Source organism: Rutidosis leptorrhynchoides, chromosome 10, assembly GCF_046630445.1.
Source record: "Rutidosis leptorrhynchoides isolate AG116_Rl617_1_P2 chromosome 10, CSIRO_AGI_Rlap_v1, whole genome shotgun sequence".
In the NCBI taxonomy this organism is placed as follows: Eukaryota; Viridiplantae; Streptophyta; class Magnoliopsida; order Asterales; family Asteraceae; genus Rutidosis; species Rutidosis leptorrhynchoides.
Genome location: NC_092342.1, coordinates 134,186,875 through 134,258,963, shown reverse-complemented (window position 1 = coordinate 134,258,963; position 72,089 = coordinate 134,186,875).

The window sequence follows — 72,089 nt, the reverse complement described above, 5'->3', positions numbered from 1 at the left end:
TAAATCTATGATTACATTTGAAGAAAATATATATGCAAGTATATTTTCATAAAGATTGTAATTAAAAATTCTTTTGTACAAACTGTTAATGGTGAAAAATATTTTAACGGGTGGGTAATACCCGAGGAATATTTAGATTTCACATTAATAAGTTACACTGTACATTCTTCGAATCTGATTCAACGGTCATCTATTATCCCACATACGACTAATATACGTATCCGTTCACCACAAAATAATCATTTCTATTCAAATTTCATATTTGGATTTTGATCTATCAGAATCCAACAAGTGGCATAAAGAAGAAAATATTGGACAAAATAAAAATTTGATAGAAACAGATGAATTAACTAATTGAAATTTGGGTTAGGATTACACGCTAACTGTTCCGGCTAACTGTTCCCAGCTAACTGATTAACATTTAATTTATCGCAATTTACATTCTCGCAATTTTAATTTCTGCACTGTACATACTGCCGGGACACATGTACAACAACACGTCGGATTAATTCTGAGACAACACGTTGTATAATGGGTCATGATATATATTTATTTAATTTACGCATTTTAAATAACGGGACACGTATGCAAGGTTTCGACTTATCATATTGACCCATCTATATATATATATTTCGGAACGACCATAGACACTCTATAGTTGACTATACAGGGTTGAGGTGGATTCCAAAATATATATATGGTTTGAGTTGTGATCGACACTGAGACCGGTACACGGGTCACGATACGTATTAATTAATTCGAATATTATATATTTAATTTATATATGAAATTATTGGACCATTGGACAATCGAACTATTGAACTGCTAACTTTGGACAATTAAAATGAATTAAAATATTGATTATAACATATGAAACTAAACTAATCTTCAAGTTTGCCACTTGATTTTATCTTTAACCTCATTTGAACCTCGACAATTACAATCCGCGTTCAAATCTTTTCATAATTCTTGAAAACACCTCGATCGAGAAGTTGAACTCGCCGCACCTCGTCTACGGAAGGAAGATTTATGCATACAGTTATATATCTGAAAAACTCCCGAACCCAAATTCATAGTTTAACACGTACCCGTGTTGAGTCCTTTATCATTTATTAGCAAACGCAACTTTACAATTCCTTTTCAAGATAACCAATTATTGTCACAGCTCCAGCAAGTTAACTTTGACTTTTCATTAACACTAGTCTTAGTATAACCTCGGTATATATACATTATCTTTTCACCATCGTCACCGGAGAACCTTTTATATTCCACCATATTACCAACAGCGTTTAATCATCTAAAAACACAATTCTCCCGAAACCACCTTGGTTTGATAACCGATGACCCAGATCCGTTAACTTTGAGAATGCTGACGAAGCAGCATGTTGTAGATGGTCTTAATGGCCAAAGGATGATGATAAAAGAAGGAAGTGTTAGGAACGCTCGATAGAAAATTTGGTACTGAAAACCGGATTGAGCAAACCATGAAGGACACTCTGAACAAATTACAAGGACTAAACTTGTACATAAAGAATACAGATGATTCTGTTTCGGGTGAAATTTTTAGCGAATACCTTACTCCTTAACCACTCGAAATCATCGTGAATGAATTTCTTCATCACAATTTGATTCTGAAATCCTAAGATATCATCGTATCTTTCCTTATAAATATCCTCAATATTTCTGAAGATATTTTCACAACTATTCCTATCTGTGATCATTTATCTCTCCGTAACATCTGCGTTAAAACATAAAAGAAACTGTGTTAGTTTCTAAGTTCTAAAACCTTCGAGTTTAAAATAGGAATGTTCTGAAGCAGTGTTGGAAACTGATGCATGAATTAGTATAATATAATGAAACTTGATCAACTTCATTATATTACAGTAAGTCATGCTGAGTTTCTAATGGAGCATAATGATTTTCAGTACCGTCATCATGTGCCATGTTACACGGCTCTTACATTCTATCCAATCTCTAAACATATCAAGAAAATATTCTCTTGATGATTCGGTCTTTTCCAGGATATTCTGGTAATTTGACAAATCAAAATCGTGTCATTGCCAATTCCTTCTAAGAGCATTAGCTATATTCATTCCAAATTTCATACGACGAATTCCGGACCATTGCTCGCTTGACTCGAAGTCGGGAAGAGAAAACGAAAGCATGAAGTTTTGGAAAACAATGAAGAATATAAAGCTCGATAATAACCCCGAAATTTCAAACCGTGTATATCAATGCATATAGCAATATAAAAACACGGGAGAACTAGAAACACAATGAACACAAGAGTATAGTAGAAGTAAACAGATTTTCTGGCGGTAGATGAAAAAGAAGAATTACAGATACGAAAGTTAGGAGTATACCAAGAATCAGGAATTTATGGAATATATTAAGGAATGAGTAGAGGGAGAAAGAATAGAAGGTGTGGAGAATAAGAAAAACGAAAGGGGTAGATTTATAGTGAAATATCTGACAGAGAAATCGAAACAGATTGCTGTATTAAATCAAATAAGATCTTGATCGCTGAAAAATCAAATCTTATTACGTAAGATTTTCATTAAATCCCGTGAATTCCGGAAATCACTCATAATTACGTCATCAGTTGAAACGAACATATTTACTTACTCATTTCGCTCTTTTGTGATAGCTTCACTCGTACGCTTCACATGCTCGAATCGTTTTATCTATATCTTTCAATAATGATAAAACTCCATTATTACCTCATATTCGTCATGAAAACATTCTTATTGTTATCCATGACAACCACTATCAAATTTCGGGGACGAAATTTATTTAACGGGTGGGTACTGTAACAACCCGGAAATTTCCGACCAAATTTAAACCTTAAACTCTATATGTTTCCGACACGATAAGCAAAATCTGTATTATTGAGTCTAGAAAAGTTTGAAATCTATATTCAGATAATCAGTTACCCTTTGACCAAGCCTGACGATTCACGAACATTTATGTGTATATAGATATAATATCTTTATTAATAGATAATATATAATATAAATATTGATACATATAAATTGATATATTATTATTGAAATTAGTATTATTGTTATTAATAGTATTGTTGATATACAACTTATAATAATTATCATCATTATCATATACAATAATATTATTATTAATATTAATACTATTATATTTGTGTTACTCTTATTATAATATTAAGAGTATTATTATATGGTTGATTATAGGTTATAAATGTAAATATATATATATGGGGATATACAAATATTATATATATATATATATATATATATATATATATATATATATATATATATATATATATATATATATATATATATATATATATATATATATATATATGCATACTTGAATACTGTTAAATACAAGATTTAATCAAACGCATATACATATGCATAAATACAAAGTTTGTTTAAAATCGCTTTCCACTCTATTAAATCTGTCTGCTTGATTGATTCCTCAAACAAATTACCAAGAGTATCAGACAAAATTCGTTGAACATTCTAATCCACTCTTGATTTCTTTATTTATTTATTTTTCTTTTTCTTTTCATTCGTCCTTCTTGATTTATTGAGGGAACCAACTGTCAAGTCTCTTGCTTTATAATAATCCAATTACTCGTTATTATACATAAACCCGGGTACTTTGCAGCTGCACTTTAGTTTTGCCATTATTACTCGTTAACAACATCAACCACCTTGAAATACATATTATCAAACCCACTTGATCATCACCTTTATTGTTTACCATCGTCCATATACGATCGCCACTATGTAACGTCATGAAACCCATAACCATATATCCACGACACCATTAACCATCTCATAGTTTTGTGACGACATCATGACAAACCACTCTGTGATCACCTTCATTCCGTCACCATCAGGAAGAATCCACACACACCACTAGAAACACTAACAATAACCACCATTCTCAATTTATCATCACTATCTCTTTAACTCTCTCGCACCTTTCTAACCATACTCGACCCAATAATCATCCTACACCCAACACCAAAGTAAATCACCACCATCATCATCTTTAGACTTGAGTATTTCGTTTTCTGTTTCCATATAAACTACTAACCATCAAACAAGACCACCGTAACCATAAATCACTCGTAACCATAAATTACTCGACCCAATAACCATAAATCACCACCATGTACGTACCTTCTTTTTCTGTTATTTCTGTTTCGATTGAACATCACCAAGACCCCCGTAAAACTGCTGCTGCATCTGCAATAGTTGTCTGTTTCCCCTTCGAATATAATTACCTTTATCACCTCAACAAACCACCAAGAAAACAGTTATCCTCGCCACCCTTTTTACTCTCTCTCTCCAGCTCTCTCTCTACTAACAAGAACCATCTTCTTTCTGTTTCTACTATTATTTAAACAAAGTAAGGCCAAAGGTGTCGATAACTTTAAATAAAGTGGTGTTTAGCTGTAAAGAATTGAGGCATAAATTACATATTTAAATATACAAACCATCATCTATTCGCTGGTAACTATCGACTGTATAAATGATTACATAAAGATGAAGATAGTGGAAGAACTGATAATGATTATTCACCTACTGATGCTTTTTCTTTTGCTTGTTTGGTTCTGTGGTGGGCCGAGATACATACACCCATCAAAGGGATTGTATTACATGATTAAATAAATCTAGCTATAATGCAAGTGGGAATAAAGTTTACATGTTGTGGCTGACTTCTAGTGTGACACGTTTAATTTTGTTTTTGTGTTTTGACGTCGAACATATGGGAAAAGCAGACAAGCCAAATTTGTTCTTGCTCTGTTGGACTCATTAAACTATAATTGGGTTTCTTAAATTGCTAATTGGGTATTGCATGTTGGGCTTAATTAAGGTTATGGGCCGAAAGGAAATGGGGTCAGGATTAAAAGGATACGGGTTATAATAGTTTCAGTTGGGATTAAAACGCATAAAAGGCTGATGGGTCGATGGTCTGAGGTGTTGTGGTGCGAGCTAGGGGTCTAGGGTTCAATCCCCACCTTGGACAGTTTTCTTTTTAAAGGATTCTTAAGGTAGTTTCTATTTTTAATTTTGATATTATTATTATTCTTATTATTGTTAGTATTATTATTTTTACTAAATATTATTATTGTTATCATAACTCTAATTACAAACATAAATATATTCAATAAGTGTTATTATCAAAATAAATATTATTATTAAGTTGTATTATTATTAATAGTATAATTAGTAATAAAATTATTATTGTTAGTAGATATTAGAAATTATTATCATAAGTATTATCATTATTACTACTATTAATAACATACTTATTAAAATTATTAGTACTACAAACATAATAACATTATTTACATAAATATTTATATATATCAAATTTTGATATAACTAATTATATAGATAGATATATATATATATATATATATATATATATATATATATATATATATATATATATATATATATATATGTATGTATGTATGTATTAGTATAATTATATGTATAAATATCATTATACAGAATAATTATATATATAAACTTTGAGATAACAAATATATTACTAAATTAAAATTTATGATAAATAAACTAAGTAAATTATTAATAGCTGTTAAGTATATGTGTTAATATACATACTTGTTATAGGTTCGTGAATCCAAGGCCAACCCTACACATGTTCAATGATGTTATATGTATTTTTACTACAAAATACAGTGTGGTGAGTATATAGTCCCTTTTAAACTTTAAATATTTTTGGGCTGAGAATACATGCGCTATTTTTTTTTATAAATAATTTACGTTATGGACACAAGTGACTAAAATTACGTTCTACATGGGTTTGAATCAAAAATCCCCTAGCTTGGTAACTTTAACTATTGGTTTATGAACTGGTAGGCGCGAATCCTAAAGATAGATCTATCGGGTTTTACACCCCCACCCAGATGTTGTTCTAGTCACTACTAAACTAGAAGAACGGGTGTTTAGTACTTCGAGGTTAACGGAACGCACTTGATTCGGTGCACATATTATTATAACTCAGGGGTACACACTCTTGTTAAGGCTAGTTACCGGGTGCCCACTGCTTGGAACGCTTTTCATACACTTGCGAGTGTATTATGTTTATAAATATGAAATCTTGTGGTCCATAGTTATAACGCTGCTAGCATCAAACCTATATATCTCACCAACATTATGTTGACATTTTAAAGCATGTTATTCTCAGGTACGAAATAAGTCTTCCGCTGTGCATAAGCTCATATTAAGGACATTACTTGATCCAAATTGTTGAGATTTATGTTTTTGAAAAGAGTTTTACACAACGTTTGACCGTCTAGTTTGACCGATGATATCACGAACTATACAATATATGATAATTATACGTTTGTGTATATATATGTATATATACATATTTAACATGATCTAAGGATGTTTTAATATCTCATTTTGTATCAATAACAATAAGTTATAAGTATATTTTGAAACTAATAACTTAAGTTTTCAAAACGATAACCATACGTAACGTTAATTGACATAAATACTTATGACCTATAGCGTTTATACATATATCGTATAAGTAATGTATTTAATCACTTTTTAAGGACTTAAATACATAAAAAAATATAAGTATATTCACAAAAGATAGCTATATTTGAATTCTCATTCCATTTTTCACAAGATTTCTATACGTATATCTAGAGTACATGTACTCGTATCATACCTAGCTTCTATACGTATTTACTATTGGTATATACACATCAAATCACCACCAACCAGCCCTTGTTCAATGCCTTATGTATAAGGTAACTACTTTTGTTATTTAGTATGACAATTTCACATGATTAAAAGATTTTTTCACAAAATTACAAACTTATACACCTTTTACACCACCATTTATACTCCATCCATTTTCAATTTTTGATTCATTTTTACCTCAAACCTCTAGCTAAAAACACACACACTTTTAAGAGTCTTAAACTCCATAACCATTCAGCTAATATCCATGAAGATCTAGCCATAAAAACATCACTTAATCACCATAAGAAAACTCTTACAAAAACACTTCAAGAATCCTTCCAAGAACACAAACTTACTTCCAATCTTTCATCCAATTCCATCACCCTTTTGGTTCTAGGTTCTTACTCCTCTTTTACAGCAATCTTGTCCAAGTAACTTGAGGTAGTAACTTTGTTCATAACCTTATTCGATTCATATATATATATATAGCTATCTTATTTTGTGGTATAAAATTTTAACAACAAGAACATAGTTTGAATGTTTTCAAACTTGTTTGCAAACTAAATAGATCCTTCTAACTTAACTTTTAAAATACTTTAAGACCTGTAATATAACTTAAATATATGCTAATTTAACAAGGTATAATTTGGTTTTTCAAAGAACACCTTAAAAACTGTTTTTACGACGTCGGAGTGCAACCGGGGGCTGTTTTGGGTTGGATAATTAAAAACCATCTTAAACTTTGAATTGGAGGTTTATTTTCTGGAAAAAAAATGATTTTTACTATGAATATGATAACACATAAAAATTTCATGAGTTAACTCAAAGTATAAGTATTTTTAGAAAAATAATCATTTAAGGTTGTTTACATGATGGAAAATGATTAACTTCATAAGTTTCACTAAAGTTTGACCTATGACCTGTGATTTCGAATACAAACTAAGGTATTTACAGTTCATAGTCTTAAAGAGGGACTCGATCCAAGGAAGTGGCAAGTTGAATCAATGAAAACGGAGTTGTAACGAAGAAACTATGACCAAAATGAGATCGGATATCTAAGACTAGTTTAGCTACGAAAATAATTGGAGAAAATTAAATAAATCACATCTTTTTAAAATAACATGATATTTTATATAAATGTACTCATAATTTAATTTTATATGGTTCAGGATCACCCGTAAACAATACGAGAAGATTAATCATAAGATCCCATGATTGTACGCAACACGTCATTTGACAACACCGGTACTTTATGTACGCAACACGTCATTTGACAACACCGGTACCGTGGGTCAAGATTAATCTCGACCAATACATATACGATGGGGGTTTTTATTTATTTCATTGGGGGTTTTTATTTATTTCATTGGGGGTTTTTATTTATTTCATTGGGGGTTTATTAAACACCTAAATATGAACCATTAAAATTGAATTACTAACATCGGACTGCTAACTACGGACTAAGAAATTATTAAAACTATTAAAAGTATAATAAGTATATATATGTGACGATTGTTTAAAATGGAAATATATTGATAAACTATATATGGATAGGTTCGTGATATCAATCGGAGACCAAGTCAAAATTACATATCTTCAAGACGAAAGTGAGTATATAGTCCCACTTTTAAACTCTAAGTATTTCGGGATGAGAATACATGTATTTTATGTTTTACGATATGGACACAAGTAACTGAAAAATATATTCTACGTTGAGTTGTACCACTGGCATACTTCCCTGTAGCTTGGTAACTACTATTTACAGCGGAATTGTAAACGCGAATCCTGTTGATAGATCTATCGGGCCTGACAACCCCAACCGGACTGGACGACCAGTATTCAACGGTTGCACAGTACTTCGTTTTGTGACTACACTTGGTACGGTGTAGTAAGATTTCATAATAAAGGGAATATGCGACGTGATTAAATGTTAAGTATGGTTACCAAGTGCTCAACCACTTAGAATATTTTTATTAAAATGTTTACATATGAAATCTTGTGGTCTATATTTATACCGCTGCCGGCATTAAACCTATATCTCACCAACTTTATGTTGACGTTTTAAACATGTCTATTCTCAGGTGATAACTAAAAGCTTCCGCTGCATTATGTTGAATTTGAGCAGGATCTTGCGTACGCATATATGTGTCAAAAATAAAACTGCATACCCAAGGATTTGTGTTGTAAAATATGCTAGAAATCGTGTTGTTATCATCATTTGTAAAGTTTGTAAGTCGAAGATTATCGCTAAACGATAATCATATTTTTATTGTCTAAAGCTTGTATCAAAAATAAAGGTTATGGTTTGTAATTTATAATATATGCAGTTGATCTTTTAAAAATGTCGCATATAGAGGTCAATACCTCGCAATGAAATCGTACGTTATCTAACACGTTCTTATGGTTAAGGACGGGTTATGACATGTGGTATCAGAGTGGTGGTCTTAGCGAACCAGGTTTGCATTAGTGTGTCTAACTGATAAGTCGTTAGGATACATTAGTAAGTCTGGACTTTGACCGGGTCTGATTTAAAAACCATTGCTTATTATTGTTGGTTAAAATTTATATGTAAATATTATGTAGTACTAATGGGTTAGTTGTTGTGTGATAGATGTTGGGCTCAAAACTTGTTATCACATTCAGCGACTCCGAACCAGAATCTTCAGATGGTGTTCCAGTCATTAACCTATCCGATGACGAAAATAATATCTTTGGGGAAGGCTCACAAATTCCGGATGAACCGACTATAGAGAACCCGGAAAGTGAACCCGAGGAGGAAAGTGAACCCGAGGAAGAAATACAGGAAATTACAAAAGACAAGTTCGAACTAGGAAAGAAACGAAAGGCTAATAAATTAGAAAATTCAAATCCTGAGTTTAGTAAGGATGATGTGGCACCAACTCCACTAGACACTACCACCCCTATTCCCGCTATTCCTATTCGTTCTATCCTGGCATCTAGTTCTTCAGCCCTACAGCCAAAATATAGGCAGACAGCTAGGATAAGCGTTAGGCCATTCCTTGAACCTAAACGTCCTAGAAAATAGACCAAACGATGCGCTGCCGTATTAAACCATGGGATCATATAATGTTTTGTATAATATTATTAGTGTGGTTTGCTTAATGTTCGATGTAAGATAAGCATATGTAAAATAGTGAAGTATGAAATGCAATAATTTTCCATGGTTAAGTATTATTTAGATTGTAGTAATTGATTCTGTACTAAGCTATTAAGTATGGACATTAACGGGTAGGTACTACCCTAGATATAATTATAAAACGCTAATAAGAAGAAAAGGCTTTTATAATAATACCTGGTTCATATTATTAATAAGCTATAAGGTACTGTAAATATACACTACATCTATAATATTCCATGTGAATAATTATTTTTTTTCATTCTTATAGAAGAATATGGCGCGATTGAACCGAATGACAGAACAAGAAATCCAGGAACTCATCAATCAGCGAGTGAACGACAGAATGTTATGGGTCGAGGCTGCAAGAGGTGCTGCAGTTAACCCAAATCCTCGTGTGGGGTGCACTTACAAAACTTTTCAAGCTTGCAAGCCCTCATCATTCAGTGGAACAGAAGGACCGATCGGTTTAACCCGGTGGATAGAAAAGATGGAGACCGTGTTTAAAATAAGTGGTTGTGTTGAAAAGGACATGACCAAGTATGCATCGTGCACTTTACAAGATAGTGCACTCACGTGGTGGAAAAATTATGTGAAGGCTGTAGGAGGAGATGTAGCTTATGATACCCCATGGGAAGAATTCAAAATAATGTTAATCAACGAGTATTGTCCAAGGAACGAGGTTAGGAAGTTGGAAGATGAATTACGAAGCCTGAAGGTTGTTGGTACTGAAATCACCAACTACAATCAGCGATTCATGGAATTAGTTTTGCTATGTCCTGAATTGGTTCCAACCGAAGAACGGAAGATTGAAATGTACAAAGATGGTTTGCCCAAAAAGGTCAAGGAAAATGTTACAGCATCGAAGCCTAAGACAATTCATGAAGCTATAACCATGGCAAACGAGCTAATGGATCAGGTCATCATGGATAAGAAAGTATCCAATACTGATGTGAAGGTATCAGGTAACAAAAGAAAGTGGAATGGAAATTATGATCGAGGTAACCAACAACAATCTTTTAAGAAACAAGAAATCACGCAAGGTGCGGGTAGTGGTTTAAGCTTTGGTTATAAAGGACAAAATCCTTTATGCAACCGATGCCACAAACATCACTCTAGTTACTGTAATGTGGTATGCAACAAATGTAATCGAAAGGGTCATCTTGCTGAAGATTGTAGGGCTCTCGTTACAAATACAAATGGTACCAAGACTCCTGCCACCAATGCAAATAGAACTGCTTTGGCTACCATTACTTGTTATGGGTGTGGAAAACAAGGTCATTATAAGAGCCAGTGCCCGAATCCAGAGAAGAATATCGGACCTGCACGTGGGAGAACATTTATTATTAATGCTAGAGAGGCATGTGAAGACCCGGAGCTTGTTACGGGTACGTTTACCATTAATAACTTATCCGCATCTATTATATTTGATACTGGTGCTGATAGAAGTTACGTGTGTAGAGACTTTCACGCTAAATTGAATTGTTCATCATTACCTCTAGATGCTAAGTACATGATTGAGTTAGCTAATGGTAAACTAATTAAAGCCGATAAAATTTGCCGTGATTGTAAAATAAATTTAGCCGGAGAAACATTTAAGATTGATTTGATACCCGTAGAATTAGGAAGTTTTGATGTAATAGTCGGCATGGACTGGATGTCCAAAATAGGAGCTGAAGTTGTGTGCGCCAAGAAGGCAATTCGCATTCCTCGTAAGGATAAAGCGCCAGTAATGATTTATGGAGAGAAGGGTAACTCAAAGCTAAAACTCATTAGTTATTTGAAAGCTCAAAAGTGCTTGAAGAAAGGGTGTTATGCTATCTTAGCACATGTTAATAAAGTCGAAACGAAGGAAAAAGTGAAGAGCATCAATGACGTGCCTGTGGCAAGAGATTTTCCTGAAGTATTTCCGGAAGAGTTGCCGGGATTACCTCCATTTAGATCTGTAGAATTTCAAATAGATCTTGTACCAGGAGCTGCACCGGTTGCCCGTGCTCCATATAGACTTGCACCGTCCGAATTAAAAGAACTTCAAAGTCAGTTAAAAGAATTACTGGACCGTGGATTCATACGACCAAGCACTTCACCGTGGGGAGCTCCAATTTTATTTGTTAAGAAGAAAGATGGATCTTTTAGGATGTGTATAGATTATCGTGAATTAAATAAGTTAACTATCAAGAATCGGTATCCACTACCGAGAATTGATGACTTATTTGATCAACTGCAAGGATCATGTGTTTATTCGAAAATCGACCTAAGATCGGGTTATCATCAATTACGTGTCAAAGAAGAGGACATTCCGAAAACTGCTTTTCGGACACGTTATGGTCATTATGAATTTTTGGTCATGCCGTTTGGATTGACGAATGCGCCAGCTGTATTCATGGACCTCATGAATCGAGTTTGTAGTCCATATTTAGATAAGTTTGTTATCGTTTTCATTGATGATATTCTTATCTATTCCAAGAGTGAGCAAGAGCATGAGCAGCATTTAAGGTTGATATTAGAGTTGTTGAGAAAAGAACAGCTATATGCTAAATTTTCTAAATGTGCTTTCTGGTTGAAAGAAGTGCAATTTCTTGGCCACGTTGTTAGTAGCAAAGGAATTCAGGTTGATCCAGAAAAAATTGAAGCCATTGAAAAATGGGAGACTCCTAAGACACCAATGCAGATACGCCAATTTTTGGGTTTAGCCGGTTATTATAGAAGGTTTATTCAAGATTTTTCCCGAATAGCTAAGCCGTTGACAGCATTAACGCAAAAAGGGAAGAAATATGAATGGACATCTGAGCAGGAGAGTGCATTTCAATTACTAAAGAAGAAGTTGACTACGGCGCCTATTTTATCGTTACCAGAAGGGAACGATGATTTTGAAATATATTGTGATGCTTCGCGACAAGGTTTTGGTTGTGTTCTTATGCAACGGAAGAAAGTTATTGCATACGCATCCCGACAATTAAAGATTCACGAGCGGAATTATACGACGCATGATCTAGAACTGGGAGCAGTCGTGTTTGCATTGAAGATATGGAGACACTACTTGTATGGGGTTAAATGCACTGTGTTTACTGATCATAAAAGCCTTCAACATATTTTCGATCAAAAACAGCTGAACATGAGGCAACGTAGGTGGGTTGAGTTAATAAATGACTATGATTGTGAAATTCGTTATCATCCCGGGAAAGCGAACGTGGTGGCCGACGCTCTAAGCAGAAAGGAACGAGAACCAATTCGAGTACGAGCGATGAACATAAAAATTCGCATGAATCTCAACTCACAAATCAAAGAAGTTCAACGAGAAGCACTTACTAAAGAAAATATAGGAAATGAAATAATGAAGAAGTATGAGAAGCAACTCGTTATACGGGAAGATGGAATTCGATATTTTGCAAATCGTATTTGGGTACCGAAGTTGGGTGGATTAAGGAAATTGATATTGAACGAGGCACATAAGACAAGATACTCGATACATCCTGGAGTCGGAAAGATGTATCAAGATCTTAAGACGCATTATTGGTGGCCTAACTTAAAGACAGACGTTGCAACATATGTTGGGGAGTGTTTAACTTGTTCCAAGGTCAAAGCAGAACACCAGAAGCCGTCAGGGTTACTTCAACAACCAGAAATCCCAGAATGGAAATGGGATGGTATTACCATGGATTTCATCACGAAGTTACCAAAGACTGCCTGGGGATACGACACCATTTGGGTGATTGTTGATCGTCTCACCAAGTCTGCACATTTCTTGCCTATAAAGGAAACGGATAGGATGGAGAAACTATTACGATTGTATATAAAGGAAATTGTTTCAAGGCATGGAATACCTATTTCCATTATATCTAATCGTGATAGTAGATTTACCTCAAAATTCTGGCAATCACTACAGGAGGCACTAGGAACTCGTTTGGATATGAGTACCGCATATCATCCGCAAACGGACGGGCAGAGTGAAAGAACAATTCAGACTCTTGAAGACATGCTCAGGGCATGTGTGATCGATTTTGGAAACGGATGGGATAAGTATCTACCATTAGCAGAATTCTCGTATAATAATAGTTATCATGCGAGCATTAAAGCTGCACAATTCGAAGCATTGTATGGAAGGAAGTGTAGATCTCCTATCTGTTGGAATGAAGTAGGAGATCGACAATTAACTGGTCCCGAGATCATACATGAAACTACTGAAAAGATAGTACAAATCAAGGAGAGATTGAAAACAGCCCGTAGTCGCCAAAAGAGCTACGCCGATGTCCGAAGGAAACCATTAGAGTTTCAGATCGGTGACATGGTTATGTTAAAGGTGTCACCATGGAAAGGTGTAATACGTTTTGGAAAAAGGGGTAAACTGAACCCAAGATATGTAGGCCCGTTCAAGATCATCGAACGCATTGGACCGGTAGCTTATCGACTCGAGTTACCGCAACAACTCGCCGGAGTACATAATACCTTTCACGTCTCGAACCTTAAGAAGTGTCTTGCAAAGGAAGACCTCACCATTCCTCTTGAAGAAATCCATGTCGATGAGAAACTACAATTCATCGAAGAACCAATCGAAATCATGGATCGTGAAGTTAAACAGCTCAAGCAGAGCAACATACCGATCGTTAAGGTTCGTTGGAATGCTCGAAGAGGTCCTGAGTTTACTTGGGAACGAGAGAATCAGATGAAACAAAAGTATCCACACTTGTTTCTCGATGACGCAAAATAGGTACAATTTTAAATTTCGGGACGAAATTTATTTAACGGGTAGGTACTGTAATGACCCGCACTTTTTCGATCGTTCTATACTTATAAGATTAATATTTACATAAATTAAATCTTACCAACATGATAAGCAATCCAAATTGTTGAGATTTATGTTTTTGAAAAGAGTTTTACACAACGTTTGACCGTCTAGTTTGACCGATGATATCACGAACTATACAATATATGATAATTATACGTTTGTGTATATATATGTATATATACATATTTAACATGATCTAAGGATGTTATAATATCTCATTTTGTATCAATAACAATAAGTTATAAGTATATTTTGAAACTACTAACTTAAGTTTTCAAAACGATAACCATACGTAACGTTAATTGACATAAATACTTATGACCTATAGCGTTTATACATATATCGTATAAGTAATGTATTTAATCACTTTTTAAGGACTTAAATACATAAAAAATATAAGTATATTCACAAAAGATAGCTATATTTGAATTCTCATTCCATTTTTCACAAGATTTCTATACGTATATCTAGAGTACATGTACTCGTATCATACCTAACCTCTATACGTATTTACTATTGGTATATACATATCAAATCACCACCAACCAGCCCTTGTTCAATGCCTTATGTATAAGGTAACTACTTTTGTTATCTAGTATGACAATTTCACATGATTAAAAGATTTTTTCACAAAATTACAAACTTATACACCTTTTACACCACCATTTATACTCCATTCCATTTTCATTTTACTACACATTTCCTTTAACTAAAACACACTCTTAAGAAACTACATAACCATTCAGCTAGTATCCATGAAGATCTAGCCATAAAAACATCACTTAAACACCATAAGAAAAACCTTACAAAAACACTTCAAGAATCCTTTCAAGAACACAAGTTTACTTCCAATCTTTCATCCAACTCCACCACTCTTTTGGTTCTAGGTCTTTACTCCTCTTTTACAGCAATCTTGTCCAAGTAACTTGAGGTAGTAACTTTGTTCATAACCTTATTCGATTCATATATATATATATAGCTATCTTATTATATGGTATAAAATTTTAACAACAAGAACATAGTTTGAATGTTTTCAAACTTGTTTGCAAGCTAAATAGATCCTTATAACTTAACTTTTAAAATACTTCAAGACCTGTAATATATCATAAATATATGCTAATTTAACAAGGTATAACTTGGTTTTTCAAAGAACACCTTAAAAACTGAATTTACGACGTCGGAGTGCAACCGGGGGCTGTTTTGGGTTGGATAATTAAAAACCATCTTAAACTTTGAATTGGAGGTTTATTTTCTGGAAAAATGATTTTTACTATGAATATGATTACACATAAAAATTTCATGATTTAACTCAAAGTATAAGTATTTTTAGAAAAATAATCATTTAAGGTTGTTTACATGATGGAAAATGATTAACTTCATAAGTTTCACTAAAGTTTGACCTATGACCTGTGATTTCGAATACAAACTAAGGTATTTACAGTTCATAGTCTTAAAGAGGGACTCGATCCAAGGAAGTGGCAAGTTGAACCAACGAAAACGGAGTTGTAACGAAGAAACTATGACCAAAACGAGATCGGATATCTAAGACTAGTTTAGCTACGAAAATAATTGGAGAAAATTAAAAAAAATCACATCTTTCTAAAATAACATGATATTTTATATATATGTACTCATAATTTAATTTTATATGGTTCAGGATCACCCGTAAACAATACGAGAAGATTAATCATAAGATCCCATGATTGTACGCAACACGTCATTTGACAACACTGGTACTTTATGTACGCAACACGTCATTTGACAACACCGGTACCGTGGGTCAAGATTAATCTCGACCAATAAATATACGATGGGGGTTTTATTTATTTCATTGGGGGTTTATTAAAAACCTAAAAATGAACCATTAAAATTGAATTACTAACATCGGACTGCTAACTACGGACTAAGAAATTATTAAAAGTATTAAAAGTATAATAAGTATATATATGTGACGATTGTTTTAAAAAGAAAAGGTATTGATATATTATATATGGATAGGTTCGTGAGATCAATCGGAGACCAAGTCAAAATTACATATCTTCAAGACGAAAGGGAGTATATAGTCCCACTTTTAAACTCTAAGTATTTCGGGATGAGAATACATGTATTTTATGTTTTACGATATGGACACAAGTAATTGAAAAATATATTCTACGTTGAGTTGTACCACTGGCATACTTCCCTGTAGCTTGGTAACTATTATTTACAGCGGTATTGTAAACGCGAATCCTGTTGATAGATCTATCGGGCCTGACAACCCCAACCGGACTGGACGACCAGTATTCAACGGTTGCACAGTACTTCATTTCGGTGACTACACTTGGTACGGTGTAGTAAGATTTCATAATAAAGGGAATATGCGACGTGATTAAATGTTAAGTATGGTTACCAAGTGCCCAACCACTTTGAATATTTTTATTAAAATGTTTATATATGAAATCTTGTGGTCTATATATATATATATTGCTGCCGGCATTAAACCTATATCTCACCAACTTTATGTTGACGTTTTAAACATGTCTATTCTCAGGTGATAATTAGAAGCTTCCGCTGCAACATGTTGAATTTAAACAAGATTTTGAGTATGCATATTTGTGTCAAAAATAAAACTGCATATCGGAGGATTTGTAATGTAAAATATGCTAGAAATCGTATTGTTATCATCACATGTAAAGTTTGTAAGTCTAAGATTATCGCTAAACGATAATCATCTTTTTATTGTCTAAAGCTTGTATTAAAATAAGAGTTATGGTTTGTAATGTAAAATAAATGCAGTTGTTCTTTTAAAAATGTCGCATATAGAGGTCAATACCTCGCAATGAAATCATACGTTATCTAACTCGTTCTTATGGTTAAGGACGGGTTATGACATGTGGTATCAGAGCGATGGTCTTAGCGAACCAGGTTTGCATTAGTGTGTCTAACTGATAAGTCGTTAGGATACATTAGTAAGTCTGGACTTTGACCGGGTCTGATTTAAAAACCATTGCTTATCATTGTTGGTTAAAATTTATATGTAAATATTATGTAGTACTAATGGGTTAGTTGTTGTGTGATAGATGTCGGGCTCAAAACTTGTTATCACATTCAGCGACTCCGAACCAGAATCTTCAGATGGTGTTCCAGTCATTAACCTATCCGATGACGAAAATAATATCTTTGGGGAAGACTCACAAATTCCGGATGAACCGACTATAGAGAACCCGGAAAGTGAACCCGAGGAGGAAAGTGAACCCGAGGAGGAAAGTAAACCCGAGGAGGAAAGTGAACCCGAGGAGGAAAGTGAACCCGAGGAGGAAAGTGAACCTGAGGAAGAAATACAGGAAATTACAAAAGACAAGTTCGAACTAGGAAAGAAACGAAAGGCTAATGAATTAGAAAATTCAAATCCCGAGATTAGTAAGGATGATGTAGCACCAACTCCACTAGACACTACCACCCCTATTCCCGCTATTCCTATTCGTTCTATCCCGGCATCCAGTTCTTCAGCCCCACCGCCAAAATATAGGCAGACAGCTAGGATAAGCGTTAGGCCATTCCTTGAACCTAAACGTCCTAGAAAATAGACCAAATGATGCACTGCCGTATTAAACCATGGGATCATATAATGTTTTGTATAATATTATTAGTGTGGTTTGCTTAATGTTCGATGTAAGAAAAGCATATGTAAAATAGTGAAGTGTGAAATGCAATAATTTTCCATGGTTAATTATTATTTAGATGGTAGTAATTGATTCTGTACTAAGCTATTAAGTATGGACATTAACGGGTAGGTACTACCCTAGATATAATTATAAAACGCTAATAAGAAGAAAAGGCTTTTATAATAATACCTGGTTCATATAATTAATAAGCTATAATGTACTGTAAATATACACTACATCTATAATATTCCATGTGAATAATTATTTTCTTTTCATTCTTATAAAAGAATATGGCGCGATTGAACCGAATGACGGAACAAGAAATCCAGGAACTCATCAATCAGCGAGTGAACGACAGAATGTTATGGGTCAAGGCTGCAAGAGGTGCTGCAGTTAACCCAAATCCTCGTGTGGGGTGCACTTACAAAAATTTTCAAGCTTGCAAGCCCTCATCATTCAGTGGAACGGAAGGACCGATCGGTTTAACCCGGTGGATAGAAAAGATGGAGACTGTGTTTAAAATCAGTGGTTGTATTGAAAAGGACATGACCAAGTATGCATCGTGCACTTTACAAGATAGTGCACTCACGTGGTGGAAAAATTATGTGAAGGCTGTAGGAGGAGATGTAGCTTATGATACTCCTTGGGAAGAATTCAAAACAATGTTAATCAACGAGTATTGTCCAAGGAACGAGGTTAGAAAGTTGGAAGATGAATTACGAAGCCTGAAGGTTGTTGGTACTGAAATCACCAACTACAATCTGCGATTCATGGAATTAGTTTTGCTATGTCCTGAATTGGTTCCAACCGAAGAACGGAAGATTGAAATGTACAAAGATGGTTTGCCCAAAAAGGTCAAGGCAAATGTTACAGCATCGAAGCCTAAGACAATTCATGAAGCTATAACCATGGCAAACGAGCTAATGGATCAGGTCATCATGGATAAGAAAGTATCCAATACTGATGTGAAGGTATCAGGTAACAAAAGAAAGTGGAATGGAAATTATGATCGAGGTAACCAACAACAATCTTTTAAGAAACAAGAAATCACGCAAGGTGCGGGTAGTGGTTTAAGCTTTGGTTATAAAGGACAAAATCCTTTATGCAACCGATGCCACAAACATCACTCTAGTTACTGTAATGTGGTATGCAACAAATGTAATCGAAAGGGTCATCTTGCTGAAGATTGTAGGGCTCTCGTTACAAATACAAATGGTACCAAGACTCCTGCCACCAATGCAAATAGAACTGCTTTGGCTACCATTACTTGTTATGGGTGTGGAAAACAAGGTCATTATAAGAGCCAGTGCCCGAATCCAGAGAAGAATATCGGACCTGCACGTGGGAGAACATTTATTATTAATGCTAGAGAGGCATGTGAAGACCCGGAGCTTGTTACGGGTACGTTTACCATTAATAACTTATCCGCATCTATTATATTTGATACTGGTGCTGATAGAAGTTACGTGTGTAGAGACTTTCACGCTAAATTGAATTGTTCATCATTACCTCTAGATGCTAAGTACATGATTGAGTTAGCTAATGGTAAACTAATTAAAGCCGATAAAATTTGCCGTGATTGTAAAATAAATTTAGCCGGAGAAACATTTAAGATTGATTTGATACCCGTAGAATTAGGAAGTTTTGATGTAATAGTCGGCATGGACTGGATGTCCAAAATAGGAGCTGAAGTTGTGTGCGCCAAGAAGGCAATTCGCATTCCTCGTAAGGATAAAGCGCCAGTAATGATTTATGGAGAGAAGGGTAACTCAAAGCTAAAACTCATTAGTTATTTGAAAGCTCAAAAGTGCTTGAAGAAAGGGTGCTATGCTATCTTAGCACATGTTAATAAAGTCGAAACGAAGGAAAAAGTGAAGAGCATCAATGACGTGCCTGTGGCAAGAGATTTTCCTGAAGTATTTCCGGAAGAGTTGCCGGGATTACCTCCATTTAGATCTGTAGAATTTCAAATAGATCTTGTACCAGGAGCTGCACCGGTTGCCCGTGCTCCATATAGACTTGCACCGTCCGAATTAAAAGAACTTCAAAGTCAGTTAAAAGAATTACTGGACCGTGGATTCATACGACCAAGCACTTCACCGTGGGGAGCTCCAATTTTATTTGTTAAGAAGAAAGATGGATCTTTTAGGATGTGTATAGATTATCGTGAATTAAATAAGTTAACTATCAAGAATCGGTATCCACTACCGAGAATTGATGACTTATTTGATCAACTGCAAGGATCATGTGTTTATTCGAAAATCGACCTAAGATCGGGTTATCATCAATTACGTGTCAAAGAAGAGGACATTCCGAAAACTGCTTTTCGGACACGTTATGGTCATTACGAATTTTTGGTCATGCCGTTTGGATTGACGAATGCGGCAGCTGTATTCATGGACCTCATGAATCGAGTTTGTAGTCCATATTTAGATAAGTTTGTTATCGTTTTCATTGATGATATTCTTATCTATTCCAAGAGTGAGCAAGAGCATGAGCAGCATTTAAGGTTGATATTAGAGTTGTTGAGAAAAGAACAGCTATATGCTAAATTTTCTAAATGTGCTTTCTGGTTGAAAGAAGTGCAATTTCTTGGCCACGTTGTTAGTAGCAAAGGAATTCAGGTTGATCCAGAAAAAATTGAAGCCATTGAAAAATGGGAGACTCCTAAGACACCAATGCAGATACGCCAATTTTTGGGTTTAGCCGGTTATTATAGAAGGTTTATTCAAGATTTTTCCCGAATAGCTAAGCCGTTGACAGCATTAACGCAAAAAGGGAAGAAATATGAATGGACATCTGAGCAGGAGAGTGCATTTCAATTACTAAAGAAGAAGTTGACTACGGCGCCTATTTTATCGTTACCAGAAGGGAACGATGATTTTGAAATATATTGTGATGCTTCGCGACAAGGTTTTGGTTGCGTTCTTATGCAACGGAAGAAAGTTATTGCATACGCATCCCGACAATTAAAGATTCACGAGCGGAATTATACGACGCATGATCTAGAACTGGGAGCAGTCGTGTTTGCATTGAAGATATGGAGACACTACTTGTATGGGGTTAAATGCACTGTGTTTACTGATCATAAAAGCCTTCAACATATTTTCGATCAAAAACAGCTGAACATGAGGCAACGTAGGTGGGTTGAGTTAACAAATGACTATGATTGTGAAATTCGTTATCATCCCGGGAAAGCGAACGTGGTGGCCGACGCTCTAAGAAGAAAGGAACGAGAACCAATTCGAGTACGAGCGATGAACATAAAAATTCGCATGAATCTCAACTCACAAATCAAAGAAGTTCAACGAGAAGCACTTACTAAAGAAAATATAGGAAATGAAATAATGAAGAAGTATGAGAAGCAACTCGTTATACGGGAAGATGGAATTCGATATTTTGCAAATCGTATTTGGGTACCGAAGTTGGGTGGATTAAGGAAATTGATATTGAACGAGGCACATAAGACAAGATACTCGATACATCCTGGAGTCGGAAAGATGTATCAAGATCTTAAGACGCATTATTGGTGGCCTAACTTAAAGACAGACGTTGCAACATATGTTGGGGAGTGTTTAACTTGTTCCAAGGTCAAAGCAGAACACCAGAAGCCGTCAGGGTTACTTCAACAACCAGAAATCCCAGAATGGAAATGGGATGGTATTACCATGGATTTCATCACGAAGTTACCAAAGACTGCCTGGGGATACGACACCATTTGGGTGATTGTTGATCGTCTCACCAAGTCTGCACATTTCTTGCCTATAAAGGAAACGGATAGGATGGAGAAACTATTACGATTGTATATAAAGGAAATTGTTTCAAGGCATGGAATACCTATTTCCATTATATCTAATCGTGATAGTAGATTTACCTCAAAATTCTGGCAATCACTACAGGAGGCACTAGGAACTCGTTTGGATATGAGTACCGCATATCATCCGCAAACGGACGGGCAGAGTGAAAGAACAATTCAGACTCTTGAAGACATGCTCAGGGCATGTGTGATCGATTTTGGAAACGGATGGGATAAGTATCTACCATTAGCAGAATTCTCGTATAATAATAGTTATCATGCGAGCATTAAAGCTGCACAATTCGAAGCATTGTATGGAAGGAAGTGTAGATATCCTATCTGTTGGAATGAAGTAGGAGATCGACAATTAACTGGTCCCGAGATCATACATGAAACTACTGAAAAGATAGTACAAATCAAGGAGAGATTGAAAACAGCCCGTAGTCGCCAAAAGAGCTACGCCGATGTCCGAAGGAAACCATTAGAGTTTCAGATCGGTGACATGGTTATGTTAAAGGTGTCACCATGGAAAGGTGTAATACGTTTTGGAAAAAGGGGTAAACTGAACCCAAGATATGTAGGCCCGTTCAAGATCATCGAACGCATTGGACCGGTAGCTTATCGACTCGAGTTACCGCAACAACTCGCCGGAGTACATAATACCTTTCACGTCTCGAACCTTAAGAAGTGTCTTGCAAAGGAAGACCTCACCATTCCTCTTGAAGAAATCCATGTCGATGAGAAACTACAATTCATCGAAGAACCAATCGAAATCATGGATCGTGAAGTTAAACAGCTCAAGCAGAGCAACATACCGATCGTTAAGGTTCGTTGGAATGCTCGAAGAGGTCCTGAGTTTACTTGGGAACGAGAGAATCAGATGAAACAAAAGTATCCACACTTGTTTCTCGATGACGCAAAATAGGTACAATTTTAAATTTCGGGACGAAATTTATTTAACGGGTAGGTACTGTAATGACCCGCACTTTTTCGATCGTTCTATACTTATAAGATTAATATTTACATAAATTAAATCTTACCAACATGATAAGCAATCCAAATTGTTGAGATTTATGTTTTTGAAAAGAGTTTTACACAACGTTTGACCGTCTAGTTTGACCGATGATATCACGAACTATACAATATATGATAATTATACGTTTGTGTATATATATGTATATATACATATTTAACATGATCTAAGGATGTTTTAATATCTCATTTTGTATCAATAACAATAAGTTATAAGTATATTTTGAAACTACTAACTTAAGTTTTCAAAACGATAACCATACGTAACGTTAATTGACATAAATACTTATGACCTATAGCGTTTATACATATATCGTATAAGTAATGTATTTAATCACTTTTTAAGGACTTAAATACATAAAAAATATAAGTATATTCACAAAAGATAGCTATATTTGAATTCTCATTCCATTTTTCACAAGATTTCTATACGTATATCTAGAGTACATGTACTCGTATCATACCTAACCTCTATACGTATTTACTATTGGTATATACATATCAAATCACCACCAACCAGCCCTTGTTCAATGCCTTATGTATAAGGTAACTACTTTTGTTATCTAGTATGACAATTTCACATGATTAAAAGATTTTTTCACAAAATTACAAACTTATACACCTTTTACACCACCATTTATACTCCATTCCATTTTCATTTTACTACACATTTCCTTTAACTAAAACACACTCTTAAGAAACTCCATAACCATTCAGCTAGTATCCATGAAGATCTAGCCATAAAAACATCACTTAAACACCATAAGAAAAACCTTACAAAAACACTTCAAGAATCCTTTCAAGAACACAAGTTTACTTCCAATCTTTCATCCAACTCCACCACTCTTTTGGTTCTAGGTCTTTACTCCTCTTTTACAGCAATCTTGTCCAAGTAACTTGAGGTAGTAACTTTGTTCATAACCTTATTCGATTCATATATATATATATAGCTATCTTATTATATGGTATAAAATTTTAACAACAAGAACATAGTTTGAATGTTTTCAAACTTGTTTGCAAGCTAAATAGATCCTTATAACTTAACTTTTAAAATACTTCAAGACCTGTAATATATCATAAATATATGCTAATTTAACAAGGTATAACTTGGTTTTTCAAAGAACACCTTAAAAACTGAATTTACGACGTCGGAGTGCAACCGGGGGCTGTTTTGGGTTGGATAATTAAAAACCATCTTAAACTTTGAATTGGAGGTTTATTTTCTGGAAAAATGATTTTTACTATGAATATGATTACACATAAAAATTTCATGATTTAACTCAAAGTATAAGTATTTTTAGAAAAATAATCATTTAAGGTTGTTTACATGATGGAAAATGATTAACTTCATAAGTTTCACTAAAGTTTGACCTATGACCTGTGATTTCGAATACAAACTAAGGTATTTACAGTTCATAGTCTTAAAGAGGGACTCGATCCAAGGAAGTGGCAAGTTGAACCAACGAAAACGGAGTTGTAACGAAGAAACTATGACCAAAACGAGATCGGATATCTAAGACTAGTTTAGCTACGAAAATAATTGGAGAAAATTAAAAAAAATCACATCTTTCTAAAATAACATGATATTTTATATATATGTACTCATAATTTAATTTTATATGGTTCAGGATCACCCGTAAACAATACGAGAAGATTAATCATAAGATCCCATGATTGTACGCAACACGTCATTTGACAACACCGGTACTTTATGTACGCAACACGTCATTTGACAACACCGGTACCGTGGGTCAAGATTAATCTCGACCAATAAATATACGATGGGGGTTTTATTTATTTCATTGGGGGTTTATTAAAAACCTAAAAATGAACCATTAAAATTGAATTACTAACATCGGACTGCTAACTACGGACTAAGAAATTATTAAAAGTATTAAAAGTATAATAAGTATATATATGTGACGATTGTTTTAAAAAGAAAAGGTATTGATATATTATATATGGATAGGTTCGTGAGATCAATCGGAGACCAAGTCAAAATTACATATCTTCAAGACGAAAGGGAGTATATAGTCCCACTTTTAAACTCTAAGTATTTCGGGATGAGAATACATGTATTTTATGTTTTACGATATGGACACAAGTAATTGAAAAATATATTCTACGTTGAGTTGTACCACTGGCATACTTCCCTGTAGCTTGGTAACTATTATTTACAGCGGTATTGTAAACGCGAATCCTGTTGATAGATCTATCGGGCCTGACAACCCCAACCGGACTGGACGACCAGTATTCAACGGTTGCACAGTACTTCATTTCGGTGACTACACTTGGTACGGTGTAGTAAGATTTCATAATAAAGGGAATATGCGACGTGATTAAATGTTAAGTATGGTTACCAAGTGCCCAACCACTTTGAATATTTTTATTAAAATGTTTATATATGAAATCTTGTGGTCTATATATATATATATTGCTGCCGGCATTAAACCTATATCTCACCAACTTTATGTTGACGTTTTAAACATGTCTATTCTCAGGTGATAATTAGAAGCTTCCGCTGCAATATGTTGAATTTAAACAAGATTTTGAGTATGCATATTTGTGTCAAAAATAAAACTGCATATCGGAGGATTTGTAATGTAAAATATGCTAGAAATCGTATTGTTATCATCACATGTAAAGTTTGTAAGTCTAAGATTATCGCTAAACGATAATCATCTTTTTATTGTCTAAAGCTTGTATTAAAATAAGAGTTATGGTTTGTAATGTAAAATAAATGCAGTTGTTCTTTTAAAAATGTCGCATATAGAGGTCAATACCTCGCAATGAAATCATACGTTATCTAACTCGTTCTTATGGTTAAGGACGGGTTATGACATGTGGTATCAGAGCGATGGTCTTAGCGAACCAGGTTTGCATTAGTGTGTCTAACTGATAAGTCGTTAGGATACATTAGTAAGTCTGGACTTTGACCGGGTCTGATTTAAAAACCATTGCTTATCATTGTTGGTTAAAATTTATATGTAAATATTATGTAGTACTAATGGGTTAGTTGTTGTGTGATAGATGTCGGGCTCAAAACTTGTTATCACATTCAGCGACTCCGAACCAGAATCTTCAGATGGTGTTCCAGTCATTAACCTATCCGATGACGAAAATAATATCTTTGGGGAAGACTCACAAATTCCGGATGAACCGACTATAGAGAACCCGGAAAGTGAACCCGAGGAGGAAAGTGAACCCGAGGAGGAAAGTAAACCCGAGGAGGAAAGTGAACCCGAGGAGGAAAGTGAACCCGAGGAGGAAAGTGAACCTGAGGAAGAAATACAGGAAATTACAAAAGACAAGTTCGAACTAGGAAAGAAACGAAAGGCTAATGAATTAGAAAATTCAAATCCCGAGATTAGTAAGGATGATGTAGCACCAACTCCACTAGACACTACCACCCCTATTCCCGCTATTCCTATTCGTTCTATCCCGGCATCCAGTTCTTCAGCCCCACCGCCAAAATATAGGCAGACAGCTAGGATAAGCGTTAGGCCATTCCTTGAACCTAAACGTCCTAGAAAATAGACCAAACGATGCACTGCCGTATTAAACCATGGGATCATATAATGTTTTGTATAATATTATTAGTGTGGTTTGCTTAATGTTCGATGTAAGAAAAGCATATGTAAAATAGTGAAGTGTGAAATGCAATAATTTTCCATGGTTAAGTATTATTTAGATGGTAGTAATTGATTCTGTACTAAGCTATTAAGTATGGACATTAACGGGTAGGTACTACCCTAGATATAATTATAAAACGCTAATAAGAAGAAAAGGCTTTTATAATAATACCTGGTTCATATAATTAATAAGCTATAATGTACTGTAAATATACACTACATCTATAATATTCCATGTGAATAATTATTTTCTTTTCATTCTTATAGAAGAATATGGCGCGATTGAACCGAATGACGGAACAAGAAATCCAGGAACTCATCAATCAGCGAGTGAACGACAGAATGTTATGGGTCGAGGCTGCAAGAGGTGCTGCAGTTAACCCAAATCCTCGTGTGGGGTGCACTTACAAAAATTTTCAAGCTTGCAAGCCCTCATCATTCAGTGGAACGGAAGGACCGATCGGTTTAACCCGGTGGATAGAAAAGATGGAGACTGTGTTTAAAATCAGTGGTTGTATTGAAAAGGACATGACCAAGTATGCATCGTGCACTTTACAAGATAGTGCACTCACGTGGTGGAAAAATTATGTGAAGGCTGTAGGAGGAGATGTAGCTTATGATACTCCTTGGGAAGAATTCAAAACAATGTTAATCAACGAGTATTGTCCAAGGAACGAGGTTAGAAAGTTGGAAGATGAATTACGAAGCCTGAAGGTTGTTGGTACTGAAATCACCAACTACAATCTGCGATTCATGGAATTAGTTTTGCTATGTCCTGAATTGGTTCCAACCGAAGAACGGAAGATTGAAATGTACAAAGATGGTTTGCCCAAAAAGGTCAAGGCAAATGTTACAGCATCGAAACCTAAGACAATTCATGAAGCTATAACCATGGTAAACGAGCTAATGGATCAGGTCATCATGGATAAGAAAGTATCCAATACTGATGTGAAGGTATCAGGTAACAAAAGAAAGTGGAATGGAAATTATGATCGAGGTAACCAACAACAATCTTTTAAGAAACAAGAAATCACGCAAGGTGCGGGTAGTGGTTTAAGCTTTAGTTATAAAGGACAAAATCCTTTATGCAACCGATGCCACAAACATCACTCTGGTTACTGTAATGTGGTATGCAACAAATGTAATCGAAAGGGTCATCTTGCTGAAGATTGTAGGGCTCTCGTTACAAATACAAATGGTACCAAGACTCCTGCCACCAATGCAAATAGAACTGCTTTGGCTACCATTACTTGTTATGGGTGTGGAAAACAAGGTCACTATAAGAGCCAGTGTCCGAATCCAGAGAAGAATAATGGATCTGCACGTGGAAGAGCATTTGTTATTAATGCTAGAGAGGCGTGTGAAGACCCGGAGCTTGTTACGGGTACGTTTACCATTAATAACTTATCCGCATCTATTATATTTGATACTGGTGCCGATAGAAGTTACGTGAGTAGAGGCTTTTACGCTAAATTGAATTGTTCATCATTACCTCTAGATGCTAAGTACATGATTTAGTTAGTTAATGGTAAACTAATTAAAGCCGATAAAATTTGTCGTGATTGTAAAATAAATTTAGCCGGAGAAACTTTTAAAATTGACTTAATACCAGTAGAATTAGGAAGTTTTGATGTAATAGTCGGCATGGACTGGATGTCCAAAGTAGGAGCTGAAGTTGTGTGTGCCAAGAAGGCAATTCGCATTCCTAGTAAGGATAAAATGCCGGTGATGATTTATGGAGAGAAGGGTAATTTAAAGCTAAAACTCATTAGCTGTTTGAAAGCCAAGAAGTGTTTAGAAAAGGGATGTTATGCTATTCTAGCACATGTTAATAAAGTCGAAAAGAAAGAAAAAGAGAAGTGCATCAACGAAGTGCCTGTGGCAAGAGATTTTCCTGAAGTTTTTTCGGAAGAGTTGCCGGGATTACCTCCATTTAGATCTGTAGAATTTCAAATAGATTTAGTACCAGGAGCTGCACCAGTGGCTCGTGCTCCATATAGACTTGCACCGTCCGAATTAAAAGAACTTCAAAGTCAGTTTAAAGAATTACTAGACCGTGGATTCATACGACCAAGCACTTCACCGTGGGGAGCTCCAATTTTATTCGTCAAGAAGAAAGACGGATCTTTCCGAATGTGTATAGATTATCGTGAATTAAATAAGTTAACTATCAAGAATCGGTATCCACTACCGAGAATTGACGACTTATTTGATCAACTCCAAGGATCATGTGTGTACTCGAAAATTGACCTAAGATCGGGCTATCATCAATTACGTGTCAAAGAAGAAGATATACCGAAAACTGCTTTTCGAACACGTTACGGTCATTACGAATTTTTGGTCATGCCGTTTGGATTGACGAATGCGCCAGCTGTATTCATGGACCTCATGAATCGAATTTGTAGTCCGTATTTAGATAAGTTTGTTATCGTTTTCATTGATGACATTTGATGTGGTAGCGTGGGGTTACGAAATAGTGTATATTTTTAATACGGAATGCTACAAAATTTAACAAGTTTTAATTAAATATTTACAAAATGGATATACCAAAACCTTGCTACAACACAATAGGCAGTGTACCTAGTCGCGAAGTAGTATAGTTTTTAGTAAGTCCGGTTCGTTCCACAGGGAGACGGGCTTATGAAACACTTTATTTTTATATAACAATATATAAATATAAATATAAAAAGGGGGGTTTTACCGTTTAATGACCGGTTTGTCGATTTTATATTTTAAAGTCACAATTAAAAGTTAATGCAAAATATTAAAAATAACTAAAAACTTAATTTAAAGAGTAAAGTAAATGACGATAATTAAAATGACAGAAATTAAAGTGCGAAAATTAAAAGTGCAATTAAATATGAAATAAAAGGGATTATGCTTATTTAAACTTCCATAATCATGATGTTTGACGTGTTGATTTTAGTTTTATGCCCATGGGTTAATTGTCCTTTGTCCTGGATTATTTAATATGTCCGTCTGGTTTTCGTCCATAACAGTCCATCAGTCATAAATATAAAGTGCAAGTGTCCTCGTCAAATTATTATTATACCCGAAGTTAAATATTCCAACTAATTGGGGATTCGAATTGTAACAAGGTTTTAATACTTTGTTTAATGAATACACCAGGTTATCGACTGCGTGTAAACCAAGGTTTTACTACTTTGTTAACAATTACACCAATTACCCTTGAATGTAATTTCACCCCTGTTTTAATTATTCTAGTGGCTATTAATCCATTCCCGTGTCCGGTTAAATGAACGATTATTCGTACATATAAATACCCCGCCCATCGTGTCCGATCGAGTATATATGGTAATTTATAGGGACGCCCAATTGTAAATCTTTATATTAACATTAACAAACTTTCATTTAGTTAAACAAATATAAAGCCCATTAATAGCCCATAGTCTAATTTCCACAAGTGTCGTTCTTTTGTCCAAACCCCAATTAAGGTACAAAGCCCAATAACCCCGTCTTTAATATTTAGTCCAACATCATGATTACTTTAGCTCAAATAAGCATAATAATAACTTAAGTACGAGACATTAATTTAAAAAGAAGAACATAGCTTACATTGATTATTTATCGCGTAGTGTTACACGGACAGAGCTCCGACTTGAAAACCCGTAAAATAATCTTTACATAACCCGAACTAATCTAATATAAAACTACACTATACTATATATTATATATATATTTATTTATTACAGAGTATTATTATTATTATGTGTGTGGTGTTAAAAACGAACGAAAAACTGGCAATTTATAGAATGTGAGCTGATTCTGATCCTCATGCGACTCGCATGGGTTTATGCCTATTTGCCATGCGACTCGCATGGCCACGCTGGACAGCTCACATATCTTTTGTCTTCTTGTTCGTCGACATATTTAATAAATATATATAAAATATAAATAATTTTAATAATTATTTATATATTATATTATATTTATGTGCATAGTAGACTAGATATTTTTGGTCCATTGCGTCGGGCGTTTCTTCTTGGCTCGGGTCCCGGTTCCGGATTTTCGGACGTCCTTGCGTACTATTTTATATCGTGTACTTTGCGTTTCGTAACTTGTACTCTTGTTATTTTTAGACGTTCCTCATCAATAATTTGAACCATTTTAATTGTATCTTGTACATTTGAGCATTTTGGACCTTTCCGTCTTCAAATCTTCATTTTCGCCTTTTGTCTTCGCACTTATTTAATATAAACGAATATTACTTGAATATGGAACAATTGCAACTAAAATCTTGTCTTTCTTGGGGGATAATGTTATGAAATATATGTTCCTTTTTAGCCTTATCAATATCCCCACACTTGAGCGTTGCTTGTCCTCAAGCAATACAGTCTTGAAATAATATAATACATCACACAAATCACTTCTTTATTCTTCACACTTTATACATTAGTGATTTTGATATGGCGGTATAAACAATGATAGTAACGATGTGGTTTAAAGGTGGGTGTGTCATCCACAGTTGCCTCGGGTTTAGGTCAACGACACTTGCAATCAAATAGCCGATTTACTTTCGGTTTCCAAAGCAAAGTGCACATTTGAAAGGCGGTTTACAGTCCCACATGACTATAAAAATGTAGATCCTTAAGGAAATTGGATCTTTATGAAAACATTTGATCTTTTGAAAATTCAAGCTAGATTTTACCCTAGACAAGTTTTCTGATTTAACCCACCATTGGTGTTGCAAAATATATTTGTGGATCAATATTTTGGCTAAAAACATTTAGGTTCGTGTAATCCACTGCTATCCCGGTATCGGAAAGCACACATCCAGTTTACTTGTTCCGTATATTACCTTTCGGTAAACTACCGTCCGGTTGTAAAGGAAAGCGATGAACAAGAAACTGTTAAGGCAATGTCTAATGACATGCATTTGTTCATGGTCTAATTACGTGTCGGATGCTAGTACTATCCTTGGTAGGAGCAATAGTAAAGATCATCCTATGATTTTTCGGTCTGGCACAAGGTCCTGTCTCCGACCATGCTATGCAACCACCGTTCTTACGGTTGACACCCGATTTGGTTCAGGTGACCTAATGAATTCTGTTGAATTCCCAGGATTTTACGTTCAATGGTAATGAATGCATTGAAAATGGATTTTCAGAAAACAAATCGGTTTTAATTTTGATCAAAATATTTTCTCGTTCAAGCTCGAGTTTAGATATCATCGAATTCCATGAGTTTGAATTCTCAATCTTTAAGGTCAATCTCAAGGATTGAGTAATATCAGGCTTAAAAGCTGATTTTTAATCTTTAAGGAGATTATCCTTTCTGGGGATCTGATTCATTAGTCTTATCAAGCTAATTTGCACGGTGCCCCCCCGTTGTACGAGATAAATCCTTCTCATGGTTAGGATAAATCTGACCACTTGGCGACCCTGTTTGATGCTGAGGTCCGTGGATTTCCAGCCGATTTTAGTGATGACTTTTCTAGATTTTTCGTCAACCTACAGCTGGTCTGGACGACAACTTCATGACCTAAATCAAGAAGCGCGTGTCTTTTTCGGAAGACTTTACTTCCTTCTAATGATGGAATTGATTCATCGTGTAGATCCATCTTTCTTTCAAAAGTATCACAATAAACCGGGTAAAACTATTAATTTAGTTCAAAACAAAAGCACCTGCAATAACTTTACAGAAACATGTGATAGATAATTTTTAATTGAATAACTTGGTACATTCTCCCCACACTTAGTTTATTTCTTTGCCTTTTTATTCTCTTCTATTCCATTCTTAAATGAATTCAAGCGTTTTGGGTTGTTTCTCAATTTATGTCCTTTTTAAGGTAACGATAATTTCGGTATTAACACCTAGTTTTCATCGTTCATAAATATGTATAAACATGATTTTAAATTCATTTAGTTGAAATTTTTTTCAAATTTTCACAAAATTTGGCAAATAAACCAAGTGTAAACCCGAGAGAATTTATAACCCTTCCCCACACTTGAGATCATGCAATGCCCTCATTTGCATGAAATCAGACTCTAATTATAAATTCATGAGGGTGATTAGTGTAGAAAAGTGATTAAGAATACCTAGTTTGTACTTACAAAGCTCGACGAATTATAGATGGCGCGCCTCATCGTTCATTCCTTCTTGTATTATCACACATGTTTTTCTTCAAAAATGGTTGCTTTTCTGAACTGTTTGCTAATCTTTGAAAATACATATTTTACCCTAACTTATCATGCATGGTTATTAACGAGTTATGCACTAACCCGAACCCCTATTTTAACGTTAAGTGGGGTTAGACTTCCCCACACTTAGCTGACGACATGTGAAGTCGGTAGAATAAGTTCCACGAATTAGAATAGTGAGCCAGTTATTTATATCTCGGGTGGTGTATAATATATCAATGGGTTTAAAGTTTAGACTCACCCGATCGTCACTACTTAATTCTTTTTTAAGTGTAGCTTTTAGTAAATGGATATGTCTCTTTTCTGGTTCTTGGTCAAATGGATCGATATACACCGACATACTTATATCTATAGGGTGGACAATTTCTAATATTTCCTTTCGTTCATTCTCGGAATCAAAGGTTTCACCTCTATTACCCAATTGGGTGAAATCCGAGGTGTCATTATCTATTACAGCTCGTGGTTCATCTTCAGTAGATGACTCGTCTATTGAGAATATTGGGTTAGGAGGTTGTGGAATGGTGAAGTTCGGTTTGGTCTCGGGGGTAAAATTTTCAACGTTATCGTTTTCCCAAGAGTACCAATTTGTTACCCTTACATCTTCTTCGTCGGTAGAGGCTAATGTGTCGATATGTTGTGAAATTGGTAAGGCTGAATAAGAATTATCATCGGGATAGTTGGTGATTTCGGAGCTCTCGAATTCATCAAAATTCGATGATTTGAGATTTTCTTGCACAATACTCCTCAGATCAACAGGTGTGTAATCTGATAGAGTTTCAGCTTGCCTATTTACAAACTCTCTCATTTGTTCCTTTTGAGCATCAAGTTCTTCGAGTTTGATTCTCATATAATCTAAAGAATCTTCAAGTTCTTCTGGTTGTTGAGTTTGAATATCTTCTTGGGAATAATCCCAATTAGAATTGTGTTCTTCATAATCGTTCCATTCAGGTTCTGTGGGTGCGTAATTTTCAGTAGGAACGTAATAGTAACATTCCCATGTTGAGTGATAATCTCCACAGATTTCAAAACCAGTTATTGTTTCGTCGTTCGCGATCCAAGATTGACTGACCGAATTGTCATCAACACTCGGTTGAGAGTATTGATTTAATTGATTTTGGAGTTCAAAAAGAGTTTCCAAGGCCTTGTTTTCAAAATTTTCCATTTTATTGCGATGGCCAAATTTTAGCTACAATGTGGTGCATTCACGAATTATCCTATTAGTAATAGAAAAACTTATATAAGCTGTCCAATTAATAGACTTTTCTGATTTTGCCCACGTTTCGAATAGCCAAAAGATGCAGCAGGTAGCCAGGACCCTTTAAATCGGAAGCCCACAACTAGCCACTAACAAATCCAACTATTACTACGAACCAGAAAAATGTCTACGTCCATTAATTTAACCGCTTAAATAATTTTTCTTTCTGTTTGAGATATTAGATAAGAAATAGAGAAAATTCTAGGTCCTAAAAACTAGAGTGTCGAGAAAATAGAAAGAAATAGATTGAGCGTCGAAAAGTGTCGAAAAATAAAAAAGTAGAAAAATAGACGTCGAAAAATAAAAGTAAGAAAGTCGTACGAAAAATGGCGTCGCAAAATTCTAAAGCACCTAAATCTTAGTCTAAGGAATAAGTACTTAAGGGATTTTACGGCAAACCTAAAAATCTAGAAATATAAAAATAAACTACAGCAAAATCTATATTTAAAACTAAGTACGAACGACAAAATACAAAAATTACGCTAAAAATAAATAAAAGATACAAAATATAAAGGAAAATAAAAAGTTGATAAAATTATATATTTTTATAAAAATATTATTTTTATATTTATATTATAAAAGTATTAATTTTAAATAAAATAAAACTAATTATAAGTAATAATAACTAATTAAAAACTGAAATATAATAATAATAAATAGATTAGGGTTTATAATAATAATAATAATAAAATCCGTAATAAATGCGAAATTAGGGTAGAAAGGTGGCCTGTCAGAAGACCTCATGCGACTCGCATGGGGTTCAGTTGAAATATCATGCGACTCGCATGGTGTTCGGATCCAGGCCAAAAGTTGGGCTGCTACAGTACCTTGGCCCGATTACTTATTATTTTTTTTTATTTTTTTTCTGTTTTTCTATTTTTTAATTTTTCTGTTTTAAAATTTAATATAAAATATTTATATAGTTTAAATAAAAACTTATATTTTTATAAAACTAAAAATAGAAATATTTGATAATTTTGTAAATAAAAATCTTAAAAATATATATAAGTATATATTTTTTTTCGGTTTTAAAATTTTTTTTTTTTTTTTTTTTTTTTTTAGATTTTATATTGTTTTTTCTAAAAATGTAAATAAATATTTCGCCGACTCCCCGGCAGCGGCGCCAAAAACTTGATGTGGTAGCGTGGGGTTACGAAATAGTGTATATTTTTAATACGGAATGCTACAAAATTTAACAAGTTTTAATTAAATATTTACAAAATGGATATACCAAAACCTTGCTACAACACAATAGGCAGTGTACCTAGTCGCGAAGTAGTATAGTTTTTAGTAAGTCCGGTTCGTTCCACAGGGAGACGGGCTTATGAAACACTTTATTTTTATATAACAATATATAAATATAAATATAAAAAGGGGGGTTTTACCGTTTAATGACCGGTTTGTCGATTTTATATTTTAAAGTCACAATTAAAAGTTAATGCAAAATATTAAAAATAACTAAAAACTTAATTTAAAGAGTAAAGTAAATGACGATAATTAAAATGACAGAAATTAAAGTGCGAAAATTAAAAGTGCAATTAAATATGAAATAAAAGGGATTATGCTTATTTAAACTTCCATAATCATGATGTTTGACGTGTTGATTTTAGTTTTATGCCCATGGGTTAATTGTCCTTTGTCCTGGACTATTTAATATGTCCGTCTGGTTTTCGTCCATAACAGTCCATCAGTCATAAATATAAAGTGCAAGTGTCCTCGTCAAATTATTATTATACCCGAAGTTAAATATTCCAACTAATTGGGGATTCGAATTGTAACAAGGTTTTAATACTTTGTTTAATGAATACACCAGGTTATCGACTGCGTGTAAACCAATGTTTTACTACTTTGTTAACAATTACACCAATTACCCTTGAATGTAATTTCACCCCTGTTTTAATTATTCTAGTGGCTATTAATCCATTCCCGTGTCCGGTTAAATGAACGATTATTCGTACATATAAATACCCCGCCCATCGTGTCCGATCGAGTGTATATGGTAATTTATAGGGACGCTCAATTGTAAATCTTTATATTAACATTAACAAACTTTCATTTAGTTAAACAAATATAAAGCCCATTAATAGCCCATAGTCTAATTTCCACAAGTGTCGTTCTTTTGTCCAAACCCCAATTAAGGTACAAAGCCCAATAACCCCGTCTTTAATATTTAGTCCAACATCATGATTACTTTGGCTCAAATAAGCATAATAATAACTTAAGTACGAGACATTAATTTAAAAAGAAGAACATAGCTTACATTGATTATTTATCGCGTAGTGTTACACGGACAGAGCTCCGACTTGAAAACCCGTAAAATAATCTTTACATAACCCGAACTAATCTAATATAAAACTACACTATACTATATATTATATATATATTTATTTATTACAGAGTATTATTATTATTATGTGTGTGGTGTTAAAAACGAACGAAAAACTGGCAATTTATAGAATGTGAGCTGATTCTGATCCTCATGCGACTCGCATGGGTTTATGCCTATTTGCCATGCGACTCGCATGGCCACGCTGGACAGCTCACATATCTTTTGTCTTCTTGTTCGTCGACATATTTAATAAATATATATAAAATATAAATAATTTTAATAATTATTTATATATTATATTATATTTATGTGCATAGTAGACTAGATATTTTTGGTCCATTGCGTCGGGCGTTTCTTCTTGGCTCGGGTCCCGGTTCCGGATTTTCGGACGTCCTTGCGTACTATTTTATATCGTGTACTTTGCGTTTCGTAACTTGTACTCTTGTTATTTTTAGACGTTCCTCATCAATAATTTGAACCATTTTAATTGTATCTTGTACATTTGAGCATTTTGGACCTTTCCGTCTTCAAATCTTCATTTTCGCCTTTTGTCTTCGCACTTATTTAATATAAACGAATATTACTTGAATATGGAACAATTGCAACTAAAATCTTGTCTTTCTTGGGGGATAATGTTATGAAATATATGTTCCTTTTTAGCCTTATCAACATTCTTATCTATTCCAAGAGTGAGCAAGAGCATGAGCAGCATTTAATTTTAATATTAGAGTTGTTGAGAAAAGAACAGCTATACGCTAAATTTTCTAAGTGTGCTTTCTGGTTGGAAGAAGTGCAATTTCTTGGCCACGTTGTTAGTAGCAAAGGAATTCAGGTTGATCCAGCAAAAATTGAAGCCATTGAAAAATGGGAGACTCCTAAGACACCAATGCAGATACGCCAATTTTTGGGTTTGGCCGGTTATTATAGAAGGTTTATTCAAGATTTTTCCCGAATAGCTAAGCCGTTGACAGCGTTAACGCAAAAAGGGAAGAAATATGAATGGACTTCTGAGCAGGAGAGTGCATTTCAATTACTGAAAAATAAGTTGACTACGGCGCCTATTTTATCGTTACCAGAAGGGAACGATGATTTTGAAATATATTGTGACGCTTCGCGACAAGGTTTTGGTTGCGTTCTTATGCAACGGAAGAAAGTTATTGCATACGCATCCCGACAATTGAAGATTCACGAGCGAAATTATACGACGCATGATCTAGAATTGGGAGCAGTCGTGTTTGCATTGAAGATATGGAGACACTACTTGTATAGGGTTAAATGCAATGTGTTTACTGATCATAAAAGCCTTCAACATATTTTTGATCAAAAACAGCTGAACATGAGGCAACGTAGGTGGGTCGAGTTAATAAACGACTATGATTGTGAAATTCGTTATCATCCCGGGAAAGCGAATGTGGTGGCTGACGCTTTAAGCAGAAAGGAACGAGAACCAATTCGAGTACGAGCAATGAACATAAAAATTCGCATGAATCTCAACTCACAAATCAAAGAGGCTCAACGAGAAGCTCTTACTAAAGAAAACATAGGAAATGAAATAATGAAGAAGTATGGGAAACAACTCATTATGCGGGAAGATGGAATTCAATATTTTGCAAACCGTATTTGGGTACCAAAGTTGGGTGGATTAAGGAAGTTAATATTGAATGAGGCACATAAGACAAGATACTCGATACATCCTGGAGTTGGAAAGATGTATCAAGATCTTAAGACGCATTATTGGTGGCCTAATTTGAAGTCAGATGTTGCAACATATGTTGGGGAATGTTTAACTTGTTCCAAAGTCAAAGCAGAACATCAGAAGCCGTCAGGATTACTTCAACAACCAGAAATCCCAGAATGGAAATGGGACGGTATTACCATGGATTTCATCACGAAGTTACCAAAGACTGCCTGGGGATACGACACCATTTGGGTAATTGTTGATCATCTTACCAAATCTGCACATTTCTTGCCTATAAAGGAAACGGATAGAATGGAGAAATTATTACGATTATATATAAAGGAAATAGTTTCAAGGCATGGAATACCTATTTCCATTATATCTGATCGTGATAGTAGATTTACCTCAAAGTTCTGGCAATCACTACAGGAGGCACTAGGAACTCGTTTGGATATGAGTACCGCATATCATCCGCAAACCAACGGGCAGAGTGAAAGAACAATTCAGACTCTTGAAGACATGCTCAGGGCATGTGTGATCGATTTTGGAAACGGATGGGATAAATATCTACCATTAGCAGAATTCTCGTATAATAATAGTTATCATGCGAGCATTAAAGCTGCGCCATTCGAAGCATTGTACGGAAGGAAGTGTAGATCTCCTATTTATTGGAATGAAGTAGGAGATCGACAATTAACTGGTCCCGAGATCATACACGAAACGACTGAGAAGATAGTACAAATCAAGGAGAGATTGAAAACAGCCCGTAGTCGCCAAAAGAGCTACGCCGATGTCCGAAGGAAACCATTAGAGTTTCAGATCGGTGACATGGTTATGCTAAAGGTGTCACCTTGGAAAGGTGTAATACGTTTCGGTAAAAGAGGTAAACTGAACCCAAGATACGTAGGCCCGTTCAAGATTATCGAACGCATTGGACCGGTAGCTTATCGACTCGAGTTACCACAACAACTCGCCGGAGTACATAATACATTTCATGTCACGAACCTTAAAAAGTGTCTTGTAAAGGAAGACCTCACCATTCCTCTTGAAGAAATTCAAGTTGACAAAAAACTACAATTCATAGAAGAACCAATCGAGATCATGGACCGTGAAGTTAAACGGCTCAAGCAGAGCAACATACCGATCGTTAAAGTTCGTTGGAATGCACGAAGAGGTCCCGAGTTTACTTGGGAGCGAGAGGATCAAATGAAACAAAAATACCCACATTTGTTTCTCGATGACGCAAAATAGGTACAATTTTAAAATTTCGGGACGAAATTTATTTAACGGGTAGGTACTGTAATGACCCGCACTTTTTCGATCGTTCTATACTTATAAGAATAATATTTACATAAATTAAACCTTACCAACATGATAAGCAATCCAAATTGATGAGATTTATGTTTTTGAAAAGAGTTTACACAACGTTTGACCGTCTAGTTTGACCGATGATATCACGAACTATACAATATATGATAATTATACGTTTGTGTATATATATGTATACATACATATTTAACATGATCTAAGAATGTTATAATATCTTATTTTGTATTAATAACAATAAGTTATAAGTATATTTTGAAACTACTAACTTAAGTTTTCAAAACGATAACCATACGTAACGTTAATTGACATAAATACTTATGACCTATAGCGTTTATACATATATCGTATAAGTAATGTATTTAATCACTTTTTAAGGACTTAAATACATAAAACAATATAAGTATATTCACAAAAGATAGCTATATTTGAATTCTCATTCCATTTTTCACAAGATTTCTATACGTATATCTAGAGTACATGTACTCGTATCATACCTAACCTCTATACGTATTTACTATTGGTATATACATATCAAATCACCACCAACCAGCCCTTGTTCAATGCCTTATGTATAAGGTAACTACTTTTGTTATCTAGTATGACAATTTCACATGATTAAAAGATTTTTTCACAAAATTACAAACTTATACACCTTTTACACCACCATTTATACTCCATTCCATTTTCATTTTACTACACATTTCCTTTAACTAAAACACACTCTTAAGAAACTCCATAACCATTCAGCACCCGGTAACTAGCCTTAACAAGAGTGTGTACCCCTGAGTTATAATAATATGTGCACCGAATCAAGTGCGTTCCGTTAACCTCGAAGTACTAAACACCCGTTCTTCTAGTTTAGTAGTGACTAGAACAACATCTGGGTGGGGGTGTAAAACCCGATAGATCTATCTTTAGGATTCGCGCCTACCAGTTCATAAACCAATAGTTAAAGTTACCAAGCTAGGGGATTTTTGATTCAAACCCTCATAGAATTAGTTTTACCACTTGTGTCCATAACGTAAAACATTTATAAAAACAGCGCATGTATTCTCATCCCAAAACATTTAAAGTTCAAAAAGGGACTATATACTCACCTAATGTATTTTGTAGTAAAAATACATATAACATCATTGAATAAGGGTAGGGTTGGCCTCGGATTCACGAACCTATATCATTCATATGTATATTAATACTTATAATCGTATTCAAACAACTTTATATAATATAACTTTATTTAGTTTGTGTATATATTTAAAACGTTTAATATCTACTTATTTAGTTATACTAATTTATCTCATAAAATATTTTTAAGATAATAAGGATATGATATTAATAATAAATAATAGTAGTGATAGTAAAAATGATGATAATAATATATAAAACTTAGTAGTGATAATAATATTAATAATAATAGTACTAATACTTATGTTAATATTAATAATTCTATTATTTGCAAAGAGATACTAATTCTAATATTTATGGAAATGATGATAACTTTTGTCACTTTAATAATAATAATAATAATAATAATAATAATAATAATAATAATAATAATAATAATAATAATAATAATAATAATAATAATAATAATAATAATAATGAACATGCTTATGATATTAACATTAATGTTCTAAATCTATTAGTAATTTCATAATTAGCAACTATAATAATATTAATAATAATAATAGATATAATTCTTATAGTTATGTTAATAATAATAATCACATTAATAATACCTATAATCTTAATACTAAAAAAAAATATAAGGTTCATAATAATAACAATTACAATAAATAAAAAAAAAATGTTTGAAAATAAAAACTACCTTTAAGGCCCTTTTTAAAAAAAATGCCCATAGCGGGGCTCGAACCCGAGACCTCCCGCTCATGCACAAACACCCCAACCATTCTGCCAGAACCGCTTTCCTGACAATATTCCCCTCTTATTTTTATTTAAACTGTATTCATCAGTCTCCCTATACTTCTTCTCCTCCAATACGTAACAGACTAAAATCAACCCTTTACTCAAAGCATGTATACAGAACCAGTTTTGAGACATTGAAATATACAGAAATCAATTCGTCGTGTTTGGGATTAATCAAAGAAATAAATGAGAAAAAAAATATATATCCAACAGAGATATCTTAGCGAAGAACAACCCCTGTGATGATTTCGAAATTTAGGTCGTTTTAGATAGTGATTATAAAATGAAAAGGATCCTAAATCGTTCCTAAAATATTTAGGAATCATCAGTTTTATCAGAAAATTCATCCCATTCACGAATTCGAATTAAAAGCAAAATAGTCGATTTTTTTGAAAAACATCTTTAATTCGAAAATTAGGACTTGATACTAAAAATTGGCATCTGAAACTTTCCAGATAATCTAAGTGGGAGATTTCTAACAGGTTTGCATTTATAGTTTTTAAAAATTGATTCAATATCGAAGTTTTGGAAAAATGGTTTAAGAACAGGGATACAGCGACTTGTTCTATCTTTTTTTTTTTCATTTTAATTCAAGTCATCTGAGTCTGTTAAGGCTGTTTGTGTTGGTCACTTGATAAGATAAAATCCTTCGATATCCTTAACAACTGAAACTCATCGGGTTTTATATCATAAAGGGTCGATGGTAGAATCAATCAGAAAGGGAAAAATAGAACTAGACAAAGTAAAAAAAAATAAAAAATCAGATTCACTTAGATCTGATTTGTACCACTGAAAACGAATTTTATAACTAAGACAAAAATCAAAAACAGTTATATTTTGGATTCACTTCTTTGCACTCGACTGAAATAGGAAACCAAAGATATATATTCGATTCTGATGTTAACTTAAACCAATTACAGATATACATCTAATTCACAATAATAATAATTTAATTATATTAATAGGAATAATAAGAAAATACTGATAATATTAGTTATTAATAATAAAATTATAAATTATAATAATTATGTTGGTAACGATTATAATATAAAAATTTTTAAATAAAATTAATAGTAATAACAATATTAATCATAATAATAACTAAAATCATTATTTTATCATTAGTTATAATAGTAATGATATTATTATTAATATTAATATTAATACCGATAAAAAAAATAATTACAATAATATAACAATTACATGTAACAAATTTCATATTATAACCATTAATGCCACTAGTACCAATAATAATAATAATTTAACAACTATAATTAATCTTACATTTTATTAATTATATAATATTATATCATTAGTTTAATATTAATTTTATTAATATTAATACTAACTGTATTTATCAATAAAAATATGTTATAACAATTCTTACATATCAACTTTCATATTTTTATAATATTATTAATACAGATATTACATATCTAATACCTTGTTAATGTTAACAATTAATAAGTATATATCATATATACACATAAATGTTCGTGAATCGTCAGGCTTGGTCAAAAGGTAACTAATTATCCAGATATAAATTTCAGACTTTCTAGACTCAACATTAGGATTTTTTGCTTATCGTGTCGGAAACCTATAGAGTTTAAGGTTTAAATTTGGTCGGAAATTTCCGGGTCGTTACAGTACCCACCCGTTAAAGAAATTTCGTCCCCGAAATTTGGTAGAGGTTGTCATAAATAACAATAGGGATGTTTTCTTGACGAATATGAGGTAGTAATAGAGTTTTATCATTATCGAAAGATATGGATAAAACGATTCGATCGTGTGAAGCACACGATTGAAGCTATCACAAAAGAATGAAATGAGTGAATATGGAATTGTTTTAATCGATGACGTGATTAGGATTAATTTCCGGAATTTAAGAAATCTAAAGAAAATCTTACGTAATAAGATTTGGTTCTTCGGCGATCAAGATCTTCTTTGAGTTAATGCAACAAATCGATTTTGTTTTGTCAAATTACCAGAATATTCCAGAAAATAGAACTATCAGGGTGATACGTTCTAATATGTTTAGAGATTGGATAGAATGTAAGAGCCGTGTAACATGGCACATGATGACGGTACTGTGAATCATCACATTCTATTAGAAACTTAACATGACTTACTATAATATAATGAAGTTGATCAAGTTTCATTATATTATACTAATTCGTGCATCAGTTCCCAACACTACTTCAAAACATTCATATTTTAACTTCAGAGGTTTCAGAATTTAGAAACTAACACAGTTTCTTTTATGTTGTAACACAGATATTACGGAGGAATTCATGATCCCAGATAAGTTGTGAATATATCTTCAGAAATATTGAGGATATTTACAATGAAAGGCACAATGATATCGATGGATATCTAGAAAGATTTGTCTATGAGGGTTTATAATGAGGAATAGGGTTCTTACTAACAATTTTAGCAGGTACTGAATCGTTGGGATTCTTTGAAAGCAGATTCAGTTCTTGTGATTTATCCACACCTTCCTTCATACTTTGCTCAATCCGTTTTCCAGTTCCAAACCTCCTAAGAAAGGTCTCAAATGGGACTCGAACTCAAGACCTCCCGTTCATACATAACACTCGCGAACCGTCCCTCTGTCCTTGCATATGTAATTATAATTAGAGTTTTAATTTTTTTAACCCGATACGTTTACGTTTCCTTCTACTTAATAAGACCCGTTAACCAGGCCCAACTAACTCGTTTTTCTCGGCCCAACATCAATTTAGTCCATATAACTATAGGCCTGTAATCCAAACAGATATAATAGTGTACGTGTGGGCTTGCTGAACCTCGAAAAACACAGGAACGAAGTATCAATCCACTTTTGCAGCCGTCCCTTTACAGCTCAATTATTTATCAAGTGGGGTTAATTGCTAATAAATGTCGGCCAGTATAAAAAAAATGGGAGTTGTTTATAGCTGGTGACACAAGTGGGATCAGAAAAGAGCAAAAGAACTCGGTCTACATCCTCTCATCATCATTCAAAATTCTAATTTTTATCAACTTGTATTGTTATCCTCACTACATCTCTATCTTGTTTCGTGGATTGTGAAACAGGAAAAGAAACATAGAGCGGTTGAAACGGGAATAGGTATGCGAAGTTGCAGCAACCTATTTGGCATTCATGGCAGCGTGACAATGAATCATTAATTCAATAGCAGGATTGTTCGACAGATGGATAGCAACCGAAGTGATTTGCAGCAGTTTATAAAGGTTTGTATCGTGATATTAAGTATGTGACTAGTGATTAAACAGAAAAGAATATATGTATGTACTTGCAGTGATGATAAAGGTAATGGTTTGGGTCTTGGTTAATTTCGAGTATCATACAAACAAGGGGTGTTCATGGCGGTTGATGGTGGAGGTTAAGAATTTGAGAGAAAGAGTATAGAGAAGACGGTGAGAGAGGGGTGAAGGTAGGATTGTGGAGGTGGTTTAGGGTTGTAGCCGGCGGTTTCTGTAGAGGTGGTTGTTGATAGATTTGGAACACATTAATGATCTTTCTTAAAAGAAAACAGAAATAGAAAAGGCCTACAGCAGCAGTGGTATTGAGATAGGTTTCGTGCAGGTAGGTTTGGTGAGTTTAATGGCGGTTGTTTGAGGTGTTAATGATGGTTGTATCCTAACTGAAACAGAAGACGTTTTAGAGAGAGAATGAGAAAGAAGGATGGTGATGATTCCTGGTGGCGATATGGGTGATGGGTTTTTGGTGATGATAATGGTTGTTCATGTGGGTGTCGATGGCTCGATTATATTGGTGATGGTTGTAGTTAAACAGAAAAAGATAGATGGTTTATAATAGAAAGTCTTGTTCAATATGAATGTGTAAATCAATCGATTATATAGACAAACAAATTTTCAGACAATTCCATTAGGAGAAGAAAACAAAAAATAAAAGCCGGATTTATTGCTAAATAAATTGATACGATGGACACAGAATAAAACAGATTCAGATAAATACAACAATCAATTACAGTTAGATAGTGATATAATCAGATTCCTTTATGTATAGATATTGTTGTATTATTTTAATAAATACATATAATTACATTAGATATAATAATTCTATAAATAATTATAATACTGATTATAATAATTATTAATATTAATTTTGAAAAAATAATGTTGATAAAGATAATAATAATTATTAATAATAATGTTAAAAATAAACTATACTAATAATCATTAAATTGATAATGATATTATTAAGGATAATAAATTGTGTTATTTTCTAATAACTATGATAATAGTAGTAATTTACTTTGCTAATTATAATTCTTTAACGGGTGGGTACTGTAACGACCCGTAAATTTCCGACCAAATTTAAACCCTAATCTCTATATGTTTCCGACACGATAAGCAAAATCTGTAATGTTGAGTCTTGACAACTTTGAAAACTATATTTATGTAATCAGTTAACCTTTAACCTTTCCCGACGATTCACGAACATTTGTATGTGTATATATATATATGTGTTATTATGAGTGTTTTTATTATATATTGATATAGAAGTTAATACATGTGACTTATTATATTTAATAAAATTTTGGTTATCACTGTTAATATTATTATGACTAGTAGAAGAATTATAATTAGCAAAGTAAATTACTACTATTATCATAGTTATTAGAAAATAACACAATTTATTATCCTTAATAATATCATTATCAATTTAATGATTATTAGTATAGTTTATTTTTAACATTATTATTAATAATTATTATTATCTTTATCAACATTATTTTTTCAAAATTAATATTAATAATTATTATAATCAGTATTATAATTATTTATAGAATTATTATATCTAATGTAATTATATGTATTTATTAAAATAATACAACAATATCTATACATAAAGGAATCTGATTATATCACTATCTAACTGTAATTGATTGTTGTATTTATCTGAATCTGTTTTATTCTGTGTCCATCGTATCAATTTATTTAGCAATAAATCCGGCTTTTATTTTTTGTTTTCTTCTCCTAATGGAATTGTCTGAAAATTTGTTTGTCTATATAATCGATTGATTTACACATTCATATTGAACAAGACTTTCTATTATAAACCATCTATCTTTTTCTGTTTAACTACAACCATCACCAATATAATCGAGCCATCGACACCCACATGAACAACCATTATCATCACCAAAAACCCATCACCCATATCGCCACCAGGAATCATCACCATCCTTCTTTCTCATTCTCTCTCTAAAATGTCTTCTGTTTCAGTTAGGATACAACCATCATTAACACCTCAAACAACCGCCATTAAACTCACCAAACCTACCTGCACGAAACCTATCTCAATACCACTGCTGCTGTAGGCCTTTTCTATTTCTGTTTTCTTTTAAGAAAGATCATTAATGTGTTCCAAATCTATCAACAACCACCTCTACAGAAACCGCCGGCTACAACCCTAAACCACCTCCACAATCCTACCTTCACCCCTCTCTCACCGTCTTCTCTATACTCTTTCTCTCAAATTCTTAACCTCCACCATCAACCGCCATGAACACCCCTTGTTTGTATGATACTCGAAATTAACCAAGACCCAAACCATTACCTTTATCATCACTGCAAGTACATACATATATTCTTTTCTGTTTAATCACTAGTCACATACTTAATATCACGATACAAACCTTTATAAACTGCTGCAAATCACTTCGGTTGCTATCCATCTGTCGAACAATCCTGCTATTGAATTAATGATTCATTGTCACGCTGCCATGAATGCCAAATAGGTTGCTGCAACTTCGCATACCTATTCCCGTTTCAACCGCTCTATGTTTCTTTTCCTGTTTCACAATCCACAAAACAAGATAGAGATGTAGTGAGGATAACGATACAAGTTGATAAAAATTAGAATTTTGAATGATGATGAGAGGATGTAGACCGAGTTCTTTTGCTCTTTTCCGATCCCACTTGTGTCACCAGCTATAAACAACTCCCATTTTTTTTATACTGGCCGACATTTATTAGCAATTAACCCCACTTGATAAATAATTGAGCTGTAAAGGGACGGCTGCAAAAGTGGATTGATACTTCGTTCCTGTGTTGTTCGAGGTTCAGCAAGCCCACACGTACACTATTATATCTGTTTGGATTACAGGCCTATAGTTATATGGACTAAATTGATGTTGGGCCGAGAAAAACGAGTTAGTTGGGCCTGGTTAACGGGTCTTATTAAGTAGAAGGAAACGTAAACGTATCGGGTTAAAAAAATTAAAACTCTAATTATAATTACATATGCAAGGACAGAGGGACGGTTCGCGAGTGTTATGTATGAACGGGAGGTCTTGAGTTCGAGTCCCATTTGAGACCTTTCTTTTTGGAAAACCATTTTTTTGAGGTAGTTCTTTTATTAAATTATTACTATCATTATTGTTATTATTATTATTATTATTATTATTATTATTATTATTATTATTATTATTATTATTATAAAAATTATCAATATGATTATTAAGGTTATTAACATTCTTATTACCAATATTATTTTTATCATTATTATTAAATCACTAATTTTAGTAAAATTATTATTTTTATCAAAACTATTATTATTTTTATGATTTTTTTTAATAAAATATTATACTAAAAATTTAATATATAATAACATTAATAAGTTACCTTTTAAATAAACATTAATAAAATTATTTCAAATATTGAAAATGAATATATTATCAATTTGTTCAATTACGACTATGTGTATTAATAAATATCCAAATGATATAGGTTCGTGAATCCGAGGCCAACCCTACACTTATTCAATGATGTTATATGTATTTTTACTACAAAATACAGTATGGTGAGTATATAGTCCCACTTTTAAACTCTAAGTATTTCGGGATGAGAATACATGTATTTTATGTTTTACGTTATGGACACAAGTAACTGAAAAATATATTCTACGTTGAGTTACTTGGACAATATATAAGATAGCTATATGAATATGAATTGAATAAGATTATGAACAAGGTTACTACCTCAAGTTACTTGGACAAAGTTACTGCAAAAGATAAGCAATGATCGACATCTCCTTCCGTTTCAGCCTTTCTCGAACACACCTCCGAATCTCACACTCGATTATTGTTACTGCAGTTCGGGTCTCTTATGTTTTCTATTTCTTCTTCCAATAAAATAACGTGAATGATGAAGACTTTTATAATAAAGGATATAGTGGAGAGATATGATGGAAAGAATACCTAGGGATGAGCTGTAAAAGGAGATTGATACTGATTAAAGCCAAAAACCCTTTTGTTTTGTTGTAGATGTCGACTTCTGAATTGTATACCTGGACACCGATTTTTTTTTTTTTTAAAATTGATCGGGCTATTTAATCATGAAGTGGGTTGCTGGATTTAAAGTCCCTTAAGTGGACTGCTGGATTAAAACATGAATTGGCTTCATGGGCTTTCATCTTTGAGTTTGGGCCGAGATAGATAATAGATTAAATGTATATGGATCGGCTATTATAATAGAAAAACGGGAGTGGATGAGTGGTTAAGGGTGTGTTTTGTTAAGTGCGAGGTCGTGGGTTCGAGTCTCATATCATGCTCTTTATTTCCTTCTTTTTAAGAAAAGCTTCTAAGGTATTATTATTATCTTATTATTATTATTATTACTAGGGTTATAAATATAAGGATTTAAATATAAATTTTATTATGAAAATGATTAAGTTATAATTTAATGAATTATTAACTTTACTACTATTATCACTACTATTATTATCAAATTTATTATTTTGAATATCATTACTAAATCTAATGATTATTAGTATTATTATCAATAATTTAGTATTTTAATGATAAATAAATATATATTTTATTTTACATATGTCATAAGCATAATTAATTTACTATTTTAACATAACATATATATATATATATATATATATATATATATATATATATATATATATATATATATATATATATATATATATATATATATATATATATATATATATATATATATATATATATATATATATATAATAATTGAAATAACAAATACACTACTAATTTAAATAAATAACATAGTATATAAAATATATATATAAGTTGATTTGATTTCTAGGACATGTTCAGTATATGTTTTAATATACATAATTGATATAGGTTCGTGAATCCGAGGCCAACCTTATACGTGTTCAATGATGTTATATGTATTTTTACTACAAAATACAGTATGGTGAGTATATAGTCCCACTTTTAAACTCTAAATATTTCGGGATGAGAATACATGTATTTTATGTTTTACGTTATGGACACAAGTAACTGAAAAATATATTCTACGTTGAGTTGTACCACTGGCATACTTCCCTGTAGCTTGGTAACTAATATTTACAGCGGTATTGTAAAAGCGAATCCTGTTGATAGATCTATCGGGCCTGACAACCCCAACCGGACTGGACGACCAGTATTCAACGGTTGCACAGTACTTCGTTTCGTGACTACACTTGGTACAATGTAGTAAGATTTCATATTAAAGGGAATATGCGACGTGATTAATTGTTAAGTATGGTTACCAAGTGCTCAACCACTTAGAATATTTTTATTAAAATGTTTACACATGAAATCTTGTGGTCCATAGTTATAACGCTGCTAGCATCTAACCTATATATCTCACCAACTTTATGTTGACATTTTAAAGTATGTTATTCTCAGGTACGAATTAAGTCTTCCGCTGTACATTAGCTCATATTAAAGATATTATTTGGAGTCGATCATCGTAATGGGATCAAATGTCGAAGATTTCGTCCAGACGGATAAGGACGGGTTTTTACATTTTACACGGCTCTTACATTCTATCCAATTCCAAAACGTATTAAGAACATATCATCTTGATAAGTTCTATTTTTATGAATATTATGGTAATTTGACAAATCAAAATCGTGCCATTACCATTCCTTTCTGAGAACATTAGTTATGTTCATTCCAAATCTCATACCTACGAATTTCGGACCATTAGAAGAGACGCTTAACCGTAAGAAGAGGAAACGAAAGAATGAAGCTTAGAAATAAAAATTTGGGGTATAAATCGCAGCAAATAGGAGAAATCATTAACTGTGGATGACAATGATTATAGAAGACAGAAGTAGGAACATCGAAATATAAGGGAAGATATAAAACCCAACAACCACCCAGAAATTTACAAACCGTGTATATCAATACGTATTGCAACGTAAAGACACGGGAGAATTAAAAACATTATAATTCCAAGGAAATCATAAAAGTGAATAAATTCTTCTGGTGGTAAATGAAAGAGAAGAATGACAGATGTGAAAATTAAGAGTATATCAAGGATCAGAATGGGATGGAGCATTTTAAAGAATACTCTAAGGTATGAATTGGGGATAGAAAATGTGGGAAGTAAGGAAGGAAAGGAGGTGGATTTATAGTGAAATATCCGACAAAGAAATCGAAACAGATTACCGCATTAAATCAAAGGAGATCATGTTTTCTAAATCGCCGAAGAAACAAATCTTATTACGTAAGATTTTCTTTAATTCCATAAATTCCGAAAATCAATCCTAATCACATCATCGGTTAAAACAATTCCATATTCACTCATTTCATTCTTTTGTGATAGCTTCACTCGTGTGCTTCACATGATCGAATCGTTTTATCCGTATCTTCCAATAATGATAAAACTCTACTATTACCCCATATTCGTCATGAAAACATTCCTAATGTTATTTATGACAACCTCTACCAAATTTCGGGGACGAAATTTCTTTAACAGGTGGGTACTGTAACGACCCGGAAATTTCCGACCAAATTTAAACTCTAATCTCTATATGTTTCCGACACGATAAGCAAAAATCTGTAATGTTGAGTCTAGAAAGTTTGAAATCTTTATTCGGATAATCAATTACCCTTTTGACTATGCCTGACGATTCACGAACATTTATGTGTATATGTGTTATATATTTATTTACAGTAAACGATAACAAAGTATTAGATATACAATATTAGGTTTCGATATAAGAATACTATATTCATCGGCGAGAGTAAATGATAGTAGGATTTTATAATTATTTGAAACTGTTTTTGTCAAATTATCTAATGGATCATGTAGGTTAAATGGGTATTAGTATTAGGCTTTTAAAGGGAACTAGATGTTTGGACTTCATATATGTCGGACTGCAAATGCTGGGGCCACGAATTCAGTTTTTGGATCGAATGAATGTTTGTTGTTGTGCTGTTTTGATATACGGAACCCATGTGCAACTTTGTTCCATCGCCCTTTTAACTTTTTAAAATATGATGTTGGATCATACTTTAGACCACAATGGATTGGGCTTCTTTAAGGTGGTAGTGGACTAGAATATTGGACCTGAATTGGGGCGAAACTTTAAGATAACTAGATGATATTGATAAATTATGGTGATGACATAGATGTACGAAGACAATGATGTACATAGGGGATGAAGTTGTAAATTGTTTTGAAAATGATGACAATCATAAATAGATCGATGATGGTTGTTCGATTAATAACCACCATAGACCACACGTTTTGTTCGGCTACTACTGCTACGAGTACCACGTCAACCACGAAACCACCATATTACAAAACTCACCTGTTGTCTTCGTCTTTCCTGTTTATGTTATTATCACCATAACCGCCACCCAATGCAATTGCATCTGTGTCTGTTTCTATGTTAACCCGTCTAAACCAACATCACCCTTATCACCACATCACCAACGTTTTCTGTTTGCTACACACACGAGCAAATCATCTTCATTCGATAAATACCTTGTTTTCTTCAACCATCATTCATCACCCAAAAACCACCTCATACACAATCGGACACCTCTACCTTCCAACACCACGCCACCACAGTTATCTCTTCCGGATAACGTGGCCATAACTGAAGCACCACCACCCTACCCTCTCCCTCTTCTTCCTCTCTTCATCTCTCTTCGTAAAACACACATCATTGTTCAACATTATCTTCATGAAACTGTCATTAATTTCTTCTATTTCTATTCGGTCTCAAACAAAAACATGCACGATATGTGTTAAACTATGAATTTAGATTCGAGAGTTTTTCAGGTGCATAAATCTTTTCTTCCGTAGATGAAGTGCGGTTGGTTCATCTTTCCGATCTAGGTGTTTTCAAGAATCATAAAAAGTTGTGAATGCGAATTGTAATCGTCAAGATATGAATGAGGTTTAAGATAAAATCAAGTGGCAAACTTGAAGATCAGTTTAGTTTCATATGTTATAATCAATATTTTAATTCATTTTAATTGTCCAAAGTTAGCAGTCCAGTAGTCCGATTGTCCAATGGTCCAATAGTTCAACAATTCAATATATTCATATATAATTTAATATACATAATTAATACGTATCATGACCCGTGTACCGGTCTCAGTGTCTATCACAACTCAAAGTATATATATATTTTGGAATCAACTCCGACCCTGTATAGCCAACTCCCACCTTCACATATAGAGTGTCTACGGTTGTTCCGAAATATATATATAGATGGGTCAATATGATAGGTCGAAACCTTGTATACGTGTCCCGTTATTTAAAGTGCGTAAAATAAATAAATATATATCATGACCCATTATACAACGTGTTGTCTCAGAATTTATCCGACGTATTGTTGTACATGTGTCCCGACGGTATGTAAAGTGCAGAAATTAAATAACAATAAATAAAATTGCGAGAATATAAATTGCGATAAATTAATTGTTAATCAGTTAGCTGGGAATAGTTAGCCGAAACAGTTAGCGTGGAATCCTAACCAAATTTCAATTAGTTAATCTGTTTGTTTCTAACAAATTTTATTTGTCCAATGTTTTCTTCGTTATGCCACTTGTTGAATTCTGATAGGTTAAAATCCGAATATGAAATTTGAATGAAAATGGTTATTCTGGGGTGAGCGGATACAAATATCGGTGGTTGTAAGTAGGATAATAGATGACCGTTGAATCAGATTCGAAGAATGTACAGTGTAACTTATTAATGTGTAATCTACATTCTATATAAATTCTAAACATATCAAGAAAATATTTTTCTTGATGACTCAGTCTTTTCCAGGATATTCTAGTAATATGACAAATCAAAATCGTGCTATTACCATTTTTTTTTCTGAGAGCATTAGCTATGTTCATTCCAAATTTCTTACCTACGAATTCCGGACCATTACTCGCTTGACTCGAAGTTGGGAAGAGAAAACGAAAATATGAAGTTCCAAAAAAAAAATAATGAAGAATATAAAACCCAACAACCACCTAGGATTTACAAACCATGTATATCAATGCATATAGCAATATAAAAACACGGGAGAACTAGAAACACTATAAACCCAAGAGTATAGTAGAAGTAAATAGATTCTTCCGGTGGTAGATGAAAAAGAAAAATGACAGATGTGAAGATTAGAAGTATATCAAGAATCGGGATTGGATGGAGCATATTAAAGAATGAGTAGAGGAAGAAAGAATAGATAGTGTGGAGAATAAGAAAAAGAAGGGAGTAGATTTATAGTAAAACATCTGAAAGAGAAATCGAAACATGTTGGCGCATTAAATCTAAGAAAATCATAATTTCCTTCTTCGCCGAGGAATCAAATCTTTTAGATTTTCAAGATTTTCTTTTTAAATCCCTTAAATTCCGAAAATTCACTGTGACTACGTCAAAAGTTAAATCTCTATCTCAATCTCTTGTGACAGCTTCACTCGTACGTTTCACCTAATCGAATTGTTTTACCACTATTACTAAATGGTGATAAAACTCTAGTTATCAATTCATATTCGTCATAAAAAAAAAACATTCTGTTGTTAGTCATGACGATCTCGATCAAATTTCGGGGACGAAATTTCTTTAACGGGTGGGTACTGTAACGACCCGGAAATTTCCAACCAAATTTAAACCTTAATCTTTATATGTTTCCGACACGATAAGCAAAATCTGTAATGTTGAGTCTTGAAAGTTTGAAATCTATACTCAGATAATTAGATACCCTTTGACCATCCTCGACGATTCACGGACAGTAGTGTGTAAATAAAAATATAATATTATATATATATATATATATATATATATATCTTAGAAATAATAATCAATAAAAGTTATTATATGATATATCATATGAGTAATAAATATTACACAAATAATAATACATATATGTAATACAAGAATAATTATAATTGTTAAAATTGTTATTACTTATAATATTAATGTCATTACTAGTGATATAAATATTAATTTAAATATATGATCTATAGATATGAATTGATATATATGATTTGTTATAATATTATTATTACAAATATTCTTATTAACAATGATAATATTAACATTATTATTATAATTAGTATGACATTATATATTATGATAAATAATATTACTGTTATTAAGTTATATATAAGAGATTATATAAATATTACTATTACTAATAAGAAATTTCGATATTAATTAGTATTACTAATATAAATGTTATCAATATCACTAAAAATTGTTATATTTTTGATTAGTTATTACTCCTAGTATTATTATTATTATTATTATTATTATTATTATTATTATTATTATTATTATTATTATTATTATTATTATTATTATTATTATTATTATTATTATTATTATTATTATTATTATTATTATTATTATTATTATTATTAATATAATTATGATGCTTAATTATTAATAATAATTATATAAAATTATACATAGGATTCTTGGAGTCCAAATCAGATGCACACAGCTTTTCAACTGTATCAAATTGCGAATTTTGTTTTAGGATCGTACAAATCAGTAGGAACCCAACAAAAATCTGTTGGAAGTTTATATAAGTTTTATTTTTTTTTATTTAATTCCTGTCTAATATGCTGTATTCTGTCGATTTCAATGAGCTATAAATCGATTAACTCCAATGATAAATAATACACAATGACTTTTCATTATCAACTATATAAACCACGAGAACCCTTAACAGATTTTTATCTAATCGATTTTAAAACAGAAAATAAGAAAAGCAGATGGTTACCCTGTTCTTGAGTCCGTTTTTCAATTAGCTTGATTCTTAACGAATTTAAAAATCCTTAAAAACAGAATTGTTAGGAATCTGTTACGTAAATCATCTGGAAAGTATTAAGCTTCAATTTTATCTGTCGAGCTATAATTTTGGGAATCTAATTTCGATTTCAAAACTTAAAATTTGTGTTCATCCGAAAATTTAAAATTCGTGTTAACGTTTTGAGTTCAATTGATAATGAAGAAAGTTTCTGTGAAGGATTTGGAACATATGTTATTTAGGAATTTCGAGCTAAAACATTACCAATTTCAAAATCAAAGATCGAGTTAATTATCGGGTATTAGTTTTTTTTTTATTTTATTTCAACAAATTCTTTTATTACTCTGTACATTTATATCGATTCAAATTTAATAGTGTTGTATCATTTATAAACTCTTTAAAAAACTAATCTGTAAAATGATATTGGATTTAATGGGTTCCTGGTCGATCTGTATTTGTGAAGAAGAAAGGAGGAATTAGGATAGAAGGGAATTAAGGGTTATAAGTAAATGGATTCGTTTTATTACAGAAAATGGGCGACGGCCCAAGGGTTAGAGTGTTAGTGTGTATGCGGGAGGTCACGGGTTCGAGTCCCGGCTCGGTTACTATATATTTTTTTAAGCCCATTAAGGTAATCTTAACATTATTATTATTATCATTTATCTTATCATGTTTATTATTAATAAAAGTATTATTATTAGTTTCATTTTGAATATGATTAATAATTATTAATAGTATTATCAATATCAATATTTTTTTATATATTATTATTAACAGTATCTTACTAACACTACTACCTAATATTATTATTAACATTATTATTATTATCACATTATTATTATTATTACCAAGATAGGTATTATTATCATATTAACATTATTATCATTATGAAAATAAAAATTTTATTATGACTAATAAGATTATCATTTTGAAAACTATCATTTGTATTATTATAAAAATTATTATTATTATTATTATTATTTTTAATCTAGTATTATTACAATTATTAATTTAGCAAATAAATGATCTTTAAATAAAATATATATTAATACACATAATTTAATTATATTGATATTTTTATTTATTTGAAATAGTTAAAAACGAATATATTTAATTAAATAATGAAATCTATAAGTTGTTAATATAAAAATGATATAACTAATAAATTTATAAATATATTTATTTGTTCGATTACAATTATGTGTGTTAATATATATACAAATGATATAGGTTCGTGAATCCAAGGCCAACCCTTTACGTGTTCACTGATGTTATATGTATTTTTACTACAAAATACATTAGGTGAGTATATAGTCCCTTTTAAACTCTAAATATTTTTGGGCTGAGAATACATGCGCTGTTTTTATGAATGATTTACGTTATGGACACAAGTGATCAAAAATAAATTCTACGTTGAGTTGTACCATGGCATATCTCTTTATACTTGGTAACTGCTAATTACGTGAGGAGCGTAAACGCGAATCCTGTTGATAGATCTATCGGGCTGACATCCCCAACCGGGCTGGACGACCAGCATTTAACGGTTGCACAGTACTTCGTTCTCGTTACTACACTTGGTACGGTGTAGGGTTTATTTAAGAGTATGCTGCTGTGACTTTTAATTAAGTATGGTTACCAAGTGCTCAACGTCTTTTCTATACACGAGGAGTGTATTATGTATAAACTTTAAATCTTGTGGTCCATAGTTATAACGCTGCTAGCATCAAACCTATATATCTCACCAACTTTATGTTGACATTTTTAAAGCATGTTATTCTCAGGTACGAATTAAGTCTTCCGCTGTGCGTTAGCTCAAATTAAAGATATTATTGTAAAGTCGATCATCGTAATGGGATCAAATGTCGAAGATTTCGTCCAGACGGATAAGGACGGGTTTTTACATCATCTTTTTTTTTTCTTCAAGAATTTAATTCATTCATAAGCCCGTTCAACATTTCCCTAATCTGGCCCAACTTCCTTCGGCCCAACAGCGTTTTCACTAGCCCGTCATTTCACAAGCCCAATAAGTCCTAATTGGTTTAACTATCATTCTGTTTTAAACGATGACATGTTTCTAGGAATCGAGTAGTTCTGTTTTAAAAAGTATTATAAAAGAACAATGATTTGCAGTATCCTTGGTTCGAACTCAGGACCACTCGCCTACCAAGCACCCACTAAACCACCTCTCTGTTGTAACACTTCTGCTTAATTCACGAAACAATATATATTCTATATATCTATCCGTTTCCTTTTTCTTCTTCACTAATTAACTTATCATCAATGGATTACATCATAATCACATCATCCTAGTGTCATCATCCATTTCTAATTACCTTCATCATTATGGTCGACATAATGATCAACATACCATCTTTATTTATTGTTATGTTTTACGTACCAAAATTCTTATTCCCTTTCGGTTTGGAATAGAAATGTAAAGAAAGAAGAACAGTGACATTTCGTAAGATTTAAGGTTGTGGACTGGGTTTTCGAATATGCAACAGTTTTATGTGATGGTGATGCAGTTGCTCGTAACAGAAAAAAAATAATAAGAATGAAAGAAACATGAAAACGGTTTGGGGTTCTTGGTGGGTTAAGGTGGTGGCAACCCTTTAGATTTTTGGTGTAGGTAAAGTTAACCAGAATAAAGCTATGGATCCTGGGTTCGTTTATGACATTGAACCATAAGACTACATTAACTATCTTTGTGCAATACTGTACAAGTAACGAAAGTCGAGTAATCACAAAGAGATCAGGGATTAATTGTGAGAATGCAACACTTGATCGTAACTACCCTTCATGTATTTTAGTCTTGAATAACACCAACACACGTTATACCACCTTTGAAAGAGTGTATGCTCGTTAGCGAGTTTAACAGAAAAAAAAATGAATGAGAGAAAGAAAAAAAAATGGCGGTTTAATGGTGGAGGATGGTGGTGGTTGTAGGGTACGAGTGTGCCCGTTGTCGACATGGTAGTGGTGTTCATGGTTAAGTGATGAATCACGATGGTATGGGGTAACCGAAGGTGAAGAGTTGGAAGCTCGATGGTTATGATCACGGATGGTGAGGGTTGTTCCTGGATATAAGTCGTCGAATAAATGGCAGTAAGAAGGATGCAGTTATGATTGAAAGAGGAAGACAAAATAATTTTGTTGATTGAAGACAATCAAATATGGAAACAGAATATAGAGTAGGTAGTGGGTGTTTGATATTCAAGCATATAAGTACATATATATATTATTACTAACAACCAAATAATAATAATAGCACTAACGTAAAATAAATGTGGGTTGGGTGGAAATACGCAGCTGGCCAATTGTCATATTTCAGATATGGTCGATATTAATCAGTTACTCGTATTAGGTTTTATATTTATTTATTTTTATATAAAAATTGCATATCCATATCTGTTATTAATAATGAATTTTAATTAACTAATAATTATAAAATGTAATATTATTTATAATATTGCAAATATTTTTAATAATAAATGTTATTATATCTTATCTTATTTTATTTTACATAATTAATTCTCACAATTACAATATATAATACCTCATATTATTATTTAATTATATGCATATTTATTTATAAATAATCGTTCGTGAATCGTCGAGCATAGTCGAAGGGTAGTTGGTTACCTGAATATAGATTTCAAACTTTCTAGACTCAATATTACAGATTTTGCTTATCGTGTCGGAAACATATAAAGATTAAGGTTTAAATTTGGTCGGAAATTTCCGGGTCGTTACAGTACCCACCCGTTAAAGAAATTTCGTCCCCGAAATTTGAGTGAGGTCGTCATGGCTAAAAATAAAATTGTTTTTATGACGAATATGAGTTGATAAATAGAGTTTTATCATTATTGATTATTATAGATAAAACAATTCGATTACTTGAAGCGTATGAGTGGAGCTATCACAAAAGATCGAGATAGAGATTTAACTTTTGACGTAGTCACGGTGGATTTTCAAAATTCAAGAAGTTTAAGGAAATCTTCTAATTAGAAAGAAAATGTAATAGCACAATTTATTAGCAACTGTTGGAATGACGGGAGAACGAAAATATCAAGGAAATATTTTCGTGGTATGCTTAGAGATCAGGTAGAATGAAAGAGTCGTGTAACATGTTACATGATGATGGTACTGTTAATCATCACATTCCATTAGAAACTCAACATGACTTACTGTAATATAATGAAGTTGATCAAGTTTCATTATATTATACTAATTCATGCATCAGTTCCCAACACTACTTCAGAACATTCCTATTTCAATTTCGAAGGTTTCAGAATTTAACGTAGTTTCTTTTATTTTATAACGCAGATATTACAGAAAGATACATGATCGCAGATAGGTGTAGTTGTGAAAATATCTCCTGAAATATGGAGAATATGTATAACAGAAAATATGAAGATATCTTATAATATCTAAGATAAGGTGATGATGAAGAATATCATCCGGAAAGGTTTAGAATATCGAGTAGGGTTCTTACTAACGGTTTCAGCAGGTTCTGAATCGTTTGGATTCTGTGAAAGCAGACTCAGTTATTGTGATTTATCCACACCTTCCTTCATACTTTGCTCAATCCGTTTTCCAGTTCCAAATCTCCTCTTTTTCTGAGCTTTACCAACACATGATACTTTATCGTCATCTTTTGACTGCTAAATTCATTCACAGTTTTTGTTGCTTCATCAGCATTTTAAGAACTACTTCATAGTTCAGGGTGTTTTCAGAAACTTCACATTCGGAGTATGAATTTCTTAGAAATAAATATTATGGGTATAACTGGAGAAATGCTACGAGATTTTCAAAATACTAATTGCGGATTCCGCCGAAGAGATAACGAGCTGCTGGTATATCTGCTGATGATGTCGGGGGATATAAAAGGTTCTCCAGTAACGACGGCGAAAGGACAACGTATTTATATCGAGATGATAGTAAGACTAGTGAGAAGTCAAAGTGGAGCTGTGACAAAATTGGCTACTTGAAAAGGAATCGTAGGGTTGCTTTTACTAATGGATGATAAGGAATTTTGACGCGGATACGTTTTAACTATAACTTCGGTTTTTGAAAGTTTTTCAGGTGCATAACTGTATGCATGAATCTCTCTTCCATAAACGAGGTGTGGCTGGTTCAATTTCTCAATCGAGGTGTTATCAAGAATTATGAAAGATTTGAACGCGAATTGTAATTGTCAAGATACGAATGAGGTTTAAGATAGAATCAAGTGGCAAACTTGAAGAATTGTTTAATTTCATATGTTATAATCAGCATTTTAACTCATTTTAATTGTTCAAAGTTAGCAGTCCAATAGTCTGATGGTTCAATGATTCATATATAATTTAATATATAATATTCGAATTAAATAATACGTATCGTGACCCGTGTACCGGTCTCGGTGTCGATCACAACTCAAAGTATATATATATTTTGGAATCAACTCCGACCCTGTATAGCCAACTCCCACCTTCACATATAGAGTGTCTACGGTTGTTCCAAAATATATATATATAGATGGGTCGATATGATAAGTCGAAACCTTGCATACGTGTCCCGTTATTTAAAGTGCGTAAAAATAAATAACAGAAATTAAATGACGATAAATAAAATTGAGAGAATGTAAATTGCGATAAATTAAATGTTAATCAGTTAGCTGGGAACAGTTAGCCGGAATAGTTAGCGTGAAATCCTATCACAATTCCAATTAATTAATTCGTTTGTTTCTAACACTTTTTATTTTTTTTGTCCAATGTTTTCTTCGTTATGCCACTTGTTGGATTCTGAGAGGTCAAAATCCAAATATGAAATTTGAATAGAAATGGTTATTCTGTGGTGAACGGATACGTATATCGGTAGTTGTAAGTAGGATAGTAAATGATCGTTGAATTAGATTCGAAGAATGTACAGTGTAACTTATTAATGTGAATTCTAAATATTCCTCGGGTACTACCCACCCGTTAAAATATTTTCATCATTAACAGTTTGTACAAAAGAATTTTTAATTACAATCTTTATGAAAATATACTCGCATATATATTTTCATCGGATGTAATCATGGATTTAATGAGTCAATAAAATATTATACTCATTTGATTTATTGTTAACACTTGATTACATGATCTCTAAAACATTAGAGATTACATAATTGCCATGTCGAACGTAGGTAAATGAGGTAGAACAATACGTAAAACGAAATTAATCGATGTAGAACGATATGTAGAACGAAGATCATACTCGAAATTCCGATGAGATTTTTGAGGTATGTGATATTGATATCCAAGATACCGTTTGTGATGTTGAGATTTACGGTGTGGTTTTGGTTTGGGGGTGATAAGAGTACTGTCGACGTTGGTGATGATGGTACGGATTATGTTGCTGGTGCTGCTGTTGGTGTTTGCCACCTTCGCACCATGTTCTCCAAAGCCGTCACGCGAGTGCAAAGTTCGTTAACTTCTGCTAGTATACCGGGATGATTGGTGGTTGGAGTGAGTGAATGAACAAGATCTGAAATATGGGATAGTATATAATCGTGACGAGATTGTAGTGACCCGAACTTTTCCATGTTTATATATATTAATTGAGATTTATATTTACATGATTAAATGTTTCCAACATGTTAAGCAATCAAACTTGTTAAGACTTGATTAATTGAAATATGTTTCATATAGACAATTGACCACCCAAGTTGATCGGTGATTCACGAACGTTAAAACTTGTAAAAACTATATGATGACATATATATGGATATATATATATAGTTAACATGATACTATGATAAGAAAACATATCATAAAGTATATTAACAATGAACTACATATGTAAAAACAAGACTACTAACTTAATGATTTTTAAACGAGACATATATGTAACGATTATCGTTGTAAAGAAATTTAATGTATATATATCATATTAAGAGATATTCATACATGATAATATCATGATAATATAATAATTTAAAATCTCATTTGATATTATAAACATTGGGTTAATAACATTTAACAAGATCGTTAACCTAAAGGTTTCAAAACAACACTTACATGTAACGACTAACGATGACTTAACGACTCAGTTAAAATGTATATACATGTAGTGTTTTAATATGTATTTATACACTTTTGAAAGACTTCAATACACTTATCAAAATACTTCTACTTAACAAAAATGCTTACAATTACATCCTCGTTCAGTTTCATCAACAATTCTACTCGTATGCACTCGTATTCGTACTCGTACAATACACAGCTTTTAGATGTATGTACTATTGGTATATACACTCCAATGATCAGCTCTTAGCAGCCCATGTGAGTCACCTAACACATGTGGGAACCATCATTTGGCAACTAGCATGAAATATCTCATAAAATTACAAAAATATGAGTAATCATTCATGACTTATTTACATGAAAACAAAATTACATATCCTTTATATCTAATCCATACACCAACGACCAAAAACACCTACAAACACTTTCATTCTTCAATTTTCTTCATCTAATTGATCTCTCTCAAGTTCTATCTTCAAGTTCTAAGTGTTCTTCATAAATTCCAAAAGTTCTAGTTTCATAAAATCAAGAATACTTTCAAGTTTGCTACCTCACTTCCAATCTTGTAAGGTGATCATCCAACCTCAAGAAATCTTTGTTTCTTACAGTAGGTTATCATTCTAATACAAGGTAATAATCATATTCAAACTTTGGTTCAATTTCTATAACTATAACAATCTTATTTCAAGTGATGATCTTACTTGAACTTGTTTTCGTGTCATGATTCTGCTTCAAGAACTTCGAGCCATCCAAGGATCCATTGAAGCTAGATCCATTTTTCTCTCTTCCAGTAGGTTTATCCAAAGAAATTAAGGTAGTAATGATGTTCATAACATCATTCGATTCATACATATAAAGCTATCTTATTCGAAGGTTTAAACTTGTAATCACTAGAACATAGTTTAGTTAATTCTAAACTTGTTCGCAAACAAAAGTTAATCCTTCTAACTTGACTTTTAAAATCAACTAAACACATGTTCTATATCTATATGATATGCTAACTTAATGACTTAAAACCTGGAAACACGAAAAACACCGTAAAACCGGATTTACGCCGTCGTAGTAACACCTCGGGCTGTTTTGGGTTAGTTAATTAAAAACTATGATAAACTTTGATTGAAAAGTTGTTATTCTGAGAAAATGATTTTTATTATGAACATGAAACTATATCCAAAAATTATGGTTAAACTCAAAGTGGAAGTATGTTTTCTAAAATGGTCATCTAGACGTCGTTCTTTCGACTGAAATGACTACCTTTACAAAAACGACTTGTAACTTATTTTTCCGACTATAAACCTATACTTTTTCTGTTTAGATTCATAAAATAGAGTTCAATATGAAACCATAGCAATTTGATTCACTCAAAACGGATTTAAAATGAAGAAGTTATGGGTAAAACAAGATTGGATAATTTTTCTCATTTTAGCTACGTGAAAATTGGTAACAAATCTATTCCAACCATAACTTAATCAACTTGTATTGTATATTATGTAATCTTGAGATACCATAGACACGTATACAATGTTTCGACCTATCATGTCGACACATCTATATATATTTCGGAACAACCATAGACACTCTATATGTGAATGTTGGAGTTAGCTATACAGGGTTGAGGTTGATTCCAAAATATATATAGTTTGAGTTGTGATCAATACTGAGATACGTATACACTGGGTCGTGGATTGATTCAAGATAATATTTATCGATTTATTTCTGTACATCTAACTGTGGACAACTAGTTATAGGTTACTAACGAGGACAGCTGACTTAATAAACTTAAAACATCAAAATATATTAAAAGTGTTGTAAATATATTTTGAACATACTTTAATATATATGTATATATTGTTATAGGTTCGTGAATCAACAGTGGCCAAGTCTTACTTCCCGACGAAGTAAAAATCTGTGAAAGTGAGTTATAGTCCCACTTTTAAAATCTAATATTTTTGGGATGAGAATACATGCAGGTTTTATAAATGATTTACAAAATAGACACAAGTACGTGAAACTACATTCTATGGTTGAATTATCGAAATCGAATATGCCCCTTTTTATTAAGTCTGGTAATCTAAGAAATAAAGGTTATGGTTTGTTTTAAAAATGAATGCAGTCTTTGAAAAACGTCTCATATAGAGGTCAAAACCTCGCAACGAAATCAATTAATATGGAACGTTTTTAATCAATAAGAACGGGACATTTCAGTTGGTATCCGAGCGTTGGTCTTAGAGAACCAGAAAATTTGCATTAGTGTGTCTTATCGAGTTTGTTAGGATGCATTAGTGAGTCTGGACTTCGACCGTGTTTTCTTTAAAAATGATTGCTTAACATTTTTGTTGGAAACTATATATTTTTAACATATGAATATTATGTGATATATTAATCTCTTATCGTGTTTGATATTATGTGATAGATGTCTACCTCTAGAACAAGTCCCATTGACTCACCTAATAATAATGAAGAGTCAAATGTAAATTGGAATGATTTGTGGACTGATTCACAAGTTCCCAAAGAGGAACCGGAAGAAGAGTCGGAACCGGAAGAAGAATCGGAACCGGAAGAAGAATCGGAACCGGATGAAGAAATAGAACCGGTGGGGGAAATAATAAAACGGTTAAGTAAAAGAAAATCCTCAACCAACCGACCAAAGTTAATTATGGTCAATGGTGTTTCCGCCAAGGAAGCAAAATATTGGGAGGATTACCAATTCTCCGATGAATCGGATTCCGACGAGAATTCCGATGATGTTATAGAAATTACCCCAACTGAATTTAAAAAGGCAAAAGAAAATAATAAGGGAAAGGGCATAAAAATAGAGAAATCTAATTCCAACCCCGATGAACTTTATATGTATCGTCAACCCCCGAAGTCCTTAAGTTGTAACAATGACCCGGGAACCTCTAAACCACCAGGTTTTTCTAAACCAATGTGGACAACGACGGCTCGTATTAGGGGAACATCATATATCCCTAGAAACTTGGCAAAACGAACCAAAACCGAAGAAGAAGAAACGAGCGAGTTGGAATAAGATAGTTGTATTCGTGTGGTGTAATATATGTAATATAGTGTTCTTATGCTTTATGATATATGTAAAAATTGCTTGTATTAATAAGTATTTTTTTTATGAATCTAACTCTTGTCTATTTTACAGTTTAAAAACACAAAATGGATAGACAACCCAATATTTTAAGAGACCTACCCGGAGACATGATTGATGAAATCTTGTCTAGAGTCGGCCAGAATTCTTCGGCACAACTATTTAAGGCGAGATCAGTTTGTAAGACATTCGAAGAACGTTCCAAGAATGTCTTGGTTTATAAGAGACTTTCGTTTGAAAGATGGGGGATATCACATTGGGAAACCCATAAGTTACGATGTGTTTACTTTGACGCATATATTGCGGGGAACCCAAATGCTATTTTACGCAACGGGTTAAGAAATTATTTTGACTCAATATATCCGAATATTGGACTTCGTGATTTAGAAAAAGCGGCTAACATGCAACATAAAGAAGCATGTTATGCTTACGGATTAGTAATGTTCGCTTCTCACCAAAGTGAGAACAAGAACATCGGGCTACAACTATTAAACAAAACGTTTCCACAAGTGACGGAGTCGGTAATTGGGGTAAGAAATGAGGTTTTTAGATTATTACGGGACTGTTGGACATTACGTAACCCTCGTCCCTTTGATGACGTTACAACACGCTGTCTTATCAACGGCCATAACGGTTATGTTGCACAAGACCAAGGATGGGAAGTAGTCCTAGTAAAACCAGAATGCATGACTTGTTTCTGGACGTATGAATTACGTGTCTTTATTGCCTTTGCTGAACGACTTGTGTACTAGCTAGAATTGTCTTCACAACTATCTTGTATCAAAGTTATTGTGTGCTATATTTCATGCTTTATGTAAAATAAGCGGTATTGTAAGTTTGTAAAATATTGTATAAAAGTTTGAACGCGAAATATTATTATAATCAGTTTTTCATATAGAATTGTAGTAGTTGAATTGTATATTAGCTACTAAGTATGAACTTAACGGGTAGGTACTACCCGAATTTAAACTTATAAAACGCTAATATGAAGAAAAAGCTTTTATAAATGAGTTCATATTATGCTACGAAATACTATTAACTACTCTTAATATTCTGTACGATTAACTTGTTCCATTTAACTATTTTGAAGGAAATGGCACCGACTACTCGACACACCGTGAATATGAATGAAGAGGAATTCCGTACTTTTCTAGCTTCAAACATAGCCGCAGTACAGGCTGCGCTACATACCAACAATAACCTTGGATCTAGCAGTACAGGAAATCGTGTAGGATGCACCTACAAAGAATTCACTGCCTGCAAACCTTTGGAATTTGATGGAACCGAAGGACCGATCGGATTGAAACGGTGGACCGAGAAGGTTGAATCGGTGTTTGCCATAAGTAAGTGTACTGAAGAGGACAAAGTGAAGTACGCTACGCATACCTTCACAGGTTCTGCGTTAACATGGTGGAATACCTATCTAGAGCAAGTGGGACAAGATGATGCGTACGCACTACCGTGGTCAGCATTCAAGCACTTGATGAACGAGAAGTACCGTCCCAGAACCGAGGTCAATAAACTCAAGACAGAACTTAGAGGGTTATGAACCCAAGGATTTGATATTACCACGTACGAAAGACGATTCACATAATTGTGCCTATTGTGTCCGGGAGCATTCGAAGATGAGGAAGAGAAGATCGACGCGTTTGTGAAAGGATTACCGGAAAGAATTCAAGAAGATATAAGTTCACACGAGCCCGCCTCCATACAACAGGCATGTAGAATGGCTCACAAACTAGTGAACCAGATTGAAGAAAGAATTAAAGAACAGACTGCTGAAGAGGCCAATGTGAAGCAAGTCAAAAGAAAGTGGGAGGAAAACGGTGATAAGAATCACCAATACAACAACAACAGCAATTACAACAATAATCGCAACAATTATCCCAACAATCGCAACATCAATCGCAACTACAACAAACGGCCCAACAACAACAACAACAACAGCAACTACAACAATCATCCCAACAACAATAATAACCGCAACAACAACAACAATCAGAAGCAGCTATGCCAAAGGTGTGAAAAGAATCACTCGGGGTTCTGCACCAAATTTTGCAACAAGTGTAAAAGAAATGGTCATAGCGCGGCGAAGTGTGAGGTCTACGGACCAGGGGTTAATAGAACGAAAGGAACAAATGGTGTCGGAACGAGTAATGGCGGAGCAAGTAGTGTCGGAGCAAGTTATGCCAATGTAGTTTGTTATAAATGTGGAAAACCAGGCCACATTATTAGAAATTGCCCGAACCAGGAGAACACGAATGGATAAGGCCGTGGAAGAGTTTTCAATATTAATGCGGTAGAGGCACAGGAAGACCCGGAGCTTGTTACGGGTACGTTTCTTATTGACAATAAATCTGCTTACGTTTTATTTGATTCGGGTGCGGATAGAAGCTATATGAGTAGAGATTTTTGTGCTAAATTAAGTTGTCCATTGACGCCTTTGGATAGTAAATTTTTACTCGAATTAGCAAATGGTAAATTAATTTCAGCAGATGATATATGTCGGAATCGAGAAATTAAACTGGTTAGCGAAACATTTAAGATTGATTTGATACCAGTAGAGTTAGGGAGTTTTGATGTGATAATCGGTATGGACTGGTTGAAAGAAGTGAAAGCGGAGATCGTTTGTTACAAAAATGCAATTCGCATTATACGAGAAAAAGGAAAACCCTTAATGGTGTACGGAGAAAAGGGCAACACGAAGCTACATCTTATTAGTAATTTGAAGGCACAAAAACTAATAAGAAAAGGTTGCTATGCTGTTCTAGCACACGTCGAGAAAGTACAAACTGAAGAAAAGAGCATCAATGATGTTCCCATTGCAAAAGAATTTCCCGATGTATTTCCGAAAGAATTACCGGGATTACCCCCACATCGATCCGTTGAATTTCAAATAGATCTTGTACCAGGAGCTACACCAATAGCTCGTGCTCCTTACAGACTCGCACCCAGCGAGATGAAAGAACTGCAAAGCCAATTACAAGAACTTTTAGAGCGTGGTTTCATTCGACCAAGCACATCACCGTGGGGAGCTCCTGTTTTGTTTGTCAAGAAGAAAGATGGTACATTCAGGTTGTGTATCGACTACCGAGAGTTGAACAAACTTACCATCAAGAACCGCTACCCACTACCGAGAATCGACGACTTATTTGATCAACTACAAGGCTCGTCTGTTTATTCAAAGATTGACTTACGTTCCGGGTATCATCAAATGCGGGTGAAAGAAGATGATATTCCAAAAACTGCTTTCAGAACACGTTACGGTCATTACGAGTTTATGGTCATGCCGTTTGGTTTAACTAATGCACCAGCTGTGTTCATGGACCTTATGAACCGAGTGTGTGGACCATACCTTGACAAGTTTGTCATTGTTTTCATTGATGACATACTTATTTACTCAAAGAATGACCAAGAACACGGTGAACATTTGAAAAAGGTGTTAGAAGTATTGAGGAAGGAAAAATTGTACGCTAAGTTTTCAAAGTGTGCATTTTGGTTGGAAGAAGTTCAATTCCTCGGTCACATAGTGAACAAAGAAGGTATTAAGGTGGATCCGGCAAAGATAGAAACTGTTGAAAAGTGGGAAACCCCGAAAACTCCGAAACACATACGCCAGTTTTTAGGACTAGCTGGTTACTACAGAAGGTTCATCCAAGACTTTTCCAGAATAGCAAAACCCTTGACTGCATTAACGCATAAAGGGAAGAAATTTGAATGGAATGATGAACAAGAGAAAGCGTTTCAGTTATTGAAGAAAAAGCTAACTACGGCACCTATATTGTCATTGCCTGAAGGGAATGATGATTTTGTGATTTATTGTGACGCATCAAAGCAAGGTCTCGGTTGTGTATTAATGCAACGAACGAAGGTGATTGCTTATGCGTCTAGACAATTGAAGATTCACGAACAAAATTATACGACGCATGATTTGGAATTAGGCGCGGTTGTTTTTGCATTAAAGACTTGGAGGCACTACTTATATGGGGTCAAAAGTATTATATATACCGACCACAAAAGTCTTCAACACATATTTAATCAGAAACAACTGAATATGAGGCAGCGTAGGTGGATTGAATTGTTGAATGATTACGACTTTGAGATTCGTTACCACCCGGGGAAGGCAAATGTGGTAGCCGATGCCTTGAGCAGGAAGGACAGAGAACCCATTCGAGTAAAATCTATGAATATAATGATTCATAATAACATTACTACTCAAATAAAGGAGGCACAACAAGGAGTTTTAAAAGAGGGAAATTTAAAGGATGAAATACCCAAAGGATCGGAGAAGCATCTTAATATTCGGGAAGACGGAACCCGATATAGGGCTGAAAGGATTTGGGTACCAAAATTTGGAGATATGAGAGAAATGGTACTTAGGGAAGCTCATAAAACCAGATACTCAATACATCCTGGAACGGGGAAGATGTACAAGGATCTCAAGAAACATTTTTGGTGGCCAGGTATGAAAGCCGATGTTGCTAAATATGTAGGAGAATGTTTGACGTGTTCTAAGGTCAAAGCTGAGCATCAGAAACCATCAGGTCTACTTCAACAACCCGAAATCCCGGAATGGAAATGGGAAAACATTACCATGGATTTCATCACTAAATTGCCAAGGACTGCAAGTGGTTTTGATACTATTTGGGTAATAGTTGATCGTCTCACCAAATCAGCACACTTCCTGCCAATAAGAGAAGATGACAAGATGGAGAAGTTAGCACGACTGTATTTGAAGGAAGTCATCTCCAGACATGGAATACCAATCTCTATTATCTCTGATAGGGATGGCAGATTTATTTCAAGATTCTGGCAGACATTACAGCAAGCATTAGGAACTCGTCTAGACATGAGTACTGCCTATCATCCACAAACTGATGGGCAGAGCGAAAGGACGATACAAACACTTGAAGACATGCTACGAGCATGTGTTATTGATTTCGGAAACAGTTGGGATCGACATCTACCATTAGCAGAATTTTCCTACAACAACAGCTACCATTCAAGCATTGAGATGGCGCCGTTTGAAGCACTTTATGGTAGAAAGTGCAGGTCTCCAATTTGTTGGAGTGAAGTGGGGGATAGACAGATTACGGGTCCGGAAATTATACAAGAAACTACCGAGAAGATCATCCAAATTCAACAACGGTTGAAAACCGCCCAAAGTCGACAAAAGAGCTACGCTGACATTAAAAGAAAAGATATAGAATTTGAAATTGGAGAGATGGTCATGTTTAAAGTTGCACCTTGGAAAGGCGTTGTTCGATTTGGTAAACGAGGGAAATTAAATCCAAGGTATATTGGACCATTCAAGATTATTGATCGTGTCGGACCAGTAGCTTACCGACTAGAGTTACCTCAACAACTCGCGGCTGTACATAACACTTTCCACGTCTCGAATTTAAAGAAATGTTTTGCTAAAGAAGATCTCACTATTCTGTTAGATGAAATCCAAATCAACGAAAAACTTCAATTCATCGAAGAACCCGTCGAAATAATGGATCGTGAGGTTAAAAGACTTAAGCAAAACAAGATACCAATTGTTAAGGTTCGATGGAATGCTCGTAGAGGACCCGAGTTCACCTGGGAGCGTGAAGATCAGATGAAGAAGAAATACCCGCATCTATTTCCAGAAGATTCGTCAACACCTTCAACAGCTTAAAATTTCGGGACGAAATTTATTTAACGGGTAGGTACTGTAGTGACCCGAACTTTTCCATGTTTATATATATTAATTGAGATTTATATTTACATGATTAAATGTTTCCAACATGTTAAGCAATCAAACTTGTTAAGACTTGATTAATTGAAATATGTTTCATATAGACAATTGACCACCCAAGTTGATCGGTGATTCACGAACGTTAAAACTTGTAAAAACTATATGATGACATATATATGGATATATATATATATAGTTAACATGATACTATGATAAGAAAACATATCATAAAGTATATTAACAATGAACTACATATGTAAAAACAAGACTACTAACTTAATGATTTTTAAACGAGACATATATGTAACGATTATCGTTGTAAAGACATTTAATGTATATATATCATATTAAGAGATATTCATACATGATAATATCATGATAATATAATAATTTAAAATCTCATTTGATATTATAAACATTGGGTTAACAACATTTAACAAGATCGTTAACCTAAAGGTTTCAAAACAACACTTACATGTAACGACTAACGATGACTTAACGACTCAGTTAAAATGTATATACATGTAGTGTTTTAATATGTATTTATACACTTTTGAAAGACTTCAATACACTTATCAAAATACTTCTACTTAACAAAAATGCTTACAATTACATCCTCGTTCAGTTTCATCAACAATTCTACTCGTATGCACCTGTATTCGTACTCGTACAATACACAGCTTTTAGATGTATGTACTATTGGTATATACACTCCAATGATCAGCTCTTAGCAGCCCATGTG